The sequence below is a fragment of the Leopardus geoffroyi genome, chromosome C1 (assembly GCF_018350155.1).
Source record: "Leopardus geoffroyi isolate Oge1 chromosome C1, O.geoffroyi_Oge1_pat1.0, whole genome shotgun sequence".
Taxonomy (NCBI): Eukaryota; Metazoa; Chordata; class Mammalia; order Carnivora; family Felidae; genus Leopardus; species Leopardus geoffroyi.
The window spans coordinates 8,797,824-8,866,751 of record NC_059328.1 but is presented as its reverse complement, the minus strand read 5'-3'; the positions used below and the strand labels follow the sequence as shown (position 1 = coordinate 8,866,751).

The 68,928-nt window shown below is 54.1% G+C and overlaps 2 protein-coding genes, 1 non-coding gene and 1 pseudogene across 10 annotated transcripts; 2 read left to right on the top strand and 2 right to left on the bottom strand.

Annotated features, from left to right (window-relative positions):
* The first annotated feature begins 646 nt into the window (after positions 1 to 646).
* Positions 647 to 10,683, top strand: LOC123599814 (annotated as a pseudogene).
* Positions 10,684 to 22,533: 11,850 nt separating this feature from the next.
* On the bottom strand, positions 22,534 to 32,270 carry LOC123597194 (migration and invasion inhibitory protein). Of its 3 annotated transcripts, none has more exons than XM_045475666.1 (10): positions 32,189 to 32,270; positions 30,521 to 30,710; positions 29,940 to 30,275; positions 29,443 to 29,527; positions 25,821 to 25,929; positions 25,687 to 25,739; positions 24,862 to 24,991; positions 24,581 to 24,677; positions 23,687 to 23,812; positions 22,534 to 23,431 (listed from the first exon to the last, which is right to left on the bottom strand). In XM_045475666.1, exons 2-10 carry the CDS (start codon positions 30,647 to 30,649, stop codon positions 23,354 to 23,356), a joined length of 1,143 nt encoding a protein of 380 aa, XP_045331622.1. In that variant the 5' UTR covers positions 30,650 to 30,710; positions 32,189 to 32,270; the 3' UTR covers positions 22,534 to 23,353. The 3 variants fall into 3 exon arrangements, with proteins under 3 accessions (XP_045331622.1, XP_045331620.1, XP_045331621.1); XM_045475664.1 differs by having other exon boundaries at positions 30,521 to 30,712; positions 32,207 to 32,224; XM_045475665.1 differs by lacking the exon at positions 32,189 to 32,270 and adding an exon at positions 31,856 to 32,148.
* A 1,862-nt stretch (positions 32,271 to 34,132) lies between these two features.
* On the top strand, positions 34,133 to 34,205 carry TRNAK-UUU. The gene has a single exon. It is a non-coding gene; the product is annotated as a tRNA-Lys (tRNA).
* A 6,703-nt stretch (positions 34,206 to 40,908) lies between these two features.
* On the bottom strand, positions 40,909 to 68,669 carry MFN2 (mitofusin 2). Of its 6 annotated transcripts, none has more exons than XM_045475657.1 (20): positions 68,422 to 68,627; positions 67,061 to 67,200; positions 66,582 to 66,666; positions 62,745 to 62,923; positions 59,402 to 59,537; positions 55,816 to 55,978; positions 55,002 to 55,126; positions 53,743 to 53,851; positions 53,516 to 53,623; positions 52,318 to 52,471; positions 52,040 to 52,107; positions 51,772 to 51,893; positions 49,672 to 49,798; positions 49,180 to 49,284; positions 48,808 to 48,910; positions 48,098 to 48,354; positions 47,137 to 47,292; positions 45,277 to 45,473; positions 44,343 to 44,477; positions 40,909 to 42,932 (listed from the first exon to the last, which is right to left on the bottom strand). In XM_045475657.1, the coding sequence occupies exons 4-20, from the start codon at positions 62,917 to 62,919 to the stop codon at positions 42,863 to 42,865; spliced, it is 2,310 nt and encodes a 769-aa protein (XP_045331613.1). In that variant the 5' UTR covers positions 62,920 to 62,923; positions 66,582 to 66,666; positions 67,061 to 67,200; positions 68,422 to 68,627; the 3' UTR covers positions 40,909 to 42,862. The 6 variants fall into 6 exon arrangements, with proteins under 6 accessions (XP_045331613.1, XP_045331615.1, XP_045331618.1 ...); XM_045475659.1 differs by having other exon boundaries at positions 66,582 to 66,649; XM_045475662.1 differs by having other exon boundaries at positions 48,134 to 48,354; positions 68,422 to 68,623.
* Positions 68,670 to 68,928: the final 259 nt, after the last annotated feature.

Genomic DNA, 68,928 nt, shown 5'->3' with positions numbered 1-68,928 from the left:
GCAGGTTACCCAGGCCCTTGGCTACATATTTAATCCTGGCAACGAGATTTCAAGTCAGTATTGCTGTCCCCACTTCACAGATGAACAAACCAAGGCTCAGAGTAGTTAAGTAACTTGCCTGAGGTCACACAGTTTGAGAGTGGTAGAGCTGGGATTTGGCTCCAACCGTGTCTGACTTTCAGGCCTCAGCCGCCTTCTTTTTTCCTTCTAGGCCCCTGTCACCCTTGCTTTTCCCAGGAGGAAGATCACGGCTATAGGAGTCCTGAGGCTAGCCGTGTCACAAGACATTTTCTTTTCTCTGAGTGTATTAGTTATCTGTTGCTGTGTATCTCAAAATTTGGCAGCTTAAATTGACAAGAAACATTATATCACACTGTTTCTGTGGGTCAGCAATCCAGGGGTTACTGCACAGGGTAATCCTGGCTCGGGGGGTCTCTCAGGAGGTTGCAGTCAAGATGTCCCCTGGGGGGCTGCAGGCATCTGAAGGCTTGGCCGAGACTAGAGGACCTGCTTCCAAAATCAGCCACTCACATGGCTGTGGGCAGGAGGCATCAGTCTCGAGGCAGCTTGAGTACCCTTACAACACGGCAGCCGGCTTCCTCCAGAGCAAGTGATCCCCAAAGAACAAGCGTGTGAATACCAGGAGATGGACGGGGCCCATCGGCAGCATGTGGCCTTCTCTGCCAGATGTGGGTTTTAAAACCGCCAAGCAGGGACGCAGGGGTGGCTCTGTCGGTTAATCAGCTCAGGTCATGATCGCACTCTTCATGAGTTCGAGCCCCACATCGGCACGTCGGGGTTCTGTGCTGACAACTCAGAGCCTGGAGCCCGCTTCAAGTTCTGTGTCTCCCTCTCTCTCTCTGCCCCTCCCTTGCTTGTGCTCTGCCTCTCTCTCTCAAAAATAAATAAATACACTGTTTTTTTTTTAATAAAAAATAAAGCTGCCAGGCAGCCTTCTGAGGGCTGCAATGAACCCCGAATAAAAGAGTGGACGCAGAAAGCTCTGACATGTAAAGAGCTCCGCTGCCTTCTGCCCCACCCCCACTGGGCATCCAGGCCTCTGCTGCGGCCTCAGACCTCTCCGTTTGGGACCAGAGACGAAATGCTCACAGTCCTGGGTTCCCCTTCCCCAGGGATGAGTTTCCCACGGCATTCACCGTCCCAGCTAGGAGTGACTCAGACGGGGTTCTGGGTGCCCGCAGGCGAGAGCCTTGGGGTCAGAGGTCCTCCCTGGCCTCTCAGGTGATGCTACATGGGCGACCACCCCCTGTGCCTCAGCACAGGCCAGCCTGCTAGTCACACAGCTGCTGTGGGGCACTTCCTCGGGCCTCCGTGCCCAGCTACGGGCTCAGTCTAGGCTCCCGCCTAATAGGTGGCAGCTGTAGGGGTGGGAAGACTGAAAGGAGGGTAAGGAGCCCAGGTTCGAGCCCAGGTCTGCATCTAGCTGTACAACTACCCATCTCCAGGCCTCAGTGCCTTCATCTGTAAAATGGGGGGACTGGGGGCGCAGTGTCTCAGTCGGTTAAGCATCGACATTGGCTCAGGTCATGATCTCACAGCTCGTGGGTTCGAGCCCCACGTGAGGCTCTGTGTGGACAGCTCAGAGCCCGGAGCCTGCTTCCGATTCTGTATGTGTGTGTCTCTCTCTCTGCTCCTCCCCTGCTCATGCTCTGTCTCTCTCTCTCTCTCTCTCAAAACTAAATAAACATTAAAAAAAAAATTTTTTTAGGGGCACCTGGGTGGCTCAGTTGGTTAAGCATCCAACTCTTCATTTCAGCTCAGGTCATGATCTCATGTTTCATGGGTTCAAGCCCCACATCAGGCTCTGTGCTGACGGCACGGAGCCTGCTTGGGATTCTGTCTACCTCTCACTCTGTCCCTCCCTTGCTCGCTCTCTATCTCTCTCTCTCTCTCTCTCTCTCTCTCAAAAACAAACATTAAAAAAAAAAAGAAAAAGAAAAAAAAAATTTTAACGGGGGGCTGGTATCTGACAGTCTGCTTTAAGTCCTCTTGGTCTGAGGCTCCAGGGAGAATGAAGGAGAGGAGGCCTGGGTCTCATCCGGGCCTGCGGGGCTCCTGCAGGATACTTCCAGCCCTGCTCTTCTAGGCTGGCGGAGACACTAGGACCAGGCACTGGTCCAGCCCTGTCTCTGCCACTTACTGGCTGTGTGGATTTCAGCAAGTTACTCACCCTCTCTGAGTCTCGATTTCTTCATGCATAATGTGAACCGCATATCCACTGCAAAGGGTTGCAGCGAGGATTAAAAAGGTTCCTGTGACTAGAACCGTGAGGAGGCCCTGACCAGGCCCCAGGAGACGATTGTAACCCTCTTGAGCTCCTGGGACCAGGAGCCTGGCAGGGGCTTCCACTGTTCTTCCCGGTTTCCAATATTTCCTTCCACCTTCCAGAGCGACAGAGGAGGAAGGTAAGACCAGAGAGGGAAAGAGACTTGGCCAAGGCCGAGAAGGTGGCAGGGATGACCCCAGGGGCCTCAGCTCCCCATCACGGAGTCCCCGTCTCCCCCAGACCTTCATGCTCAGCAGGGCCGTTGTGAATGGGGGTGAGTCATTTCAACTCTCAGGAAACCAAGCCTAGTCCAATATTAATCATGGAATTAGAGGCTTCGGGTGCAAGAAAGAAACAAGCAGCAGCTCAGTCAGAGGCACAGGTGAGGAGGGGGTGTACCCTTGAGCATGTCCCCGATCCTGTGTGCCTGGACAAGAGTTCCCCAGGTGGCTCCTCGGGAAAGAGGGCACCACTCCTTACAGGGACCTTCCTACCTGGATGAGCCACACTTCTCTCCAGGGAGCACTGCCCCCACCCTACAGATGGAAAAATCAAGGCCAGGGTCTGCTGGCCTCCGAGGAGGAAAAGTAACCCCCGGGGGCAGGGATTTTGCCCACCATGTTCAATGCATGGCACAAAATGGGTGTATGGTAAAAAAAAAAAAAAAAAAAAAAAAAAAAAAATGCAGAATAAATGAATCAAAGGTACTTACAAGGTACCTGGACAGTAGCCCTGCAAAGTGATGATTTTTGTTTTAAGGGACGATTTTTTAAAATCCATGAGAAATCGGATGTTCAGAGAAATCATCTGCTCAAGCCACCCCAAATCTGTGACTCTAGAGTAAGCCTCGCTCCTCTCTAGGGTGGTGGCTGTCCTTGCTGGAACTGGCCCCCCAAAATCATGTTGTCCTGAAGCCCCAGGGGTACTCCTCACTCCCTGGTGGTCGGTCCTACGGTCCGCTCTCAAGCTCCCAGAGCTGTCTGTTGTCAAGGAACTTGCTCTATGAGGATCGGCTTCTCTCAACCCCCCTCCTTCCCCTTCTGCCTCTGGCAGTCCAGCTGGGGGAGGCTACCAAGGACCAAGTCTGGAGGATTTGAGGGAGTCAAACGCACCCTGTCCTCAAATCGTGACTTACAACCAGAACATTCAAGAAGCCAGCTTCACTTTCTGAAGCCTGAGAACTTAGAGACAGAAGAGTGATTGATCAAGGCTCCTCCCACGGGCCTGCCCATCAGCCTGAAACTCCATCATTACTCACTCCTTTGGGTGGAGGTATTGAAGACCCCAGTAAAACATAAATCATTTCTGGGGGAAACCATTTACTAAGTCATTCGCAGGTGTCATAGACCCACCTGGTGGGTCTCACCTTGGTGAGAACAGGGCCAGAGGAGCTGATGGCCAGTATAAAGTGGCTGCTTACTCACCAGTCAAGAGGGTGTCGAGGAAGCACTTAGATTCAGAACTCAGCTTCTTACCTAGACCAAAAAGACCCGCATGTGGGGCTCCTGCCCCTCACCACCATCACCTCATCCCCTATCATGTTCCCTACTGGCCTCCTTTCTGCTCCTGGGGCCACCAAGCTTGTCCCTGCCACAGGGCCTTTGCACTTGCCAGTTCTGCTGCCTGAAACCCTATTCCCCAACTTTTCAAAATGCTGGCCCTCCAAAGAAACTTGTGGGGCGATGAATATGTTCATTACCTTGGTTGTGATTGTATGGATGCATACATATGCCAAAACACCAAATTGTGTACCTTAAATAAAGTTTATATGTCAATTATACCTCAATAAAGCTATAAAAATAAATTTTTTTGAATTTTTATTTTTTATTTTAGAGATAGAGAGTGGGGGGGGGGGGGGAGAAGATGGGAGAGAAAACGGGGGGCGGGAATCCCAAGCAGGTTCCATGCTTAGCACAGAGCCCAATGCGGGGCTCGATCCCATGACCCTGGGATCATGACCTGAACCAAAATCAAGAGTGAGATGTTCAACCGACTGAGTCACCCCGGTGCCCCCCAAACTAAATTTTGTAAAGTAAACTCTATGGCCAACGAGGAGCTCAAACTCAAGACCTCAAGATCAAGAGTTCCATGCTCCACGGACTGAGACAGCCGGGCATCCCTAAAAAGATAAATTGGTTAAATGCTGCCCTTCTCATCCTTCAGGTTTTTGGCTTAGATGAAACCACCTCAAAGAGGCCTTCCCCCAAGTTGCTGGTGCCAGTCTCTGTCACCTCACCCTGTTTGTTCCTTTCAAGGAACGCCTTACACCACCAAAACCGTCTCTTCGCCAGGAGCCTGACTGCCCCCCCCAGGACGGGAGCTCATGGGAGCAGGGACCGTCTGCCTTGTCCACTGATGTGACCAGGGCTTGGCTTAATGCATGTCTTTTGGATGACTGAACGACAAGGCCAGGGGCCCCGGGAGGCCTGGCAGACATCAGCCCTGCCTCCCGGGGACCCCTCCGGGGGTACAGCGTGCAGGCTGAGAAAAGCAGGCACTGCTCTGAAAGTAAAACCCAGGACAGAGTCGTGGCACCGTTGTCCTGCTGTCTTCACAGCAGGGGGATGGGGGGCGGGGGTAGGGGAGAGGGTACGGGAACAGGCCACAGTCCTAGCCAGGAGGGACCCTGCTCCTGGCAAGAGCTGCCCATCAGCACGTGAGGTTCATTCGGAAAAGCCTCCTGGCGTTTTCCAGCTCCAGTCCCCCCACACCGCTGAGGAAGGGGCGGCCATCACACCCAGGGCCTTCTCTCCCTCCAAATAGGAGCCGAAGCCTCACGATCTGGGGAAACTGAGGCACAGCCCCGACTCAGGCCTCGGCTAGGTCTGGAGACTCACGGGGTCCCTGCTGGAGACTGGGACTCTCTTCTGGGCTGACAAAAACACAACAGTCATCACCCACAGCCCCCAGCTACTGATTTGCATAAGAAGGCAGCCCCGAGTGTGAGTGCTGAGAGGGATCTGGAAGGCGATGAGTCGCTACCGCGGGATAACCCCTCCCCCACCCATTTACACCGTCCCTAAGGAAAAGTCGGGCAGCGAGTTAGTGCAGGGACAGTCCCCAGACCTCAGTCTTCTGCCCTCTTCTCCCACGCCACCCCACCCCCTGCTTTATCATGCTTATTTGCTGCTTGGTACCATCCGCCTTCCCCAGGGGAGCAAAGGTTTGACACCAGAGTTTCAGACCCTGGCAAGGAAAGTACCAAGGAGTGACTGCAGAGGTTGATGAAACATCAGGGGACGGGAAGCAGGCGGCCTGTTGAAATGCTGCACACATAGGGGCGTCTGGGTGGCTCAGTGGGTTAAGGGTCCGACTTCAGCTCAGGTCATGATCTCACATTTTTCGGGTTCGAGCCCCATGTCGGTTCTCAGGTTTGAGCCCCATGTCGGGCTCTGTGCTGACGGCTCAGAGCCCGGAGCTTGCTTGGGATTCTGCGTCTCCCTCTCTCTCTCTGCCCCTCCCTTGCTCACACTCTGTCTGTCTCTCTCTCTCTCAAAAATAAATAAACATTAAAAAAAAAATTGGGGGGTGGGGGCGCCAGGGTGGCTCAATCTGTTGAGCGTTCGACTTCAGCTCGGGTCATGATCTCGCGGTTTGTGAGTTCGAGCCCCACCTTGGGCTCTGTGCTGACAGCTCAGAGCCTGGAGCCGGCTTCAGATTCTGTGTCCCCCTCTCTCTCTGCCCCACCCCTGCTTGTGCTCTGTCTCTCTGTGTCCTTCAACAATGAATGAACATTAAAAAAAAATTTTTTTTAATTTTTTTTAAATTTTTTTTTTTAATTCCCGTTGGTAGGCATGGTAATCATGCACAGTCGAGACAAGGGAATATCGTTCTCAGAATGCTGAGATCTTGGAATCTAAACTTCCTACTGCATTAAGTAGGGGATTCACACGTTTTTAAAAAGCAAACAATTCCTGCTTCGTAATATGAATTTTTGCTTCCTGAATTCCAGAGATAATTAAATTAGAGATGATGCCTAATCCTACCAGAACTGTAGGCTTTCTAAACTCAATCCTGTTGATGGGTGGTCAGTTGGGCCCTTCATGGGTGGTTGTTCCTAACTCTGTGCTATAAATTTTACGTTCAGATTGTATATAGTACAACTTGCATTGTTTCTTTTGGAAGAGTATTTCAACTCTCGGTGGCATGGGTTTGTATACAATTCTCAGAAGGTTAAGTAAAAAATACGTGGGTTGGTAATACCATGTATCTACTGTGGCTTCCGATGGAACATTCTCATACAGTGTGTAGCATTCCAACATCCTCTCTCAATAATACACGGGTCTTGGGGCGCCTGGGTGGCTCAGTCGGTTAAGCGTCCGACTTCAGCCAGGTCACGATCTCGCGGTCCGGGAGTTCGAGCCCCGCGTCGGGCTCTGGGCTGATGGCTCAGAGCCTGGAGCCTGTTTCCGATTCTGTGTCTCCCTCTCTCTCTGCCCCTCCCCGTTCATGCTCTGTCTCTCTCTGTCCCAAAAATAAATAAACGTTGAAAAAAAAATATTTTAAAATAATACACGGGTCTTGGGCCGCTTGAGTGGCTCAGTGGGTTAAGAGTCCGACTTCAGCTCAGGTCATGGTCTTGCAGTTCGTGGGTTCGAGCCCCACATCGGGCTCTTGTACAGATAGCTCGGAGCCTGCTTCGGATTTTGTGTCTCCCTCTCGGTCTGCCCCTCCCTCACTCGTGCTCTGTCCCTGTCTCTCAAAAATAAACATTAAAAAAAAGTCTTCATTGAAAGAACATAATTCTGGTCTTTCACATGTTATCGTATTTTGTCCACAATCATCTAGTGCGTAGTTAATTCTGCACATGGCTCGACAAAGGTGTGCAGCATTTTTTTAATGTTTATTTTTGAGCAAGAGAGGGACAGCGCACACATAGGGGAGGGGCAGAGAGAGAGGGAGACACAGAATCTGAAGCACGCTTGAGGCTGTCGGCACAGAGCCCGACGTGGGGCTCGAACCCACAAACCGCGAGATCATGACCTGAGTTGAAGTCAGACACTTAACCGGCTGAACCACCCAGGTGCCCCAAGGTGTGCAGTTTGTAAGCTAGAATAAAAATTTGGTTCTAAGGGCGCCTGGGTGGCGCAGTCGGTTAAGCGTCCGACTTCAGCCAGGTCGCGATCTCGCGGTCCGTGAGTTCGAGCCCCGCGTCGGGCTCTGGGCTGATGGCTCAGAGCCTGGAGCCTGTTTCCGATTCTGTGTCTCCCTCTCTCTCTGCCCCTCCCCCGTTCATGCTCTGTCTCTCTCTGTCTCAAAAATAAATAAAAACTTAAAAAAAAAAAAAATTTGGTTCTAAAATTGTGCTAACGTGTCTTCAAGCTGCTTTCTTTCTTTTTTTTTTTTTTTTTCAACGTTTATTTATTTTTGGGACAGAGAGAGACAGAGCATGAACGGGGGAGGGGCAGAGAGAGAGGGAGACACAGAATCGGAAACAGGCTCCAGGCTCTGAGCCATCAGCCCAGAGCCCGACGCGGGGCTCGAACTCACGGACCGCGAGATCGCGACCTGGCTGAAGTCGGACGCTTAACCGACTGCGCCACCCAGGCGCCCCTCAAGCTGCTTTCTGAGCTCTGGTAGAATGAAGTGCGTATGTAATTAGCTCTGAAAAGATGTTACTGTATAAAATACAGCCTGATATGTGCTCAGGCAACCCTGGTGTGGTTGGGACATGATTTGAAAGACTGAGTTCAGGTGTGAGCTGTTTTGGGGATGTAGGGAATGTTATATTGTATTCAGGAGCTAACATATCATTTTTGCCTTCTGAGTTCATCAGGATGTTGATCATAGTTATGGTTATGGTACATAAGAGGGGCCACCAAATTTTGCCAATAATGTGGTACAGGGTGGGGTATGTTCGTTGCCTAGAATCGTGTCCTCCATTATCTCTCTGATGAATCAGCCCTTGGAGACATTGACAATACGATATTAAAAGCCACCAATCCATCTCTTTGAGACTTTCAGTAGTCGTTGTAAGGCTCCTAGCACTGCTTGTAGTTCAGTCAAGAAGCAATCATTAAAATAAGGATGCCTCGGGGCGCCTGGGTGGCGCAGTCGGTTAAGCGTCCGACTTCAGCCAGGTCACGATCTCGCGGTCCGGGAGTTCGAGCCCGCGTCAGGCTCTGGGCTGACGGCTCAGAGCCTGGAGACTGTTTCCGATTCTGTGTCTCCCTCTCTCTCTGCCCCTCCCCCGTTCATGCTCTGTCTCTCTCTGTCCCAAAAATAAATAAACGTTGAAAAAAAAATTAAAAAAAAAAATAATAATAAAATAAAATAAGGATGCCTCGCGGGGGTGAGCACATCTTGGCACTCACACCAGTTGGCGTTTACCTGTTGTGGCCAGGCATCGACATCGGACGCGTCTTCTGAAAAATCTGAGCGATCTTCCCAGGCCGCTTCAACGAGCAGGGCAATGTCTGGATCATCCCCTCCACGTTGTACGTGCCAAATCTAGATCGTTGTCAGAAGATTCTGGGAGGTCTGGTATGGCCGGGTCTGCTGTTTGGTGCGTCTTTCTCCGCTAATGTGAAAAACCTTGCTGTTTTAATGCTGCATTAGTTAGGCAGATGGTGGGGCGCCTGGGTGGCGCAGTCAGTTAAGCGTCCGACGCTCAATTTCGGCTCAGGTCATGATCTCCCGGTTTGGGAGATTAAGCCCCATGTCGGGATCCGAGCTGAGTGTGGAGACTCCTTGAGGTCCTCTCAAGCTTGGGCACCTGGGTGGCTCAGTCGGTTGAGCATCTGACTTCCGTTCAGGGTCATGATCTCGCAGTTCGTGGGTTTGAGCCCCGCATCGGGCTCGCCGCTGTCAGCCCGTCAGCGCAGAGCCTTCTTCAGATCCTCTGTCCCCCTCTCTCTGCCCCTCCCCAGCTGGTGCTCTCTCAAAATAAATAAATCATACACGTTAAAAAAAGAATATGATTCTCTGTCTCCTTCTGCTCCCTCTCCCGCTCGCTCTCTCTAAAAAACAAACAAATAACAGTTGAAAACAAAATAAGTAACCTTTCCAAAGTTAAGCACATGGTAGGATTGGCTAATTTTCTGTGCGATGCTTGGGGTCTTGTCACCACCAATTTCCGTTGTGGCAATAGGTGAAGTATCTGGTTAACGCAAGAGAAAACGTCAGGAGAGCTCGCGGGAGCCGCCCCCTTCCACACGGTCACAGTCACGCTGAGCTGGTACCTGTGCTTGGAATCCGGCGGCAACCTCTGCAGGGTCCACTGCCCCACAGGGAGCCTGTGGACCACGGACCGCCCCCCCCCCACACACACACAGTGAGTGAGCTTTAGATCTTTGTGAAAATGCGTAAGCAGGATCCGAGCATTCTGCACACTGAGGAAATGAGCTTCCTGAGGGAGTTGGCGGAGAGCATTGGGGAGGGGGAAGGAGAGGGGGGACTCCCCCCTGCCACTTATCAAACTCAATCAGAAGACAATCCCAAGGAAGAAAAATCGCAAAGTAAGAAGGCAGAGGAAACAGAAAGACACACGAACCATCAGGCGAAGAAAGTGTTCTAGAAATTGACAACGAAGGTGTCATTGAGCCAGATACTGATGCCCCTCAAGAAACGGGAGATGACGATGTAGAGATGACTGAGGAAACGATGGATGGGGTAAATGATTAAACACAAAAATGACTGCCATTGATGCTCTAAGCGATGGTGAACTACAGAAAGCCATTGACTTGTTCAGATGCCATCGAATTGAATCCTCCCTTGGCCCTTCTGTATGCCAAGAGAGCCGGTGTCTTCGTCAAATTACAGAAGCCAAAAGCTGCCATCCGAGACTGTGATGGGGCTATTGAAACCAATCCTGATTCGGCTCAGCCTTACGAGTGGCGAGGGGGGAAGCGCCCAGACTTCCGGGCCATTGGGAAGCAGCAGCAGACGACCTTGCCCTTGCTTGCAAACTGGATTATGACGAAAATGCTAGCTCAATACTGAAAGAAGTTCGATCAAGGGCCTAGAAAATTGCCGAACGTTGGAGAAAATACGAGCAAAGACATGAGGAACTAGGAGTCAAAGAGAGAATAGAAAGGGTTAAGAAGGCTCAGGAAGAACATGAGAGAGCCCACGGGAAGGAAGAAGCCATAGGACAATCAGGAGCTCAGGATGGCCCTTACCCCTGTGGCTTTCCCGGGGGGGATCCCTGGTAATTTTCCCAGAGGAGTGGCAGCGGACAAGCTTGGAAGGGCAGGAATGCCTGGGCTCGGTGAAATTCTCAGTGACCCAGTCGTTCTTGCAGCCACGCAGGATCCAGAAGTTATGGTGGCCTTCCAGAACATGGCCCAGAACCCAGCAAACGTGTCAAATATCACAGTAACCCAAAGATTATGAATCTCATCAGTAAGCTGTCAGCCAACTTTGGAGATCAAGCACAACGCCTTCTTGGCAAATAAAGCCCTCCCTGAAGGAAAAGCAACTTCAAGCATCTAATGGATGTCGCATTACTACAAACCAGTGTAGCTCTGACCTTCCCAGGAGGAAAGCTGGGGTGCCGTCAAGATAATCCCTACGCCTCTACCCCCACACGCAACTGAAACATTAATGGTACAGTGGTTTGTCATTAGGGTGTTCAATCAAAGAATGTTCTGTTAGGAATTACACCCTTTAAACTCTTTTGAAACCAGGGCACCTAGCTGGCTTAGCTGGTGGAGCATACGACTCTTGACCTGGGGGTTGTAAACTTGAGCCTCATGTAGGGTGTAGAGATTACTTAAAAATAAAATCTTCAGGGGCGCCTGGGTGGCTCAGTCAGTTAAGCGTCTGACTCTTGATTTTGGCGCAGGTCGTGATCCCAGGATCGTGAGATTGAGCCCCGGGGGCTCAGTCCAGAAAATATTGGCAATTATAAAGGAAACTGGGGAAATCAAGAGAATATTGGCAATTATAAGGAATATTTCACTGAGCAGTGTCGATAGCAGGAAACGAGATCGGCGATGCATTTTCGTATCCTAATTGATAATGTGAGTGAGCGTGCATGTATTTGACTTGTCCTATAACGTTTAAGTGCAAAGTAAGTAAGGGCACAAGAATGTATAGCAAGTCTCTAATCTGTAACATGAGACCCCACCAGTATATAATTTTCCTCCAGTTATTCCTTTTTTTAAAGATTTCATTTTTTTACGTTATTTATTTATTTTGAGAAAGACAGAGACAGCGAGAGTGGGGGAGGGGCAGAGGGAGAGGAAGAGAGAGAGAAACCCAAGCAGGCTCCGTGCTGCCAGCACAGAGTCCGACGCGGGGCTCGAACTCACAGAACTGTGAGGTCATGATCCGAGCCAAAACCGAGTCAGGTGGAAGCTTAACTGACTGAGCCACCCAGGTGCCCCTCAAAATTTGTTTTAAGTAGGCAGAGCTTCACGCAGGGCTTGAACCCACGACCCTGATATCAAGACCTGAGCTGAGAGCAAGAGCCAACGCTTCATCGACTGAACCACCCAGGGACTCCGATGTTTCTAAATTTTCTAACACACGATGAATCGGCGACATGGAATCCTGCCGACCACGCCAGACCGTCACGAGCATGCTCGGAAGGCGCCCACACGGGTCGCGTCTCTCCAGGATGTCAGCTTTATTCAGTCATAAAGTTAACATGGTTCTAAAGCAGGTTCAGGATTCCAAACTCAATGACATCTCACCACGTGATTAACTTGTCCTCTTACATGGCACACGGAGCAGAACACGAGACAAGTCACACCACGGTCAAGGTAACAGAGGCCCTAGGAAGTCAACGAGCCAAACGTGAAGTCAGTCCGAGGCGCACAGCTGAGATAAAGGCCCCGGTCCGTCCCGTCCGGGTCGGCTCTCGACACCTGCTGCCTATCACGTCAGAGCAGGGAAGGACCTCAGTTCTGTTCGGAGAGCCATCCGGCAGAGCCTTGGGCGGGAGCTGCCTTTTTGAAGTGGTCAGACACAGAGGGGTCACATCTGAAGAGTCTGACAGTTTGCCGGTAAAAAAATCCTCCCCTTTTGAAAGGGACGCAATCGCTCTTGGGCTCTTGCAGACGCCCTCGGCTTCTGGCTGTTACCAGTTCTGGGGTGGCAGCTGATGCCGGTCCCGGCGCTATCTTATAGCTGCGATGCCCTTCCCTGTTTGTGTCATTGCTCGACAGAGGCCCCTGCTTGACATGAATGACTCCATCTTGCCCACGTAAGCAGACTGCGGTGGGGTGGGTGCGGTGGTCAGAGAGGGCTTCCCTGAGGTGGTGACATAGAGGCTGAGAACAGAGGGAAGAGCCGTCTGGGGAAAAAGGACAGGAACCGGCCCGGGGGGCGCTGCTGGGAAGACCTCGGTGAGGGCAGTTGGGGGGAACTTCCCGTGGCCCCACGGGGCCCGAGTGTTGCCGACGGCGAGAAAAGCGAGCTCCAGATGAGGCCAGAGTGGGCAGGACGCTGGGTTGCTTACTCAGCACCCAGAAAAAAGGAGGCTTGGCCCTCGAGCAGCCCAATCAGACCGAGAAATGTAGATGGATAATAAATAGCCACAGATGAGTCATCTCAAGCCCTGATTTTTGAGCCTGCCTTGCAGCTCTCCCCAGCCTGCATCCTTCCCAGGAGGGGCCCCTGATTTCAAAATGACCAGGTCAGGCAGAGCTCAGCCCCCAGGGCCCCTGTGTGGGAGCTCAGCGTTGCAAGAGCCCAGGCGCCAAGGCGAGCTTTTCCTTGCGTTGGCATCCCCATCGCCTTCCCCGGGGCTCAGCGAAATGAACAGCTCGCGGAGCACCTGGGCCGCAAACTTTCTCAAAAAGAAGAAAAAGAAATGCCTTGTATGAATCGAATGGAATTGGAGGCACACCCAGTGTTGTGCAAAAAAAAAAAAAAAAAAAAAAAAAGAAGCAAGCAAGAATTTGGGGAAAGTAAGTCAGACAAAGCTGGGTTCAAATCGTGCCTCTGTCTCTGCCACAGCTGAGCCACCCGGAGCAAGCTGGTTAACCTCCCAGGCCCGCTTCACCCACTTCACAGGGTTGTGCAGAGATTAAAGGAGCTGATAAGTCTTCACGGAGTGCTGGATACACAGGAAGCTCGCGAATATTCATTGCCTAACTACTACAAAGACAGGGATCTATTCTAAACATGCAAATACACCGCCATCTAGTACAAATGAGGCCACCATGCTCCCTGCAGGCCCCCGAGGTCCCCAAGGGTTCAGCGCACGCACACAGGAGCACTTGCGCATAGAGTCTCAGAACCCCCCCCCCCCCCTTGGAAGGCAAGTTCAATGAGCCAGGGAATTTTGCCTAATTTCTTCAATGCTTTTACCCCCGGGGCTTGGCACTATAAATATTTGATTTAATGAATACAGCCATCCTGAGTCAGTGATAATAAATGTCAAACAATTAGTTTGGCTTGCCACCCTTCCGTGGCATTCCAGGAGCCTAAAGGGATTTAAATGGTTTACTGCTCTCCGCACAGCATGCAGCCTGAGCCCCATATTTGAACGGGTCCCCTTGCCCTCCAGTCCCGCAGAGTGATGCGTGGCGCTGGCCCAGCTGAATGCTGAGCATACAGTTGTCTGGGTCACAATTTAGGAGACCCCCAATCTCATAAGACTCATCCTTTGCCCCAAGATGACATTATTTTTATTACCCGGCAATGGAAGCAGATCTCCACTGGGGACTGGAGGTGGGGGGGAGTGTGGCAGACCCTAACCACCCTAGAGGGTAAATGAACTTGTTCTCTGACCCACAGGGAGACAGTCACTAGGTCCCTCGGCTGTGGGGGACAAAAGCCCCATGAGATCTGTAGAAACAGCAGGGAGAATTACCTCCCACCGACGACACTGCCTCCCATTTACTGACCAGTTTCTTTGTGCATGCCAGTGATCCCCACAATAGCCCCTATGTTAAGGGCACCTGGGTGGCTCAGTCGGTTAAGTGTCGGCTCTTGATTTCAGCTCAGGTCATGATCTCACTGTTTACGGGATCGAGCCCTGCATCGATCTCTGTGCTGATAGCTCAGGGCCTGCTTGGGATTCTCCCTCTCCCTCTCTCTCTGCCCCTCCCCTGCATTGTCTCTCTCTCTCTCTCTCAAAATAAATAAACAACAACAACAACAACAACAAAACACTTAAAAAAATAGCCTCTACGTTAGCTTGCTATCACTGCTGTAACAGAATACCACAGACTGGGGGGCTCACACGGCAGAAGCCTAGTTCCAGCCTTAGGGGCTAGAAGCCCAAGGTCGCTGTGTCAGCATGTTTGGTTTTCCTGAGGTCTCTCTCCTTGGCCTACAGACAGTCACCTTCCCAGTGTCCTCACTTGACCTTGCTCCTGGTTGTGTACCCCCGTTGTCCTTCCTTTTAAGGCCCACTAGAGGACCGGGGCTCTTATGACCTCACTTAACCGTACGTCCCCAGAGGCCCTATCTTCAAATATGGTCACATTGGGGCGTAGGGCCTCACGGGCTCGTTTATTCTTCCCTGTGTCCCACAAGGTAGGCATTACAATAGCCAGTTTATGGATATGAAACTGAGTTGAGGGGTGAATTATCCAATATCCCATCACAAAGAAGAAAAAGTACAATTTTCTGCTATTCCGGTGATGCACCACATCTCTCCGTGGCCCCTCTCCCCAAATCCAAATAATCTGAAAAGGAAGAGGGGAGTCATAGGATTTGGGGTCTGAAGCGTCTGGAAGCAGGAAGAGGCTGCTTTCTCCCACGGACTGTTCTAGAACTTTTCATACTTCACAACTCTGAGTTAATGAGGGCATGGAGGGCCTTGCCCAGGGTTCCTCCGTTAGCAGAGGCAGAATTGAACTTGAAGACGGTCTGAAGGAAGCGGGTGGAGGCCCGGCTTGGAGAACCCCAAGCGTGGTGGCTGGGGGAGGGGCAAGAATCTGGGGCAAGCAGGTGTCAGCATCCCCAGGAAAGCTCTGTGATCAGCTGGTGACCCCAAGTCCCTGAAGGGGCTCTAGCTATTGCGTCACGATTCTCTGTGCCCAAACACTTCTCGAACTGCTCACAGAAACTCCCAGTAGAGGAGGCTGAATGACACATTCATCTTTGGGGTCCGGCCTCCACCCCAGCCCCCGCGGCGACCTCGCATCTCACCCTCACACGTCCTTCCCCTCCACCTTCCATTTTGCAAAGGGCTGGGCAGCTGGCGGGGGAGGGGACTGACAAGCAGGGCACGTCCCCCCCCCCCCCACCCCAGTGGACAGACACTTGGGAGAGGCAAGAGCTAGCCCGGAGGTGAAGGGACAGAGCTGCAGCCACTGGCGCAGCCAAAACCACAAGAGAGAGAGATTGAAAAAAAAAACAACCAAAAAAAAAAAAAAACCCTTCCCAGTCAGAATGAAAAGTGAGACCGAGAGAAATTGAGAAGCTCTCGGCAAAAGAAAAACCAAACGTTGGCTTCCATGAAAGCAGCGGAGGCCAGTGGGGTGTTAAATGACTAGGTGCTGGGGCCACAGTGACAACGACAAGGCCTCTTGTAGCACGTGTGCGTGTGTGTGTGCGTGTGTGTGTGCTGATCGTGTGAGGGGATGTGTGAGCGTGCAGGAGGGCGTGTGCCCTTGAGGCCGCGTGTGTGTGTGCAGTGGGGGTGGGGGGGGTGGGGGGATCAGTCTCCCGGGGCTGTCCTGACAAAGGACCACGCGCCCCGTGGCTGACAAAGCCCAAATGTGTTTCCTCCGTGTGTGTGTGTGTGTGTGCGCGTGCGTGTGCCTCTGAGTCCAAATTTCCCCTTGTTATAAGGACACCAGTCGTGCTGGGTTGTAAAGAACTGAATCACCTTTTTAAAGACTTGGTCTCCTCATTTGGTTACCTTCGGAGGTGCGCGGGGTTAGGGTTTCAACGTACGAATTGGCGGTGGCGGGGCACGCTCGGCCCGTGACGCGGCGGCTTTGCTCGCCCACAAAGTCAGTTCCTGCAGCTGAGAGCCCAGCTGTGGACCCGGGGCGCCCGCGTGAGCAACCATCAAGGGGGCCAGCCCCGCACAGGGCCGCGCCTCGATCCCCGGCAAGCCCCGAAGCAAGGTGTCTGCGGGGTCGGTTCCTTCTGGAGGCTCTGAGGGAGAATCTGGCCCAGGCACCTGGCCCAGCTCCTGGCGGCGGCCAGCAATCCCGGAGCCCTCGGCTTCCGGACGCGTCACGTCCCCTCTCCAGTGTCTGCGTGCTCCTTTCCTCTTACGAGGACACCCGCGGCTGGAGTTAAGACCCTCCCTCATCCTGGATGATCTCGTCCTGAGAGCCTTACCTTGATGGCGTCTGCAAAGACCCCAACCCCAAATAAGGTCACGTTCTGAGGTTCTGGGAAGATCCATCCTGGGGGCCACCACTGAACCCACTTTTTGTGGGCCCAGGGGCGATACTGGCTCTTCCCGATGCTGGTGGCCGCCACGTCCTCCATGGGCATCGACGAGCTGGGGCCGACGGGGCTGAGCAGCCCCTGGGAACCCCGGCCCCCGCCCAGCAAGGCAAGAAGATCCAATGAGCCCACCCGGCCCTGGTCAAGAGACGTGGGAATATGAAGGCCAGGGATGGCTTCCAGAGGTGGGGGGTTGGGGGCAGGGAGTGCGGGGCCGGGCAGGGAGGTTGAGGAAAGGTCTGGACAACAGTTCTTGAAGGGAAGACAGGAGAGAGACTTGTTCCTAAAGGAGATGGATGGAGGCTTGTGTAACCTCCCGCCCACGTCCCGCTCTCTTCCCAGGCTGTGTCAGCCAGCCCCACGCCCCTAGTTCTAACCCGACGATTCCTGGAAAGGCCTGAGTGGTTTCCAGGCCTCTGGTCAGCCCGGCCATGCTGTTCTCACCCACCCACCCGGCTCTCCTGGGCATGCAGGCCCATGGGGGCCCACCCTGGGAGGGACATGGGGCCAGGCAGGGTCCTTTACCAATCATTTACCAGAGAAACTACCTAGAACTTTCCCCTTCCCTCCCTCATTCCTTACTATGTTTCAAGTCTGGTGGGGTAGACCTCCCCAAAGACAGGACCTCCACCTTCAAATACTTACACAGACGCCTGCTTTCAATCAGTCCCTTGTATTTATCAAGCACAAAGTATTAGCTGTTGCACTAAGCATTTATTATCTCATTTAGTCCTCGAAACACCCTCATAAGGTAGCCGGCATTAAAATCCCCATTCTGCAGATGAGGAAACTGAGGTTCAGAGGCCCACGGCTCCAGGCTCAGTGCTCTGCCCACTTGGCTGGGACTGACCCCGCCAACCCGGGAGGGTGTTTCTCATGCTGTTCCTCCCACTCCCAGCAGACTTTGGCAAGGGGGGCTGGGGAGGTTGTCCGAATTTGTTGGGATTAGAAAGGAGAGGTCTCGGGGGCGCCTGGGTGGCGCAGTCGGTTAAGCGTCCGACTTCAGCCAGGTCACGATCTCGCGGTCCGTGAGTTCGAGCCCCGCGTCGGGCTCTGGGCTGATGGCTCGGAGCCTGGAGCCTGTTTCCGATTCTGTGTCTCCCTCTCTCTCTGCCCCTCCCCCGTTCATGCTCTGTCTCTCTCTGTCCCAAAAATAAATAAACGTTGAAAAAAAAAATTTTTTTTTTTAAAAATTAAAAAAAAAAAGAAAGGAGAGGTCTCCCTCTGGGCTGGGGTTTTGATTCCCCAGCCCTGAGGGCAGGAAAGATTCCCCCCCCCCCCACCACCATATCTGAGATCTGGAAAATTCTCCAAGCCTCCCTCACCTTCTTTCCCAGCTGAGATCCCATGGGTTCCCGGTCCAGGGTAGCCAAGAATGGTCCCTTCTGCACCCGGGCCCCTTGCTGCCCTGCCATAAGGCAGAGAGGACTCTGGGGACTTTCAGAGGCTGTTTTGGCGGCTTCTGGAAACGGAGAGAGAAACCCTGCCACCTCCAGTCACACAAAGAGGACCTGAAAAGGAGTATCCTGTGGTCAGGGCTCAGCCTGGTGCCACGACAGGGGGATGTCCCTGAAGGCCACCCAGTCAGCGAGGTCCAACCTCAGGCCACCCCCTCTGGCCACAGCCTGGTCCCATGGAGCCCCGGCTTCCCCTCATGACTTCCTGCACAGCCTGGCCAACCACCCTCACATGGCTGGGGAAGGCCCTGGTCACCTGCGGCCTGTGACTGACTTCGCCTGTCCTACTCCCTGCGGGCAGAGCCCCGATGACGGGACCGCTCTGTCACCCATTTGCTCTGGGCAACAGCCCCCAGAGCAGCAAGGCTTTAACCCTGTAGACTCCACACTTAATGGCTCCCCCCCGCCCCTGGAGAAGGTGCACACAAGGAAGCTGAACACAGAGGGCAGATGGCACTGGTCTTGACGAGACGGGGTGGGGGACGTGAAGAGCTGGGGACACCTGACCTGTCTTACCAGGTAGGGCCCTGTTCTCAGGTCGGCCCACGTGCAGCCTTCTGTACCTGCCCACTGGTGCTGTCACCCTTTCCACAGGATGAGTAGGTGACGCACCCAAGGACATGGGTCGGGAAGCCGCCAGACCGCGGCAAGGGTCTGAACCCCGATCTCTGCCTCGGGGTGCCCAGTAGAAACTTTTCATTGCACCAAAATGCTGTAAATCCTCAGGACATCAGAACGCTACATTCAAACAGCACGTGGGGAAATAATTCTGGAAAATCCAACGTTTTGTTGTTTTCCGGGCCATGTGCGGGCCACTTCCGTGAGGACAGAGCAGCAGCAGAGCGGCCACTCCACCCCTCCAGGGAGAGCCACCCTCCCAGATGGCAGCTGGGGGAGCTTCTGTTCTTTGGGACGTTGGAAGGGTCCCTTGAGAGGCCAGCTAGAGTTCACTTCTCCACACACTCCCCATCTGCATTCCGGGGACGGAGGCGGACAGGTGTAGGAAGTTTCCAGGATGGAGATGCCAGTGTCCCCAGCCGCTCCCCACGTCCCCTCCCAGGAGGCCAAACCCCACCCCCCACCCCCCCCCACCCCCCCCCCCCCGTGATCTGCCCGAGACACAGGACAACATAACGTACTAAAAACTAGTCAGTTACAGTTCACCTGCCAGGGCCAACCCCCGGGTCAGCCTTCGGATCCCAGGGCTGTGTGGGTCTGTCTCCCAAGTCCCAGGGGCTCGTTGATTCACTCACCCACCATTTACCTACTGAACACCAACCACATGCCATATGCTGTTTTAGGACAGAGCTGAAGACGAGTCTGGGCCCAGTTCCTGCCCCCCAACATCTCACTGTTTGGTGGAAGAGGCTACGGCAGGAGAGCCGAGGCAGGTCTCAGACTCGGTGGGGGGGCCTTGGCCAGTTCTGTGGGATCGGGGGAGGCCTCCGATGAGCAGACACGGGAGCTGAGGCTTACATAGTTCGGCGGTAGGAAGAGAATTCTGGGCAGAAGGAGCTGCGTGGATCCAGACCCGGCGGCCGGGGGCAGCGGCAGGTTTAAGACCCAGAAGAAAAGTTGCAGCGGGGCTGGAGCGGAAGGGAGGAGAGGTGCTGGGCACCACGGCCGCTTCGCACTTTACAGCGTTGGCTGCTTTCAGTCCCTGCTCCTGCACGGGGGCCCCGTGGGGGCAGGACGCTGCTGTCACTGCTGTCAGGTTCACTGCAGGGCCCCGGACACGGTGATGGCACACGGCAGGAGCTCGGTGCACACACGGTGAACGAGTGAGTGAATGACCTGTGCGGGGTCCACGAGTCTATGCTGTGATACAGGCAACAGAGGTCAGTCCCTCTGTTCTTTTTTTTTTTTTACGTTTATTTAAGTAACCTCTACACTCAAGGTGGGGCTCGAACTCACAACCCCAAGATCAAGCGTCGCGTGCTCCATCGACTGAGCCAGCCAGGAGCCCATTCTTACTTTTTTTTAAATGTTTCTTTTTGAGAGAGAGAGACAGCATGAGCGGGGGAGGGGTGGAGAGAGAGAGAGAGAGGGAGACACAGAATCTGAAGCGGGCTCCAGGCTCCGAGCTGTCAGCACAGAGCCCGACGTGGGGCTTGAACCCACGGACTGGACTGCGAGATCACGACTTGAGCTGAAGTAGGACACTTAACTGACTGAGCCACCCAGGTGCTCCTTCTTTTTTTTAAATAATTTTTTTTAGGGGCACCTGGGTGGCTCAGCCAGTTGAGTGACCGACTTCAGCTCAGGTCATGATCTCACAGTTTGGGAGTTCGAGCCCCGCGTCGGGCTCTGTGCTGACAGCTCAGAGCCAGGAGCCTACTTCCGATTCTGTGTCTCCCTCTCTCTCTGCCCCTCCCCTGCTCGTGCTCTGTCTCCATCTTTCAAAAAAAATGAAATAAAACGTAAAAACGGAAAATAAAAACACTGTTAATTTGCAGGAGTGGGGAGACACATGTAAGACATACCAGTGTCTGTGGCAACCACGGGGCTCCTTCAGTTCCGCGAAATTAAAGCATCCTTCTCATCACCTTCATGATGTGGGTAGAAAACCAGGCAAGAGGAAAACGCCAAATGCGGAACACAGGTTAGCCACCACTCTTGAGAAAGTAGGGGGAAAAATTCCAATGAAGACAAAAAGAACTACCTCAGCTCTCATGAAGCTGTTACATTCTAGCAGGGGAGAGGGGCACGCAGCAAGGAATCTCACGATCAGGAATTCAGTAACACACGAGGCCCGAGATGGACGGGTGCAGGGAGGTGAGGCGTGTGACCGGTGGGGTCCATCTGATGGGCTCGCCAGCTGAGATGTGGAAGACTGGGTAGGAGCTAGAGGGGTGAAGGTACGGGACGAGGAGAGATCCGGGCAACCCCAGGGAGGGGGAGGGAAGGACCCTGAAGGACTGGCAGCGGCTCGTGGGTAGCTGGGAGGGCAGGACAGCGGCGGGTGGGGGCTGCAGGCTGAGTGAAGCAGGCCATGGAGACACGGAGCTCTGTCCAGGGGTCTCTGCCTGTCACCTTCACTCTTGGGGCCCCTTAGGGTTGAAGACAGGCCTCATCCCCAAACTGGAGGGAGCAGTCACACCGACAGTTTGGGAGAGGCAGCGAGGGCAGGATAGGATCCTGGGGCCAAGCCCTCCTCGACCTCCCTGACATGTTGACAGGCTGACCAGCAGCAAAGATCAGGTTAAGGCTGCTGTCTTCCCAGCCCAGGCGACTGTTCCCAACGGCCCCAAGGAAGCCACTGAGACAGCTGGGGGTGCGCAGAACCCAGGAGTCAGCACATAGACAGCCCGGGGGCCTTAGGCTTAAGACTTTGAAGATGCTAACTCTTTCACATTTTAACGTCTCCGAAATTAGCATTATCTCACAGCCCGTGTGAGTGTCAGAGGTTAGCACCATTTTTCCTGGTACACAGAATAAGGGTGAGTCTGACCGTCAACGGTGTCACGCTGCCAGGAGACCATGGGTGTCGTGTCTCGCACACAGAAGCAACGAAAGCCAACAGGTGAAAACCACGTCTCCAAAAGAACTGTCCTTCCAGAGAAACCACTTACCCTGAGGACTTCATTGGACCCAGCGCTGCAGTCTGGACTTTTATGGGAAACATTTCTGTCTTGTTTAAACTTGCTATTCGGGGTCAGCTGAACTTAGGAGTTGATCTCAGCTGTAAATTTTTCGTTTTCGTTGGGCAGAAGGTACCCAGATTCTCTCCTCCCTCTGACCAAAGAATTTCTAACAAAACCACGGACTCCCACAGGCTCTTTGACTTAAAATTACATGTTAAACATCAGAAAAAGCAAACAACCGGATCTAAAAATGAGCAGAGGACCTGAACGCACACTTCTCCCAAGAAGATGCACGGGGGGCTGATAAGCACAAACAGAAACGCTCCAGGTTTGCAACTATCAGGGAAAAACACAAAACAGAACCACAGTGAGGTACCGCTTCACGCCCGTTAGGATGGCTGTTACAAAACACGCAGGAAGTAGGGCGGGCGCCTGGGTGGCTCAGTCGGCGAGCGTCCAACTCTTGATTTCCACTCAGTTCACGATCTCACAGTTGGTGAGTTCGGGCCCCGCATCGGACTCCGCGTTGACAGCACGGAGCCTGCTTGAGATTCGCACTCTCTCTTCCTCTCTCTCTGCCCCTCTCCTGCTCACCCTGCTCTCTCAAAAATAAACTTTTTTTTTTTTTTTTTTTTTTAAGAAAGGGCAGAAAAGAAGGGTTGGCGAGGATGTGGAGAAACTGGAACCCACAGAGGCCAGCCACTGAGAGCTGGGGATTCATCAGTTACTGCGGCAGAACCTCCCTCACCCTGATTAACACGTGTGTTGTGAGCCACACCGGGCGAGGGGGGACCAGGCTTTCCCGGCGTCACAGCCATGACGGCTTCCTGTGGAAGCCACAGGAGACCACAACCCTAGTTCCAGCCCTCAAAGTGGAGAAACCTCAGAAAACCACGTGCCTCCTTGGGGCTTCAGTTCCCCTTTTATTTCATGTTCATCTTACAAAACCAGGAATTTTATATCGTTCAACCTATGGGGGGGAAGACAGACACTGGCTGTTAATCCACGAGGCGGGGATATCTGTACTCACTGCCAGCCCTGCCTGGCTCTCGGCTTCCCCATCTGTGCCTGCGGCAGCTCTGGGTCCCCTGTGGCTTCTCAGGCTGGGCTGGGGAGAGCAGTCGAGGAGCCACTGGCCCAGGGACTTTAAGAGAAGCCCTCTGTCAACGGACCCCAGCTTCAGAGACCAGGAAGGGGAGAACTCACTCACGGTCCACAGCTTCAGCCTCATGCACAGGAGCCAGTCTGGGGCCCAGAGCGCCTCCCTCCCACCCGGGAGGCCATCTACCCAGAGTTGGAAGCTGCACCGAGAACCAAACTCAGGGCACTGGATCCCCTCGGCCCAGTACAGGTTGTCAGACGTGTCTTTCCCCAGGCAAGGGAACAGGCTGCCGCCAGAGCACCTCCTGGGCACTGAGGGCATCAGCAGGGCGGACCCAGCACATGTGGGAAATCTGGTGCTGCAGACGGCACTGAGCTTTATTTACAAACATGTCACCCCATCCTCTTTCACCCGTGCCCCCCAACCCTGGAGTCCCCACCTCTGTCTCCAGGAAGGAGAAGGGCCTGAGCCCATCCACCTGCCCAACCCAAGAGGGTGGGGACTACGTTCACCTCCAGCTGAAGCCAGGCAGGGCTCCCCTCTGGTGGGTGCCCTGCCAGAGGAGAGGGGTTAGGGGGGATGGCAGGGCCTCTGTCCTCCTCCGGGTGGCCAGTCCTCAGGGCTTCGGCCAGGGCACGCGAGGCTGGAGTTGTGACCGGAATGGGGTGGAGGGTGGGACTCGTGTTGGCTGGGCCTGGATGGTGAACAGGGAGGGGTCACAGGGGACCACTGTGGAAGTCGCCCCCAATTCCCACGTCATCCTTCCTGGGGAGGGTGGGGTAGTTGGCAAGGAGAAGAGCCTGGAAGGGTGCTGTGGGCTGGGCTCCTGCAGAGAGAAGCTTCCAGGCTCTGCACTCCCTGCCCCAATCCACCCCACCCCTCTAGGGACTCTGCAGACCCCAAGCCTACTCCTAGGCATCTGTCCCTCCTGGGGTACCCTGGACCATACCAGGCGGGCAGCTGACAGCTTCCGGTGCTGGGCCTCGGAGGAGACACAGGACCAAAGGTCCAGGCTCTTGGGGGCTGAGCTTTTCTCGGGCTTCGGAGGGAGAATGTCCCAGCCCAGCAGGCAGTGCTGTGGAGAGCAAGGGATTAAGGCACCTGGTCTGTGGCAGGGCTCTCCTCTGATGGGGCGCACCCCAGGGAGGGGGCTGTGCCTCTCCCCTAGGACTGCCTGTATCCTGGGTTACCCCAGGCGTCCCTTTCCTTACCCTGCTGACCCAGACCCTGGGCTCCTGGCCTGAGACGGGAGGAGGGAATGCCATGGATACTGACAGAGCACTTCCTGTATGCTGAGCTCTGCCCCACGCCTGATGGGGACTGATTCCCTGAACTACCCACCCCCCCGCCCCCGGTCGGAGGACTCATGCATTCATTTTACAGGCAGGCAGGCTAACTTTCTTCAGCATCCTTTCTCCTCTCCCCAGTCTCAGCTCCCCCAGCCTCAACCGGCAGAGGAGGGATTTCCACTGACCCCCACCCTTACCCAGGGGACATAAAGAATGTTTCTGGAGAGGCTTGATGGAAACATTAAGGACCTGGGTTCAAATCCCAGCTCTTCCACCTGCGGACCGGAGGCCAGTGCCCTCCCTCTGCCTTGTCTCATCTGGACAGTGGGACGCTTATCCTGGAAGCCACATCGTGGGTGGGGAACAGTCAACAAGCATAATACAGGTGATGGAAATGGCCCAGCCTGAACTCCAGGGATCTGGGCACCCACCCTCCTTGTGCCCAGCCTCTCTGAGGGCGCTGGGACAGTCTGTGGCCCTCTCTGGGCCTCAAGATCCACCAGGGAACCTGGGCCCCGCGCTCAGCTCCACCCAGGCCCCACTCGGCTGCTCACCCGGGGCAGGGCCAGCGTGTCAGAAGCATCGAAGCTCTTCCGTCGGTGGACGCGGTGCCGGTGCGGAGGGTCCAGGACAGACAGCGGGATGCTCACCCTGGGGGCAGGGGCAGTGGACAGAGAAGGCGTTGCTTTGGGCGCCTCCGGGCCGCTCTGGGACCCCAGCCCCGGACCCGGCCTTCCCTCCCTCAAGACCGGCGGGCCTCAGGCTGGGCTCCTCTCCTCGGTCGCTGCCGCCTCCATGGCTGCCCCCGGGTGTCCTACCTGCTCTGGCCACTCACCTGACCTGTGCGGGCTCCGCCAGGGTCTCGGGGCCCCGCTGGTCCCGAGGTGTCCTGCACAGGCGGCAGGGGGAGCCAGGATCCGAAGGCACCAGAAACAGGCGCCGGTTGACGCGGTAACAGTACACGCCTGCGGGGCCGTGAGAAGCGGCAGCTCCCTTCAGCCGGGGGCCCGGATCCCTGGACCCCCTTCCTACCCCAACCACACGGGCCCGCCGACGCCACCCGCCCCCGCCGGCAGCCGCACGCACAGGCGCACGCAGGTGTACACGTACGGAACACTAACACGCACCTGAGCTCACGTGACAAAACACGGAGGACACACACTCGCACGCGTGCGCACACACCCATCAATGTGACACGTGCAAACCCAAAGCACGGCTCTGTACGGTCACGTTCACGGACACACGTGCGCGTGCCTAAACTGGCAAGCACACACGGTATGCACGCACACACGTGTTCACACGAACGGCCCTTCCTTACGCGTCAGGCACGCACGTGAATGCACCGTGTGCTGCAGACACAAACCCAAAGCAAAGACCCAGGACTCTGTGACTGAGCCAGCACCTCTCCCCCACCCCACCCCCGGAGCGCCGACTGGAGGAAGTGGGGGGCACACAGGAAAGGAGGCAGCTGGCGAGAGGTACGGTGACAAACGGCCGGCCCTGATCTCCGCAAGTCCAGGCCTCATTGCACCCTCACCACGCCCCCAGGGCCTGCCCCACCCTGTCCAGACCCAAGGCCTCCCTCCCCGGGTCCCCGCCACCCCAGCTGCCTCCCTAGGCCCCCGAGACCTCGGCCAGGCTGCCGAGAATTTACACTCACATTCGTGGTCTTGGTCCACCCTGCTGCTCGCCCGGAGGCTGAGGGACCGGGGTCTGTGAAGTGACAGGGGTGAGCAGGCCAGGCGACGGGGTCCCTGAGCCGCCCTGCCCACCCCCTCGGCCAGCCCTGCTCACTCGGGGTCACTGTGAATACACTCCTCCTTGTTGGCTTCCCGGAAATCCTGTAGCTTCGAGAAGAAGGCCTCGGGCTTGCTGGTGATGGGCGAGGTGTTGTCCAGAGACCCTGGAGTGGGCAAAGCACCGGGGAGCTGCTGTGTGGCCACTGGCCGAGCCTTAAGGGGTGCTCGGCACAGCACTCCAGTCTACCTGCTTTGCCCCCCACTCTGCCTCATGCAGACCTGGAGGGGGCCCTCTGCTCACCATGACTGCTGGCTTTGTCTGTGCAAGCATCCAGGCAAAAAATATTTACAGAGCCCCTCCTAGGGGCCAGACACTGGTTGTTGTTTTTTTTTAAGTTCTATTTATTTGTTTTCAAAGAGAGAGAGAGAGAGCGTGCAGGAGGAGCAGAGAGACAGAGGGAGAGGGAGAGAATCCCAAGCAAGCCCCACACGGTCAGTGCAGAGCCCGACACGGGGCTTGAACTCACGAACCCTGAGATCATGACCTGAGCCGAAACCAAGAGTTGGATACTTAAAAGACTAAGCCACCCAGGCGCCCCATGCCCTCATGAGCCTCACAGATATGGTGGCAAAAGGGGCACCTGGGTGGCTCAGTCGGTTAAGCATCCGACTTCAGCTCAGGTCATGATGCCACGGTTAGTGAGTTTGAGCCCCGCGTCAGGCTTTCTGCTGACAGCTCAGAGCCTGAAGCCTGCTTCGGTTTCTGTGTTTCCTTGTCTCTCTCTGCCTGTCCCCTGCTTGTGCTCTGTCTCTCTCTCTCTCTCTCTCTCTCTCTCTCTCAAAAATAAACATTAAAAAAAATTTAAAAAAAATATGGTGGCAAGAAACTAGTCACCAAAGAAACCTGTGACACGAAACCGAATAGTGACGCCCGCCAGGAAGTAGAGCAGAGTCAGGCACGCATGCAACACAGAGCTCACGGATGACAGGACGGTGTCGGCAGGTGTCGGGGACCGAAGCCCAACCAAGAAAAAGCGAGGGAGGGAAACTGGAGACGGCGAGTCTAGAGAGCCCTTTCGAGGAGTTCTGTTATAAAGAAAGCAGAGATGGGAATGCAAGCTGGTGCAGCCACTCTGGAAAACAGCATGGAGGTTCCTCAAAAAACTAAAAAGAGAACTACCCTACGACCCAGCCATTGCACTACTAGGCATTTATCCAAGGGATACAGGTGTGCTGTTTCGAAGGGACACATGCATCCCAATGTTTACAGCAGCACTATCAACAATAGCCAAAGTATGGAAAGAGCCCAAATGTCCATCGACGGATGAATGGATAAAGAAGATGTGGTGTATATATGTGTGTGTGTGTGTGTGTGTGTGTGTACACATACACAATGGAGTATTACTCGGCAATCAAAAAGAATGAAATCTTGCATTTGCAACTAACTATATGGATGGAACTGGAGGCTATTATGCTAAGTGAAATTAGTCAGAGAAAGACAAAAATCATATGACTTCACTCAGGTGAGGACTTTGCGAGACAAAACAGATGAACATAAGGGAAGGGCAACAAAAATAATATTAAAACAGGGAGGGGGACAGACTCTTAAATAGGGAGAACAAATAGAAGGTTAAGGGGAAGGGTTGTGGGAGGGGGGGATGGGCTAAAAGGGTTAAGGGGCACTAAGGAATCTACTCCTGAAATCATTGTTGCACCATATCCTAACTAATTTGGGTATAAATTTTAAAAAATAAAAAATAAAATTAAGAAAAAAACCAAAAACCAAAAAACGAAAGAAAGAAAGAAAGAAAGAAGAAAGAAAGAAAGAAAGAAAAGAAAGAAAGAAAAAGAAATTAAGAAAAGCACAGAAAACGGGCAGTAACCAGAAGCAAACATAAGATAAAGAGAGAAACGTTTCGGGGCACCTGGGTGGCTCAGAAGTTGGGCGTCCAACTTCAGCTCAGGTCATGATCTCATGGTCCATGAGTTCGAGCCCTGCGTCGGGCTCTGTGCTGACAGCTCAGAGCCTGGGGCCTGTTTCAGATTCTGTGTCTCCTTCTCTCTGCCCCTTCCCCGCTTATGCTCTCTGTCTCTCAAAAATGAATAAACATTAAAAAAAAAATTAAAAAAAAAAAAGAGAAACGTTTCAGCGGGATAGAAAATAGCACATTGCAGCTTTACCCCTGAGCAGAGGGAAGACTTTGCTAAGTGGCTCAGCCCTCGTGGCTCGGCCTTGTCATCCGTCAACGAGGACAACAGCAGCACCCAGCTGATAGGGTCACCGTGAAAAGCAAAGGAGAGAATAGGAGTAAAGCCGAGAGAAGAACAACGCACATAATGAGCTCCAGGTAAAACCACCACTCATCACTCCTCTGGGCTGTTCATATGCTGCTGGGACCGAGTGAGGAGGAGAATCACAGGAAGCAAATCCTCTGGGAGGCTGGAGGGGATGGGGCAGAGCATACAAACGTGGGGACAGTCCTTAGATGGGAGCGCTCGCTCACCCTCGGAAAAGAGAGCGAGCACAGGAACAGGGCAGGCGGGAGGCGGATGCCTCCATTTTCCACAAATGGCAAGCAAGGCAGTGAGCTGACAGGCTGGGAAATCCTTGGGATGGGGCCTGAGTCTCCACCACCCCTGGTCCCAGCAACCCCATGGAGCACCTGCCTTCAGGAAGTAACTCAACCTCTCTGTGCCTCAGTTTCCTCCTTTGCAAAACGAGGATCCAAACAGCGCCCACCTCTTAAGGCCATTCACTCTCTCATTCAACAAGTGCTGTCTAAGGGCCTGCCATGTGTCCCACACCTAAGCTCAGGCTTGGGAAATACAGCAAGAAGACAGCTATGGCCCTGCTCAAATTCGTTCTAGCGTTCTAGTGGAGAACTCAGACAAGACACAAGGAAACAAGGGGTGCCTGGCTGGCTCCTTTGGAAGAAAGTGATCTCGGGGTTGGGAGTTCAAGCCCCACAATGGATGTAGAGATTACTTAAATAAATAAAAACTTCAAGAAAAAAAAAGAACAAGGAAACAAGACGATTCCTGGGAACAAATGATACGAAGAACATACAAATGATTAATGCCACAGGCAATGACGCAGGGGGCAGTGGCCCTACGACAGTATGCTCGCAAGAAAGGCCTAGACTTTAAGCTGGGCCCTCAGTGATGAAAAGGAACCACAGGGTGTGAACCTGGGGAAGCGCACGCCAGGCAGTAGGAATAGCAAACGCAAAGGCCCTGAGGTGACCATGAGTAAGGCAGGTTCAAGGACCACCAAGGAGACCAGAGAAGCTGGAGCAAAGAGCCAGAAAGTGGATAGTCAGAGGTCATGTCAACAGAGCTAAGTGAGGCTAGGTCATACCCCCTAAGTCTAAATGATGACTTTGGATTTTCTTCTAACTGCTAAGTATTCTGATCCCCATGTTTAAAAATTCATTCTGGCTGTCATGTCAAAAATGGATGGGAACAGGGTGGACGAAGCCAAAGGGAGAGCAGCTGGGCCACTGAGGTTGCTGGGGGTGGGGGTGGAGGGGGATGGGCAGTAAAAGGTAAAGAGTGACACGCATACAGAGTTTTGCAAGGGCCTAGCACCAACAAGTACTAAAGAATATGGCAGCTCTGACTCATTCATTCATTCAGTCCCGACAGGGGCTCAGGCAGGTATCTGGAAGCGGCCATACCTGCAATCCAGTCGTAGCCCAAGTATGGTCTGAGGCGCCAGCTCCTGTCAGGCACTGAAGACTCATCACTGAAGGTCACTCCTGGCTGAGGAGGGAGACAAAGAGGGGCAAAGACTAGGCCTGCAGGCCCAGCCCGAAGGAGGTCCCGCCTTGGGGGAAGGAAAGGAGCTGTGTCTTAACTTATACCCTGACATGGGCTCCGGGGCTCGGCCACGGACTCGGGAGCTGGAGGATAAGAACTGGCCCCCCAAGTTCCCCTTATGTGTGACTCTGACCAAGCCTCGGAGCCTTGGTCTTCCCATCTGTATAACAGGCTCATCACCTTCTTCCCAAAGTGCTGAGAAACTAACACCACCTCTTTTCGAGCACTTAGGGTGAGCTGGACATGACTCGAGGCATCTTCTGGAAGCCTCTCACCCCGTAAGGGAGGCTGCCCGTGACTGCATTTGTCAGACAGGCGAACTGACGTTCAAGGAAGTTCTATTCTCCCACGTTACCTTGGACGGCCTGCTTTGTTGATCCAGGATGGACCTCTGGGCCTGGGCCTCCTGAGGCCCCGGCCTGTCCGGCTCTCTTGAAGGCTCTGTGCCATCCGGGTCTGAGATGGCCAGTAAGGGTGCTGAGCAGGGCCTCAGTGAACCCAGGGACGGCCGGCGTCGGTATGCGGCAGGTGGGAGAGACGTCACTCCAGAGCTGGCCCCGCCAGCCCAGGACACGTCACAGGGGCCACCCTGGTGGGCACCGTGAAGGCTGGAGGCTCTCGGGGCCACCGAGGACGTCTCCTGGGACGATGGAGTCTGGGAGTCACAGCTGCTGCTGGAGTCCCGGGTTGACTGGAACAGAGAGGCCAGGTCACCAGGCAGCGGCCCGGTCACACACCCAGCTGGCCTGCACTAGGCACGAAAGCCTGGGTCCTCATTCCTGCTCCGGCCTCTGCATGTCCCACCCAGTCCCTTCCTCGCTGGGCCTCAGTTTCCCCTTCGCCACTAAACTGGGCACGCTGCACTGGAGGTCTGGGTTCTGGCCTGGTCAGGCAGCCCCCTCCACACCCCTGGGAGTTTTCAAGGCGGGTGCTCACCCCTGAGGCTGCCTTGGCCACCGACCGCCGCACAGCATCTTGCCCGACCCACAGCTGCCTCAGGAGCACCAGATTGAGCTGCCGGAGCTGCGCCGAGTCCTTGGTCTCCACCATCCCAGGCGTTATCATGAGGCTTCCTCCTGGGCTGCGGAGCCCCCTCCGGGCCAGGAATCAGGCCCAGCTCTTCTACCTGAAGCCAAAACAGCATGACACTGGGCTGCCAGTGGAGCCAGAGGCCTGGGTTCGAATCCCCGCTCTGGAACTCCCTAACTGTGTAGCCCCAACCAAGTGATTTAATCTCTCTGTGCCTCAGTTTCCTCATCTGCCAAACAGAGATGATGACAGTATCTAACGCGTAAGGTTACTGTAGAGATTTTTTTTTTTTTTAACTTTACTTATTTTTTGAGAGAGGGAAAGCAGGGGAGGGGCAGAGAGAGCAGGGGAGAGAGAATCCCAGGCAGCCTCCACACCATCAGCGCGGGGCCCGATGTGGGGCTTGAACTCCAAACTGTGAGATTATGACCTGAGCCGAAACCAAGAGTTGGCCACTTAACCGACTGAGCTACCCAGGCGCCCTATTTTTATTTTATTTTATTTTTTTAAGTTTATTTATTTTTGAGAGAGACTGTGTGTTGCTGCAGGGATTAAATGAGATAATGCATGTTAAACCTTACTATGGTACCTGGTACAGAGTGAGCATCCCACAAACGTCTCATTACTAAACTGGCCAGAGTGTGTTCGCTTACATGCCAAAAGAGAACAATCCCCTTTAACAATAAAATTTGGATAACATGTAGAAATATGCAGATATTAGGATAACATGTAGAAAACAATTAGGGCCAAGTCTACAAATGTAAAGTATTATAACTTGTGACTCCAGCACAAATCAGGCTCCTGAACGGGCTCTTCCCTCTATCCTGCCCACCGTTCCATTTTACAAATGAAGAAACCAAAGTTCAGAAAAGTTAACCAACTTGCCCCACGTCACACAGCTAGTGACAAGGCCAGGATTTGAACCCAAATCTGGCTACAGGGTCCATGGTCACTCCAGCCTCTCCCTTGTGCAGAGAGGTGCTTGGGAAGCCTTCTCCTCTCCTCATTCTTTACCCACCCCCCACCCCTCAGGGATCCAGGCTCAGGAACACAGAGATGCTTCTGGAAGGGATTTCTGCAGACTAGGGGAAGGCGCTGCCTAATCCTCTCAGGGCTCCAGGCCCAGGCTCCACCCAGAAACTCAATGTCCCGGAATGTGCACCATCCCGGTTTTAACACTGGGTCGGGCCAGACCCTACTCGCAGAAACCCGGCCCGACCCCCAACCCTCCCTCCCACCCACACTTCTGGATCGCCGTCACCAGGAGCCCCCTTCTCAGGGCAAGGCTGCAGGGGCTGAGGTCGAAAAAACAGACTACACCGGACACGCCCCCACACACGCGTCCCGAGTATAGACGATTCTTGCTCCGGCCGCGCTCTGGGAAGCTAACACCGGCGCAAATGCAACGGGAAGGCGACGTTCACAAGACAAACAGGGGCAGCAAAACTGCCGGGAAAAGAGGCTCAGCCTCCCCCTTCCTTCCCATCGCGGTCCCCGGATCCTCCGCGTAGGCGCACGTGGGGCCTCCCGCCGAGTCCTTCCGCCTCACGGCGGCCCCGCAGCTTTCGCTCTCACCTCCTGGAAGCCTGGAAACCAGGAAACCTGGAAACCCGCAAGCCTGACGCCGCTTTCGCAGTCCTTAGTCCCGCCCTTCTCGCCCCACGCGTCGCTGCCGCTGGGGGCGGGGCCAGATCCGGCCGTCCTGATTGGTCAGATTGCGGGAGGAGTCGGACGCTCCTGCGAACGTTACTCGGCATTCCGAAGCGGCAGTTTCAACATTGGGGCGGGACTAACAGAGGGACTCAATAGCTGATTGGTCAATTTCCAAGGTCGTGTACTGGACGTCAACTATCGGTCTGGAGCGGGCTCCCGGAGGGCGAGCTCCGATTGGTCAGGATGGGGCGGCCGAACTCGCGGGGTTTGGCTGGGGCAGTTTCGAAGTCTGGACCCGGCGCTGCTCCGGCTAAGCAGAATTCTGCTGAGGGATGCCAGGCGGGGCTGGGGTAGGCGGTGGCTGGAGACCCATTCTTCCATACTTTCTTTCCGGTATTTATCGTGCCTACCTTGTGCTAAGAGGCACTGTACTAGGCATTGGGGGAGGGGGGGGGGCAGAGAAGGATGAAGAGGGGTCCTTGCCTGGAGGAAAGGGAGTAAATTAGCACGAATACAGATACCTATAATGTATGCGGAGTGCTATGTTCCAGGTATTTTCCATAGGCCAGTGCATGCCAGCCCCATTTTACAGCGAAAACAAAAATGAAGCCATAAAAGATGAAGTGACTTGCTCAGAGCATTTTTAAACTAATCAGCTTGATTCAGCAAATTAACAGAGAGAAAGGAAGAAAGGATAGGAGGGAGGAAGGAAGGGGAAAAAAAGGGGAAAAAAGGAAAGGAGAAAGAGAAAGGGAGAGAGGGATCATTTTGGGGTGATGGACATGTTCTAAAATTGGATTGTGGTGAAGGCTGCACGACTTTGTAAACTTGCTTAAATGATTGAATGTTGTGGTATGTAAATTACACCTCAATAAAGCTGGGTTTTCTTTTAATTGAATTCGTATCCTCTATACAATCCAGTCATTCTACCCCTAAGCATTTATCCAAGAAGAAAAAAAATTGTCCATACAAAGATTTGCATAGGAATGTTCACAGCAGCTCTATCCAAACATCTGTCAACAGGTAAATGGATAGACAAATAGCGGTATATCCATACAATGGATACTACTCAGCAATAAAAATGAATAAACTATTGATGTGCACAATACACAATATGGATGCATCTCAAGACAGTTACACTGCATGGAAAACAAAGAGTACATACTGTACTTTCCATCAGTATAAAACTTTAGAAAATGTAAACTGATCTATAGCTCTATAGCGATAGAAAGATAAGTGGTTGCTAGGAGATCGAGTGGAAGGAGGCATGGTAAAGGGGCACGAGGAAACCTTGGTGGTGATGGATACGTTCACTGTCTGGGTTGTGGTGATGGTCTCATGGTGCATGTGGTGCATATATATGTCTAAAGTTATTAAATTGTACACTCTAAATGTGCAGTTCTATATAAATTATCTTATTTTTTAAGATTTTTAAAAATGTTTTATTTATTTTTGAGAGAGAGAGAGAGAGACAGAGTGCGAGCGGGGAAAGGTCAGAGAGAGAGGGGGAGACACAGAATCTGAAGCAGCTCCAGGCTCCGAGCTGGCAGCACGGAGCCCGACGCGGGGCTCGAGCTCACGAACCATGAGATCATGACCTGACCTGAAGTCGATGCTTAATGCACTGAGCCACCCAGGCGCCCCTAAATTATATCTTTTTAAATGTTTATTTATTTCTTTTGAGAGAGAGAGGAGGAGGGAAGGGGCAGAGAAAGAAGAGAGAAAATCAAGCTGCACTTTGCAGAGCCCAACCCAGGGCTTGATCCCACGAACCATGAGATCATGACTGGAGCCGAAATCAAGAGTCAGACGCTTAGTGAACTGAGCCACCCAGGCGCCCCTATAAAATTGCATCTTGGTAGGAGTGCCTGGCTGGCTCAGTTGGTAGAGCATGGAACTTTTGATCTCAGGGTCATGAGTTCAAGCCTCGTGTTGGGCGTAGAGCTTACTTTTAAATAAATAAATAAATACCCAATAAAGCTGTTAAAAGATGTGAAGCAAGTAAAGGAAACAAGAACTTGGCCTCATGGGGCACATTGTGTTTGTAGTAGCTGGAATGGACGGCTGCCACTTTCGTGCCACCACGCCCTCTCAGGAGTGGCCCTGAGGACAAAGACACAGGCTAATCCTTGCCCCAGTGGACACAGCTGTGTGCTTCACACTTGGTCACCTACACATAAAGAGGGATGTGCAGCCTGAGGAACAGACACGCACAATGCCCTGGGTGGTGGCAAATGGCTGGCGGCCTGGAACCTGGAAGGAAAAGTTTGGAAGATGGGGGGGGGGGGGGGGCAGGAGAACTGGGGAAGGGGTAGGAAGATGAACCTGTGAAAACCAATGGGAGGGGCACAACGGATTAAGTCTCTGGGTCTCACGTTTCCAGTCCATCAGAGAATGTCCGATGCAGGGGAGAAGGTTGGTCAACAAACAGCTGGAATGGGGCATCTGGGTGGCTCAGTTCATGATCAGCTCATGATTTCAGCTCAGGTCATGATCTCACGGTTCCTGAGTTCGAGCCCTGCATCAGGCTCTGCGCTGACAGTGCGGAGCCTGCTTCGGGTTCTCTGTCTCCCTCTCTGTGCCTCTCCCGCTCGCTCGCACTCTTATCTCTCTCGAAATAAATAAATAAACACTTAAAAAAAAAAAAAAAGTAGCTGGAAAGGCTGATGTGCTGCTAGATGTCAGCAGGCCTCCCTCCTCAGCCACCTTAGAGTGGGTACGGGGGGCCCAGGGACAGACAGAGCAGCCAGGAGGAGAAGGGTCAAAGTGGCCTGGGCTCCTCTCCCAAAGGCTCGCGGAGGTCCCTCTGCCACCGAACGCCCGGTCTGCTGAAGCAGGAACAAAGCTGAGCCCTCGATATACCATCTCCGAGGGACCAGCCAGCCACTGGTAGCAGGTCGATGGCTTCAGTCCCCTGATGGAAGGGGGCCATTTGTACCTATTGAAATTGATACTATTCTACATACCAGCTCCCCCGACCTGCTTGCGGGGCCCTCCCCCGGACGGCCATGTGAGGGCTTTAGATCACCTGAATGCAGTGACCCGGGACACACACATGGCCTCACGCCAACGTGCCAGAGTCCAGCTCCCGCGGGTCCAGGGGTTCCCGAAGGATGAACGGCGTTGGCGAAAAAGTGAAAATAAAACTAAAATAAACCACTAAAATAAAAACAGACACAGACAACAGCAGCGTGTTGAACTGGCCGATTTATCGTAGCAAACGCGGCATTATATTTGCTAGTGATTTCCTTGTAACGTACGTCATCTATGTTTTCTGGCTTTACCCAATTCTAAAATTGTTCCTTGGTGTCATCACCCAAAAAGGAATAACATGATTGGTTTTTTTTTTTTGGTAACGTTCCCTCCTGCCCTTTGCATATTGATTAATTTCTTTCATTGTTTTTATTATGTATCTACGTTTATCTGTAATCTATAAAGTACTTGCTTTGCTGTTTTCATGAAAGGTCATTTATCTCTCAACACCTCAAGTGGAACAGTTACAGGGACATGACCTCTTAGTTGTTTCCCTGAACCATTCGTGGTTTTGAAAAACAAAAGTGTTCGCCTGGGTCCGAGGTGCCAGGAGGGGGGCCGGGAGGGCCTTAGAAACCCACGCCTTACACGTTCTCAGAGAGACCCTGCACCTAGGAACCAATGAACCATTCTGTACTTTAACCGACTAGGTTCAGTCATCATCTGGAATGCTTCCTGGGGGCCAAGTGGGCCCAGGGGTTAGAGTGACCTGCGTGCATAGATACGCTCCTTAGTTACCGGAGTGGGGCTTTCGGATCCATATGTCTCTCCTTCGTTGGCCGCCTTTGCTGGCAAATGCATGAGGCTATCCTTCCTGTGAGTAGGAGTCTCCATAGGGGATGGCAAGGGCTAAACGTAAGGCCGCACATGTTCTTGCGGAACCTTATTTTCTTCCCTAATGGTTCTTTTCCCAGGGGGCCTGTCGAGGGCAGCTCCCCAACAGACAATACCCCAGGTAGTCTTAAGGCCGAATTACCTAGAAGCGGGAGGACAAGAAGCTTCACTGTCGGTGGGCCGCCCTGCCGTCGCCAATCCGTCCACAGCCCGGGCTCTGCCACTCAGGCTGGGAATAGCTCGTCTTCCAGCACCAAAGGGCCCATTTTTTGGCAAAATGTGGAACAATGGGCATCCGACTAAAGGGTCCACCGATCTCACCAGGAACCCCAACACCCAGGTGGCACAGCCTGAAAGGACCAAGCTCAGGAACCATACCTCGTAGCTCTATTCTCTAAGGAGCTGAGATACACCACTGTGTCCCCTGCGGCTACAACACACGGGTACAGGAAGCAGAGGGTGGAAGTCAAAAAGGCCTCTCCCCTCATCACTCCAATGACCCACTTCTGGAGTTTGTGTTTCCTGTGCCTGGGGGTAGGAAGCTTCTGCCCAGGGACACAATAGGGTCCCATCAACTGGAAGATGTGACCTGGTCATTGGCCCCCTCCTGCTGGCAGACCAGCGGGCCTGTGCGCTCACCCGGAAGAGCCAGGGCTGTGCAGTGGGGCAGGGGGGTGTCGGGAACCCCCTTGGGTATCTGGCTCTTGGTGTTTCCACACCCACTGCTAATAGTAGGTGGCAACCGCGGCGATCACAGCCCAGCCAGGGCGTGACGACCAAGGGCTGGGATCCCCAGGGATGAAGTCTGGATCACCCCACCAGGAAATAACCAGAGCAGCTGCAGCACGAGGCATAAGGGAGATCTAGGATGGGGGCGGACGAGGGACCAGCTGTAGCAGCAGGGCCTGTAGCCAGGGCCGCTGGTCCTCTGAGGCAGAGCCGGTGCTGGCTACCGCCTTGTAGGGCTCTGTTGGGTCAGACCCAGACCCCGCCTCTCAGGAAAGAAGGGAGAGAAGACAGCGCAGCTCTGAGTGAGTTGAGGGGTGGGCTGTCTGGCACAAGCCTTCTGCACCCCTTCAGACCCTCCCGGCCTCCCTTGCCTGTTGTGCTAGCTCTGCCTGAGCCGAGTGATGTGCAGCTTACACAGCCTGCCCACACCCCACCCCCGGCCCACACCTGCCCCGCGCCCCTCACCTCCACCACCCGCCGTGGGCCTCAACGCGGGGCCCCGACGTTCGTATGCACGATCCAGAAACGCGGAGTCGGTGCCCCAAGGGGCAAATCTTCCACCGAGGGGAGGAGAGAAATAGTGGATAAATTCTTCCCCCTTCCTCCCCACCAGGAATGGTACCGGGCATCTCAAGGTCACAGTCTTATTCTGCAGGCACGTGTAATGGTAGCCAGCTGGATAAAGCATCCTTCTGCTAGCTCTCCCTCCTTCTCATTTTCTCTCCCTCCCTCCCTCCCTGCTCCTCTCTGGGGTTGTTCTGCAGAATAAAATGAGGGTGCATGAGCCTTCCGCTTGAAGCTCTGCTTCCTGGGGAAGTCTGGACAAAGCACCATCCGTGTGCTGACCCCCCAGTGTGTGTCTCGGGGCCAGACTCCTCCTGAGCTCCAAGTTCTCGTACCCAGCTACAGCAGAGGGACCTTAGGCTGAACAGGTCCAACACGGAACTCCTGATTTCCCCCAAACCTGCTCCACTAAAGCTCTCCCATCCTACCACGTGCCCAGAACCCTGAGTCATCCGTGAGTCACGACGTGGCATCTGTCAGCGCATCACATCATTTCTGTCCTCAAAAGGCCTCCAGAACCTGACCACTTTTCACCACCTCCATCGCAGGACCCCATTAAGATGGAGGTCAGCTCACGTGACTCCTCTGCCCAAAGCTCTCCAATCGCATCTACCTCACTGAGAGTAAAGCCAAAGTCCTTACCCCTAAGATCCCGGTCTGCCTCCAGTTCTGTTTCACACCTAATCTCCTACTCCTCTCTCCTTCCGTCACTCTGCTCCAGCCTCACCAGTCTCATTCTGTTGAAGACGTTGGGCATGCTCCTACCTCAGGGCCTTTGCACACGCCGGTCCCTCTGTCTAGAACGCACCGCCCCAGATATCCACAGGACCGGTTTCATTCCCCCACCGTCTTCCTCCAAACGTCGTCTTGATCAGTTGGACTGCGTTAAGAACTTCTCGTCAAAAGACACCAGTAGAAGAATGGAAGAGGGCCCACCGGATGGGAGAAGATCTGAACAAGACGGGGAAAGGGACAGAACACGGGAGAGGCACATCACCCCTGACAGAGAGGACAACTGGGGTGTGAGAGGTGCCTGGCCTCATGGGTCACCAAGGAAATGCAAATTAACCCCACTACAGACCCCTGGAGAGACCAAACTCGAAAGGGCTGACACTATCTAGTCGTCAAGGACGAAGTGCATCCAGATGCAAAGCCGTGCGCCGGCTCAGCCCGCCCAGCAGGTCTCCTGCACACGTGCCCCACAGAACGGGTCCTGTGTGCACCAGGGGAAGTGCTAGAACGGCCCAAGAAGCACTGTTCATAGGCCTACCCCAACCTCACTCCCATGCCCTTCCCTGCCTCACTCATCTTCCCCCATGGACCTTATCTTCTGATACATTATGTCTTTGACTCCATTGGTTTGGCCTACAGTCTGCCTTCCCCCGGTAGCATACCAGCTCTAAAAACACCAGGAAGTTTTACCCACTTCATCCATTGCTGCCACTTCTAAAGTTTTGCACCGTGCCCATTAGCACCAGCAGGCACTCGGTATTTCGCTGAATTAATCAAATTCCTCGTTTGCACAAGGAGGCAAAGAAGTCACTGATTTTTTTGAGGAGATTTGGGTGCATGCGTCTACACGCCTGACACACCCAAGTTCTCATTAAAAGTTGGCTGTTCTCATCTCAAGCCTGAGAGTCTGACTCAGAGACCGAGATCTCTGTCCTGGAGGACAGAGTGGATTTACCTGACCTCTGTGAAGAGGGCCCAACCTTAGAAGAGCGGTACATTCTGGCTACATACTTTGTGATTAAATAGGGACGTTGTTACTGGAGGACCGAAAATCCCACCTCTTGGGATTCCTCAGAACTCTCAGTGGGCAGATGAGGTAGGTTGAGAAACCACAGGCATCTGGTCTTGACTGGGGAGAGAGAACCAGGCGGTGTTGAGTGAGGAACACCCCTCTTGGAAGATGGGTCATCACCTCGGAGTAGCTGGTGAACAATTCGGTGCATTGCAAACAGCAGCTGAAGAGAAAATACACAGAGAAAGGGTACCGAGTGACCAGAAATTTTTGGTTTCACCTATACGTATATGCGCGTGTGTGCTCGTTCATCGTGTTTCTAATTGTGGGTAAGGGTAAAAAGAAAAAAAGAAAAAAAGTTTGAAAGCCGCTGGACTTTGGGAAATTAGGACTTGGGCTCCGATCCAGGCTGCATCAGCCCTCCAGCTGCTGAGATTTGAACATTTCAAAGCCCCTAGTGCCATGCCTACTTTTAGGAAGTTTCCAGGAACATTTGTTAACCCTGGCTCCCAACCCCAGAGGGCTGATAATGTGTGTTACCGGGACAGGATTCGTTAATTCAGTGGGTAGTTACTGAGTTCTGATTCTGTGTCAGGCACAGACCAGTGAACAAAACAGACAAAGCCTCAGGCCTCGCAGGGCTTACGTTCTAGCACGTGGACACACAAAACAAACAGTATTAGGTGTTGGAGGATGGCTGTTAGGAAACACATCTATTCCAAATGCTGCAGGGTGAGGGGCCTGAGAAGCGCCAGGCAATAGGGGCAGAGACAGGGATTTTAAATAGGGTGGTCTGGGTAGACCCAGACCACGAGAGAACATTCCGGCAGGCTTGGAGGTTAAAGAATTAGCGGTGGCAACGTCCAGAGGAACAGGCAGAGGGTCAGCCTGTGCAAAGGCTTAAGGTGAGTGCCTCGCAGTCCCAAACAGCAAGAAACCGGTGTGGCCAAAGCAGAGGGTGTCAGGGAGCAAGGGGCAGACAGAGGCAGTGCAGACCCTGAAAGGCCACCGGGACGATTCGGGCCTGTTCTGGATGGGCCAGGAGCCAGGGTAGAGGAGTAATGTGAGCTGAGTTCTGGTTCAAATCTGTGGCGAAGTCACTGGCTGCCTGCTGCCTCGAAACAAGCACAACGGGGCAGGGGTGGGAAGAGGGGACGGGTTAGGTGGCAGTGACCGGGGCCGGAGCAAGGGCTGTGAGGGACCGGGGAAGCGGTCAGGGTCTAGAGGCATTTTGGAGACCAGAACTGACAGGTTGGATGAAGCGAGCGACACCGGGGTCCAGGATGATGCCCCAAGTTTGTGGCCCGGGAATGTGGAAGGATGAGGCTCCCACCCACTGCAGTGCAGGGAGTGGGGGCGCCAGAGCCCGGGGGGACAGGTGTGGGCCAGGGAGGCTGACTCGTCCCTGCTGAGGGCCCTTCAAAAAACAGAAAGAAAAGCTCCCAACCAAGTTCTCAGAAGGCAAACTAGGGTGGGCCAGTCTGAGTCATTACTTTTTAAGTGAAAAATGAATGGCTTGGAGTTACAGCGAAATCTGTCAAGAAATCACTCTAGATTTCTGGTTCTCAAAGATCAGTTATGTCCGTTGTTCTTCTGAGAGTATCAGCGTCCTTCCAAGAGTAAGAGGAACCCACAGGCAGATTACAGTTGGAACTTCCCCTAAATAAACTTAAGGTCATTTCAGAACGCGGCCTGCAGACCCAGGTTTGCGTTAAGAACAGTAAACTGAGATGCCACAGAGGGTTCCAACTAGGTTTTATTTTAGTTTCAATGTTATCGGCAACGATACAGGAGCAGTTCAGGCAAATATACCACCTTAAATACATCGGAGGAAAAACTCACTGTGTCAAGCACGTCTCACACTCCAGCAAATGAACGTAAAGACAGGGAACAAAGTTAGCAGCATGAAATTAAAGTGCTTTTTGCCACACTTCGGTCAGAGTCTTTCCCTCAGTGGGATAAATTTAATTTTACTCATTGTATAAGAAACTCAAAATTCCATTCACCGCCCAGGGGCTACATTCAAAAAAATTCATGTTTAGTTATTCGAAATAAAAAAAATGATTCCCCCCAAAAAGCACAAAGTTCATTGGAATCGTGTGACACTGATTTCTCCTGACACGCCGTGAAGTGACCGCCACCTAGGCCTGGCAAAAAGCTCAGAACATCCTCCTGCCATGTGACCGTCGAGGCAACACCCACCACTTTGCCCCACACGCCGTCCGCTGAAGGTCTGAAAGACAAGCAGGCACCTGGAGAAGAGGCCACCTGTGTGGCCACCCACCAGTGAGCAGAGGCCACCAGCTCATTTCCCGGAAGCTGGAGGGAGGGGGGCGGGGGGATTCAGGAGGACAGGCCCCACCTCTCTGCCAGAGCCCCACCTCTTTCTGGGAGAGAGAGCTTTCTGGTTTCTAGGAAGTTCTCCGACCTGAGCTGCAGAGGCTGCTTGCCCCAGTTAACACCCTGGGGACAGGAACCTGCCCCCTCTTCAACCAGTAACGATCCCAAACTCAACAGGAAACATTTCTCAAAGTCCACACGAGGTTGATGAGGGGAAGAGGCTCTGGGGGTCAGGGAGGGTGGCTGCTGGGTTTCCCACGCTGTCTCTCGGCCAACTGCAGCCTCAGCGGCACAGGAGACTTAGTCAGGAGGACTGACTGGTGGCCAAGGGCAGCCTGGGCCAAGGCGGGGGTGGGAACACCTCTTAAGGGGCATAACGGGGATGCAATCAAGCTAACCGTGCGAGCTCTCGGAGCCTGTGAGCCCCTCACAGGGCAAGGTCAAACAGCCCTGTTCTCCGTGGACTCCACATTCTCCAACCATCCCGGACGGGGCACCCCCCTCCCTCCGCCATCTTGCCTTCTGCTACATCCTCTAACGCTCTGGACCAACCCATCTATGACCAATAATAAAACCAGGCTACACAGGCTAAAGACTGAAAACAGAACAAGGGACACAGTGAAAAGAAGGGAGGCCAAGCCCCTCCTCAACGAAGTACCGGCTACCTGCTCTCTCCACACGCCCCTCCCCTCGGCCACCGACCCCGCCCCAGCTTCTGCAACATCTTTCCCGCCCCCTCATGGCACAAGGCCCCCCGCTCAGCCTCCAACCCAATCTCTGCCTCCAAGACGTGTGGGAACCGCTCTGCCGATGCAGCGAAGCTCAGAAGCTGAAAAACCAAACTGACGCTCAGGCAGCAGCCCTTCCGGAAATGCGTTCCAGTGCGATCGGGGAAGAAATCCCACCCTCCCTCGGGCGGCCCTTCTTTGCGAGCGTGGAGCGGAGCGGACGTGTGGTCGGGGGTTAGTGTCACTGGAGGACGGGGTCTGCCTGACGCCCTCGGAGGCGCCGACCGGGCGTCCCACAGGGCCGGCGGATCCCGAGACCTTGTCAAGCACTCAGAAGAATCTCAGTCAAGTGCACCCGACAAAGCAAAGACTCGACTCCTTGGTACCATGCGGTCCACGGTCATCATCAAAAAAAAAAGTCTCCTTTAGGGGTACGAGCCTGAAGATCTTCCTGCGACAGCAGGCAAAGGTTGGGGGAACTAGCGTTTCAGGGGCTCAAAATGGTATGAGACGGGGGTGCTTTCGTTCTCAGGGTGGCAGCACCGGATGGGAGCTGCCCGGGGCCCCGGTGGGGGCCACACAGCACAGCCCCTCCCCAGGCGGGCTGCGGCGCCAGGCTGCCCACTATCTGCTGGGCTGCAGGTACTGGTGCGTGAACATGTTGAGCTCGCTGTCCAACCAGCCGGCTTTGTTCCTGCGGAGAAAGGGTTATTTTGTAGCGCTCACAGCCGCCAACAGGTGACACCGAGTGCTGTTCTAAGGACACTGGACTCATAGCCTCATTTACTCCTCTGATAACCCCCGCTTTGCAGATGAGAGAAAGAGACCCAGAGAACTTATGACATAACTTCCCACAATCACGATTAATCAGCTGTGGAGCCAAAAGTAAGGCCTGTCTGACATTCAAGCCCTATGTCTGCTTCACCTGACCACAGGCAGGCCCCTGAACTGTCCGGAAGTCAGTTTTCCTGCCTGTCGGTGGGGGGTCAGGTTGCTGGATATGCGGCCCGTATGGGCTCACCCCGTCCTTGTTGGCTATGAGCAGCAGAGGCATCGGCGACCACCCCCCGCCCCCACTGCCAAGGGGTCCTTGAAACTGACTCGCCCAGGGCAGTGGGCGGGGAGGGCACATCAGCCCGGGAAAGTCCACCGTTTGCCCAGGGGTTGGCACTGACGTCAGGGGCGGGGGCAGGAAGCGCAGGGTCCCCGGGTGCTGATGTTATCTCAGGCTGAACGGGCTGAGGACCTTTGCGGAGCGCTTTCTGGTTCAGCTCTGTGGCTCTGTCATGAGAGCTCGCTCCATTTTACAGATGAAAACAATGAGACTTAAGAAAGCTCAGTGATCCGCCCAAACACGAGTGCCTGGGCCAGAACCCAGGCCTCTGGCTCCTTAGATTGACCCCCCCAGCAAAGCTTGGACAGAAGCTCCGACTTTCCACAGGGACCCCACACGGACCTGGGTGCCACTGGGGGCTCTGCCCGTCACCAGCTGCCTGACCACCTTTCCGACGGGTAAAAGTGCCGACACGGCCCCTTCCCTGCGCCCAGAGAAATGGAGTAAAGCATGTGGTGGGTCCAGCCCAGAGACCCCGGTGCACAGTAGACAGAGAAAGACCATGAACGTGTGGAGTGTCCCGGGGTGCTGGAGCCACGCACACCTGGATCCTCTCCTCCTGGCCTCGCCACTGCCTGTGCGACCCCAGACAAGTTACTTAACTCCTAGAGGCTGCAATTTCCCCTTTTAGAAAACGGAGATAGGTGACACGACCCTGCAGGGACACGGACGGGTGGGCGGCACGGCGCCCGTCAAGTGCCTGTGATGCTGCTGAAGGAGAAGGTGCCCGTGAGCGGTCCCTTCACGGCTCCCTTCCGCCTGGCTCCTCCTCCGCCAAGGCCCCGACGGAGAACGTCCGCAGGGCAGTAACTCTACATCCTGTCGAACGTCCAGCGCTGGCACCGTACCTGGCACCCAGCAGATGCTAGCGAACGGCTCACGCGGAGTGAAGTTCACGTCCACGCAAGACACAGACAAGCAGCCAAAACACCGCTGCGCCCGGGCCGCACACTGGAGCCCACCGCCTCCGGCCTCCCAGGGCGCCCTCACCTGAGCAGCTTTGCTTTGCTCTGAAGTGAATCGAGAACCTCGATTTTCTTGTTCATGGCGGCGATGTCCTGCTCCAGGTTCTCCCGGGTGACGTCAACTTGCTGGCACAGGTGGGCAAAGGTCCCAGACAGTTCCCTGAGTGGGAGAGAGTCGGGATCAACGGGGCCACGTGGCTGGTTTGCAGAACACGGGCACTGGCCAGATCCACCTGGTGCCCATCGGTCAGCCGCTGGCAGCTCTGCCCTGCACCACGCCAGTGTGGCAGAATCTTCTCCGCCCGCTGCCCAGACCAAGGACGCCACACACGCTCAGCGTCACCACAGTGAGGGACCCAGGAGCACCCTGCCTGGGGCACAGCAGGCGGGGATTCAGATCCCAGCTCTGCCGCTAATCACCAAGTGGCAGGGGAAAAGGGACTGCCCCTCGAGCCTCGGTTTCCCCATCTGGAAAAAGGAGACGCCCGCACAAACAATGTCTACTTCAAAGGGTTCACAGAGAAAATGAAAATTAGGTGCGAACAAGGGGCCCACCACGCAGCAGTGTGAGGAAGGCAGGCCAGCACTCCTCCCTCCCCGACTAGCCAGGCAAGCAGCCTGGCCCCCTCCTGCCCAAAGCTGTGCCAGGAAGACAGGGCCAGGTCTTAGAATTTCAAAGCTCTGCCTACAGACCTTGAAAAAACACTACAAGTAATGTCCCTCGTCTGCCCGCATCTCCCTTCCTTGGGGGAACAGAGGCCTAACTGGTCCCGGCCCCGGGCATAGGGTGTCCCCGGAAACAGCTTTCTCCCCATCCCTGGTCTCAGAGCCGACACTGCACAGCTGAAGGCCAGTGTCAGATGATGCCTGGGATCCAGCGGTTTCCAGGGCAGGTCCACGGGAAGCTAGTGGGAAGTTCTGAACCAAAGAGGCCTGTCCCGGCCCCGCGGTGGACTCACTGCTGGACTTGGTGGCTGCAGTTGGAGCCGGTGTAGCTGATGATGAGTTGTAACTTCTCGCTGGCATACTCCACGAACTGACGCTTGAAGGCCCTCTCCTTGGCCCTGGTGGTCCAGGTCAGACGCTCGTAGACATACAGGAGGCCATAGAGCCCAAAGGACAGGGCAATGAGCCGCCAGCCTACCGCCTTCCACACCTGCAGAGGCACAGCGATCAGCCGATGTGGACCCTCTGCCGCCCCCCTGCCTCTCCCAAGGGCCCCAAAGAGCCTTTGTGTCTCTCCTCAGAACGCCTCCTTCCACACCTCTTTGATCCCACGGAGGCCAGAAGGGCAGGAACCTAATTCAGAAACAGGGTAACTTAGCGTTGGTCACACGAGGAGACTTGTGCTAGGAGGTGGGGGTAGGGGAGTGGCGGTTAGGGGAGTGTGGGGGGTAGGGGAGGAGGCACCAGCACCAGAAGCATGGAACCAGACACGCAGAATCCCTAAAGACAAAAGCAGGTGTGCTCTAAGGTGACATTCCATCCTGAGGACACTGACGAGTAGAATCCCTCACGTCTTTCCTCAGAGGGTGGCTTCTGTCGCTCTGGTCCGTGACACTTTAGTTCAAGGCAGCGCGGTCACAAAAAGCGCTGGACACGGAGCCAGAAATCAAGGTGTCAGTGCCACCTGCCGTCCTGGTTGAAACCCACGCCAAGTTTCTTTTTTTTAAAAATTTTTTTTTCTTTTCAACGTTTATTCATTTTTGGGACAGAGAGAGAGACAGAGCATGAACGGGGGAGGGGCAGAGAGAGAGGGAGACACAGAATCGGAAACAGGCTCCAGGCTCCGAGCCATCAGCCCAGAGCCTGACGCGGGGCTCGAACTCACGGACCGCAAGATCGTGACCTGGCTGAAGTCGGACGCCTAACCGACTGCGCCACCCAGGCGCCCCACGCCAAGTTTCTTTATACACGTTCCTCCCAAGAGGCCTGATGGTCTCTCCAGGTCTCAGGGTTGTTTGGGTAAAATGGGCTATTTGACAGGGTCCCATGACCACCGAGTACCGGCGCCTCAGCTAACGACCCTCTGCCAGGTCACCGTCTGAAACAAGCCACACGGCACGCCACGTCTGTGGAGACGGAGAGCAAGGGGCCTCAGCTGTGTCCACCCCAGTCTTCCGAGCTGAGAGCACAATCCCCAGCAGTTTTGTCCCTGTCACATCTGCCACCACTCTACGGCTCGAACGACCACAGCAGAGAGAGCGAGCCCACATCCCCAGCAAACTCAGGGTGAAAGTGTCCTGGCGGCAGTGTGTCGTGCGTCAGGACGTGGGGAGTACCCCAGTCACCAAGAAGGCAGCCTGCGATCTCAGGCTCTGGAGTGGAAAGGAAAGGGCAAGAAAACCAGGAGACAGACAAACAAGGGTTCAAGGCCCAGCCTGGTCTCTCTGTCTTCAACCCTTGCCAGTTTCGCTCTGGGCTTCCTCACCTCCTGGCCACGCCCACCTGTCTGGACTCCAGCTTTGTCACTTTCTCGGGTCCCTTCCCTGAAGCCCGTCACGTAGTAGAGGCCTTCAGGTCAGAGTTCCAATCCTAACTGTCTTTGGCGAGCCACCCAGACTTTCCTCCTCTGTCACACGGGAGCGGTGCTGTCTGAACGTCGTGTCGGCTGAGACTTCAAGAAGTCAATGACTAACACGCCGAAGCTCAGGCTGAGGCCGCACAGCTCCCGAGACCAGAGACCACCGTGAGAAGCCGCCGGTGGGCGTGAAAACGCCGCTGTGTGGACGCGGGGACCCTGACCAGCACCGTGCCCCTCGGGCCCCACCCCCGTGTCCTCCAGCCCCCGCCCTTCCCGGGCAGGGCTGCCCACTGACCACGCCTCCGACAACGAGAATGCCCATGGAGGTCCTGGACGTCAGGGAGGCCAGGCCGGTGACCATGGAAACCATGAGCTCTTCCTGGGTGAGGGAGCCCTGCGGCAGTGGGGGCATGCTGGGGTTGGCTGGCGTCAGGGGGATGGGGCGCTGCACCTGAAAAGACACGACAGGAGGGGTAAGAAGAATGTGGCAGGTCTCTGGCTCAACAGAACCCTCAGTGGCCCTCAGGACCAGGGGTCCTGGGACAGGGACACAGAGCGGCTCTTCGGTTTCCAAAAAGGCAAAAAGAAAATTAAGCTTTGCGTGCAGCAAGGAAGGACCGAAGCTTCGTAACAGACCTGCCAGCCCCAAGGTGAGCACTGTGGGGACCCCACAAAACGCGAGCAGTGGCAGCCCCAAATGCCTCGGTACAATTCCTCCGAAGTGGGGGTGTGCACCAGGCGCAGTACACACATGAGTTCGACAGGTAGAGACATGAGTGGTCTTAAAAATCTAAATTTTAAGGGCGCCTGGGTGGCTCAGTCAGTTAAGCGTCTGACTTCGGCTCAGGTCATGACCTCACAGTACGTGGGTTCAAGCCTCACGTCGGGCCCTGTGCGGACAGCTCAGAGCCTGGAGCCTGCTTCGGATCCTGTGTCTCCCTCTCTCTCTGCCCCCTCCCCTGCTTCTGCGCATGCGTGCTCTCTCTCTCAAAAATAAAAAATTTTTTAAAAATCTAAATTCTAAAACGGTGGTATGTGGATAGACTTAAATCATCTATATTCACAAGTCACATGCTTCATTTGATATACGTTAGAAAAAACACTCAGCTAACTTTTTTAATTCCGCAGATATCGGTGCTTAAGTCGAGGCTACGTGGATTTGTGGCAAAAACCTGGACCGTGGTGTGGTAGCACACGTGCCGCACAGGGAACCCCCCGAGAATGGCTCCTAGGTCTGGAGACAGGTGCAGACTGACCTCTGGCGACACCCAAGGGTTCGGGACACTGCTTGCCTGGTCACCGTAGCCCATCAAGGCCCGGCGGCTGTTCTTGGGGCCCAGGAACCTATTCACCAGCATGGTCCACCCGAGTGAAAAATGGAACTCGATGTCCTCCTGGAAGTCAGCACACAGCTTGTCACAGTTCAGGTCGTAGCTGAGGGAGAAGCACTGCCGAGGGACCAGCATGTCTATCTGACTCCGCACAGACGCAGGAAGGAGGGGTTTCAAACCATCTGTCGGGAACACAATCGAGGGGAAAGCGCATCGGCTCGGCCCTGTGCCACAGCGGGGTCCAGCCTCAAGATGGAGGCCGTGCCAGCCTCTGCCGAGGACGCGGGCCGCTCTGCAGGAATGGCCTGTGGCGCCACAAGGGCCCCTCCCAGAGAGGCAGGCCAGCTGGCCCCAGGGGTGTGTGGACCGAGGCTCCAACACCTGCTGACATTTATGCTTCAGGTGAATTTAAGGACAGGCCAAACTCTCAGCCTGTGACAGTCCCGTGTGGTAACTCAAGCCGGCTCCCCGAGTCTGTGTGTGGAACACAGGCTCTGCACACCCCAAGAACCTGAGGGTACCGGACAGACTCATCGTGAAGAGTGACAGACAAGGAGAGGCCACTATTTCTGTGGACTGGCCTCCAAAGCTGACCGCTGGGCAACCCAAAGCCCCAGTCTCAAGTCCCCACTGACCTATCATGTCCTGCTGCATGGTTTGCAGAGAGCTGGTGATGGCTGTGGAGCAGCGGTCGGACATATTCCGGCCCAGTCCTTCCTCTATATGGCGGTGCAATTCCTGCAACAGGGAGGCAGAGGTTCAGAGAGGCAACGCCCCCGTCAGGAGTTCGTTCTGGGGAGCCAGGGGACAAGGAAGCCCGAGGCTGGTCAGCCCGCACCCAGCAGGTGACCGCGGAACGCGGAGTGGAGCCTGGGTCCTATCTCCCTGGCTGAGGGACCCTGACGCAGACCAGCAGGGGCCGAATCACTGTCGCCTGGCAATTCCACCCAGCGGCCCAAGGGATTAAAGCGAGTCCCGTGCAGAACACCTGCTGCTTAATGACTCACATTCTTGTAGACCTTGAGGACCACTGGGGAAGGGTGGAAATCCATCTGGTATTCGTCCACCAGCACGGAGAGGCGCCTGATCTCCTCCGCCATCGCAGTGGACACCTGCGGGAGAGGGACGCGTACCGTGAAGCATGGAGGGCAGGTGAGCCTGGTTCCCTCCTGCAGCACCAGGAGAGCCTAACGAGTCCTCACAGACCGCATGAGCTTCCCCACAAGCCAGCGGTCTTCTCAGCTCCCCTACGGCAGGAAAGCTTTTGAGGGAGAAGGGATGTCCGAATGGTGGGCAAATGCTCCTCGGAGATGTGGAGGGGAGGCCCAGAGCACAGGGACTTGCCCAGAGTCACACGAGGGACCAGGGAGCCCAGGGGAGGCTATGCGCCCGCTTCAGTCAGGGCCACAACTTCCTTCTGGAAGGCTGAGAAACCGCCAGCACCCTGGACACTCCTAGGCAGTCCAGATTGCCCGGAGTGCTTCCTCCACGATCCGCACCTGCCTCTCCACCTCCTCCGTGATCTGTTTAATCCGCAGCTTATAGTCCTGCGCCAGGAGCTCCAGCTGCTTGTCAATAAACCTCAGCCGCTCTTGCCGTTCTTCCCGCATCTCCAGGCAGTAGACCCTGAGAGAAAGCGCGCTGGGCTCAGGAGCGGGTCCCCACCCAACCAAGCGGAGGAGCGAGGGGACGCCAGGAAGGCTGCACATGCCCCAGCTGGGGCCCCAGCAATGTCAGACGGTGCCCAGAAGCATGCTCTCCCCGTTCCTGAGCACCAGCCCTGTGCCCTTAGGTCTGCCAGCTGGGAAGAGGTGGTGGGGGACCAAGGAGGATGCTTGGGGGGGTGGGGAGGGGGGCGTTTAGAACAGATTCTGCTCATTAATCCGGGGAAAAAAAAGCTCAGCCTCACTAGTCATCGGGGAAATGAAATTAAAAAGAGGTACTACTCTACGCAGGCAGGAACCTGGCAAAAATCACCAAGTCTGAAGTGCCGGTAAGGCTCGGGGAATGCACAGTCCCAGCACGCACCGCGGGGGAACTGGGGACGCGTTCAGACATTTCAGAGGGCATCAGAGGAAAACGCTAAAACTGAAAATGCACACACCCTAGGACGCAACAGTTCTGCCTCCGGGAGTTAAGCTCCTAGACATACTCTTACAAATGTGCACAAGGGGCCACTTGAACCGGTGTCCTCTGCAACAGGGTTTGCAACAGAAAAGAATTAAATATAAAAACTAATTCATTGGCTGGGGCACCTGGGTAGCTCGATCAGTTAAGCGTTCGACTCTTGGTTTCAGCTCAGGTCACGTTCCCAGAGTCGTGAGATTGAGCCCCATGTCCAGCTCTGTGATGACAGCGCAGAGCCTGCTTGGGATTCTCTCTCTCCCTCTCTCTGCCCCTCCCCTGCTTGCACAGGTGTGCATGCATATGTTCTCTCTCTCTCGCTCTCTCTCAAATAAATATCAAAAAATAAACAAAAATAAAAATCAACCCATGGGAAAATGAGGTATATTGCCAACGGGATGCTCTCAGTTAATAGAAACACCAACTCTGTGTTACCTGAAAGGGATAGGGAACAAAACCAAAGCCAAGTGGAAAGAAACACAAGGTGCCCTGACACGTTCAGTACAACACCCCGTCCACATGCCTGAGGCACATCCACAGCAGTATTATGTATTCTTCAGGATTTATGCAAAAGTACTTTCTAGATGGATGATGGGGCTACACACCAAATTCATGGCTGTCATTGCCTCTGAGGAGTGGGTAGGGTGACAGCGGGGGAGGGGCTGAAGACTCAAAGGGTGTTTGATGTTTTTTTTTTTATTTCAACTTTAGGATAATATAAAGCAAACACTAAAGAAAGCAAGATGTTTTTACGTTATTCTCTGTATTTTCCCATATTTTAATTTCTATTAAGAACAAAACAAAACAACAACAACAAAAAACAGGGCACCTGGGTGGCTCAGTCGGTTAAGCATCTGACTTCAGCTCAGGTCATGATCTCACGGTTCATGAGTTCGAGCCCTGCATCGGGTTCTGTGCTGAAAACTCAGAGCCTGGATCCTGCTTTGGATCTGTGTCTCCCTCTCTCTCTGTCCCCTCCCTGCTCAAGCGCGCGCTCTCTCTCTCTCTCAAAAACAAACAAACATTAAAAAAAAAAAAAAAGGTTATTTTTAAAAAACTGTGCCCTGGGAGCACCTGGCTGGCTTAGTGCAGTGGAGCATGCACCCTTGCTCCTGGGGATTGAGCTCAAGCTCCACGATGGGTGTAGAGATTACTTATAATAAAATAAAATCTTTGAAAAAACCAAATCCACATCTCCTGCCTCTAGCTCTGAGAAACGCTGCCATGTTCAGTGTGGTGTCGGCTGAGGCCTCCAACATCGGGCTTGTGGGGCAACACTTCTAAGAACCACCACACAGACCACGTGGGATGACCAGATACCCACCCAATGGCCATCCTCGCCAGGCTGCTCCCTGGGGATCTCACTAGTCCCGGTGGCACCCCAGAGACTCAGCTCTGCCGGCAAGTCCCCAGGCTGGGGTGAGTGATCCCTTCCCAGCTCTGCCCTCTGCGGGCACGCGGTGTCGGGTTCTTACCGCTGCTCCTGTGCCGCAACGTGCAGGGAGTCCATGATGAGACGCACCGCTTCCGCAATCTGCTTGGCCCGGACCGTGTGCTGCTCGAACTTGGTCTTCACCGCAGACTGGGAGATGCACTCCTGGAACAGACAAGAGGTGCTGAGGAAGGCGGAGGCCGCTGGGGTCCACCAGCCCCAGGCGAGGCTCTGGCGTTCACTGCCAGGGTCATGGCTGGCGGGTGCCGGGGAGGCACAGAATAATCAAACGCTGGAATCAAAGGGCTCACCTCAAATCTCCTTTCAAAGTTCTGAAACTCAAACATCCTCACTTGAAAGCCTTCTGCAAGAGCGCCCCCTAGGAGAATTACACCATATTAGTCCGGAAACAACAGCAGAAGGAAATGGTAACATCGTCCAAAGCCAAGCCGACGGGGCACTTGGCTTAAACACTGGCCGAGAAGCAAAGAGCTTCTCCCTCAAGGCTCTTCATCAGAACCATCTTTACGGGCTGAGCACAAGCCAGATGTCTCAACCATCAGGGAAAAGGAAGTCTGTTCCATCGTACCTCCTTCAGGCATGCCCTGGGCCTTCTGGATCCTGGCGTTGAGCACCTCCTTGGCAGACACAAAGAAGATGCGGTCTCCAGCCTGGCCTCGGTCCACCACGCCCAGCTCATCCACCAGGAAGCTGGTACAACGTTCCATGTGCTGCCGCCGCACCTGAAGCCCAAGCAGATGGGTGGGTGTGACCAGGTGGGGTGCCAGTGGCCCCTTCCCAATGGAGCCCACAGCCCCGAACTGCCTCACTTCTAAAGAAGAGGTAAGGTAGTCACACGGTTCAGTATTCCACAGGTACAAACACACACCTCCCACACACATGAGGAATCATCTCCCACTGTCGCTGTTCTCTAGCCACCGAGTTCCCCAGAACCCACGTCATGGGGGTTTCTTGGGGCACAGGCTACCACAAATATTTTATGCACATACAAGCAGAAATGCCTAAACCTGCCCCAAACTACCTCTTGTTAGAACCCACACAGCATCTCACTTTGGTGCCCAGAAGGAAAGGAACGCGAAGCCAAGAAACCTAAACTTGGGCTTCACCCTGCCAAGCCGAGTCCTCCCAGGGCCTCGTTTATAAGATCAGTGGACGCCACCGGGAAATCCCTTCTAGCTCTGAAATCCTCAGGTTCTACTGGCAGGTGCTTTCCTCAAGTCAGCAGATTTCCTCCTTCCAAGAACTCTGTTACACGCATCTCATAGACAAGGAGCTTCCCCATCACTGTCCAGCGTCAGCCTGCGGGCCGCGCGCCTCATCGTCCCATGTTACCAGTCTGTTACTCCTTTTCCCTTCCTCTCATGCAAAAAGGTAAAGAACTAGAGGATTTGCCAGTAAGAATCAATTATTCTTTGCTCTTCCTTTAAGCTTCTTTCCTGGACGTCTTCTGAAAGCTGAGCCTGTTCTAGAATGAGTAACTCTTTATGAACAGAAGTGAGCACTGGCCTCAAACAAGAGTGTGGTTGATGCGGTGGGGACGCTTTTCAGGCCTGGATGACAGCCTTTGGAAGAGTAGAGGGAGCAGGGGAAGTGAGCAGAAGTGAAGGGAGTGTTCCTAAAGCCCTCAGAAGACACCACAGTGACCCCAGGGAACACCTGGGAAATCTCTAGCGAAGAAGTCAGTCACAGGCCCAATGTGGCCGGAGAGCCCACGGAGAGGCTCTGGGTGGACACGGTCCCAAAGTGACGACTAAAGAGCTACTCACCTCTTCCATGTACTCAGGCTCCGAGGCGGACGCGTCCCAGCGGTTGTTCAGGATGAAGATGTTCGGGCGGGACAGGCGCTCACTCACCTTGTGGAAGAACTGCTTCTCCTGAAGGGGGACAAAGACCTCAGTACAGGAGGGGCTGTGCTGGCCAAGGTCGTCAGCCACACGCACCCCCTGCCCGCTCAGCTGGGGTCCAGGGGTGTGGGAAAAGGTGGAGGGGTTACCGTCTGCATCAGGGTGGACTCTGAGTTGGCCACCAACACAAACACGTCGGCGTCCAAGCAAAACTTGTCAATCCAGCTGTCCAGCTCTGTGGTGACGTCGATGCCAGGGCTAGAGGTGACAGGGGTAAAGCATCATCAGGCACACAGACCTTGGGCCCTAGTCTTCCTGCTCTGCACAGACTTGAGGCAGCCAGGCAAAGGAGGAGAAAGTTACAGATGTGAGAGAAATCGGGCCTGGCCTTTACTGGAGGGATAATTACTTTTCATTTCATATCCTTCCTGATAGTCTGAAAATATGTTCTGTGTTTTGTTCCACCCGTGTATCACTTTTATTAAAACAACGGTTTGGGGCGCCTGGGTGGCTCAGTCGGTTAGGCATCTGACTCTTGATCTCAGCTCAGGTCATGATCTCATGGTTCAGGAGTTTGAGCCCCTCGCTGGCAGCATGGAGCTTGCTTGGGATTCTCTCTCTTCCCCTCTTTCTCCCCCTCCCCTGCTCCCTCTCTTTCTCTCTCCCCCTCAAAATAAACATTGAAAGAAAATAAAATTAAAACATTAAAAATAATGACTTGTGGGGCAACTGGGTGGCTCAGTCTGTTAAGCGCCCGACTTTGGCTCAAGTCATGATCTCACAGCTCGTGAGTTCGAGCCCCACATTGGGCTCTGTGCTGCCAGCTCAGAGCCTGGAGCCTGCTTTGGATTCGGTGTCTCCCTCTCTCTCTGCCCCTCCCCCACTTGTACTCTGTCTCTCCCTCTCAAAAACAAACATTAAAAAAAATTTTTTTTAATAATGGCTTGTAATTTTGCTTTGCAGATACACAATTAAGGTGAAATTTTGTATTTCTGTGAGTCCAATAAGCACTACGGTACCGTACTTCTCAAGACAGTTATGACCTGCCCCAAAGTGTTCCTTCGAGAGAAATAAAATACCACATGGACCCCCAACACCACAAGCTCCCAACCCTAATACACGCACCAACCTCGGGTTACAGCTGAGAACCTCCTCAACTTTTGGACCTCCCTCCCATCTGTCTTTATGGATCGTCACTGGGACATTTCCAGGGCACTGATGCCAACGGCTACAGCAGCCAGACCCGGGGAAATCCAGGAGGCGGGAGGATTTGGCTGAGCCAGTAGGAAAGGCAGCACGAGAAGCAGAGCACCAAACAGGCCCCAGGGGACCCTGGCTGGAGGATGCAGAAAAAGAAACCCGGAGAGGGCCCAGTGTGGACCTCCTACGGGGGCACTTTCCCTCTTACCTGTCCATCAGCACGAGGTCATCCTTCAAAAGTGGGCACTTGGAGTTGGGCCACATCACACTCACTAGGCTGCCAGCATGGAGCTGTTCATCTTGGTGAAGGGCATGGGCCAGCTGGTTCACAGTCTGACGGGGGAGGAGGAAAAGAATGAAAGAAAGAAAGACCGGAGCTGAGGAAGACTCGCTGGCCGCCAGCCTGCCTGTGCCGGCTGGCACGCAGGGCTCAGCGGCCCAGTGCTCCGGCCTGGTCTGCTTCCCCTACTCCTTTCATTTCACACGGAAAAGCCAAGGGCCGGGCCGAGCCAATAAGAAACAACTACTCCTCACTCCTTTCAAAGGCTGCTTTCTTGGCTGTTGTCCAAAGGCTGCAGTTATTTTGCACTGATGAGTTCTCCACGCACCGAAAGGAGCTTCTGGCCCCAAACAAGAATGCCAGCGGCTCTCAGGAAAATAAAAACGGACCAGCCACGGGCTATTGACTCACAACCACAGGACAAGTGCAGGAGTCGCCCTGTAGCAACAGCCCAGCAAACGAGGCACACGCCCTCTTCTGAGCAAGGAGAAGAGCCACCGGCCTGCTTGGCAACACAGGAACTGGAGCCTCCTGACTCCTGGCGCTCTTCAGACCCGCCCGGAAGCCCTCAAACCTGCCGAAGCTCAGCTCTGACAGGCCTTCCCATTTCCCACCGCACGGGCACCACCCTCTCCTTAGAGGTGCTGACTGCCCGGTCACAGTGGACGTCCCGGTTGGCCTACGCCCAGACTCGACCCGCCAGCACACCCCCCCGGCACGGTCCCCCCCACGGCACCCTCACCTTGACGCTCCTCTTCTCCTCCGAGCCCTCTGTGAGGAGGAAGGCCTCGTGACCGTCTGTGCCCTCTACCCGCAGGAAGCAGTTGGTGGTGTGGCCGATCCCTGAGGGCAGAACTTTGTCCCAGAGCATGGCATTGATCACGGTGCTCTTCCCGTTGCTCGTCCTGCGAGGACAACCGGCCGTCAGGGAGGCCACCCGTACCTGCCTTGCAGGCTTCCACACGCAAGCTGCCGGCCTGGGAGCCCGAGTCTCTGCAGTGGCACCAGTACCCAGACAGGGGGAGCAAGCACTCTGTGTTTATGCAAACGGATGGACAAACACCTCTGGCCTGTGCCCATGATGTGCTCCCAGGTCATCACTGTAAACCTACCCGCGGGGCCACCCTCATCTCGGTAACTAGCGTGGTAATCTTTAACAGGGGTGCTAAGTGCATGCGATTGATTTACTAACCCTCCCTCTGTTACCTATTAATCCCACATTCCTCTCTAGAAGGAGAAGAGAGACTCCTCACGTGTCACAGGAGTCAGATCTCTTGCACAACCCTTGAGCACTAAAAGCTGCAAACAGGGGGCGCCTGGGTGGCGCAGTCGGTTAAGCGTCCGACTTCAGCCAGGTCACGATCTCGCGGTCCGTGAGTTCGAGCCCCGCGTCAGGCTCTGGGCTGATGGCTCAGAGCCTGGAGCCTGGAGCCTGTTTCTGATTCTGTGTCTCCCTCTCTCTCTGCCCCTCCCCCGTTCATGCTCTGTCTCTCTCTGTCCCAAAAATAAAAATAAAACGTTGAAAAAAAAAAAAAAAAAAAAAGAAAGCTGCAAACAGGAGCCACTAAATCTGTACAGAATCGAAATGTTAAAGGCCCCTGCACCCCCTCACTGATGAACGACCCTCGTCCCTTTAAAACCCTCATTGGGGCGCCTGGGTGGCTCAGTCAGTTGAGCGTCTGACTTTGGCTCAGGTATCTCACAGTCCGTGAGTTCGAGCCCTGCATAGGGCTCTGTGCTGACAGCTCGGAGCCCGGAGCCTGCTTCGGACTCTGTGTCTCCCCCTCTCTCTGCCTCTCCCCTGCTCATGCTCTGTCTCCATCTCAACAATAAATAAAAACATTAAAAAAAAAAAAATTAAAACCCTCATGGCGGCACAGAAACTGAGGAGTTGGCTATTGGGTAACCGTCCACCTTCCTCCCACGTGGCCAGCCTCCTAAATCAAGCGCATATTCCTTTCCTATCAATACTCATCTTTTCTAAGCTTACTTATATATTTTGAGAGAGAGAGAGAGAGAGAGAGAGAGAGAGAGAGGCAGAGAGAAAGGGAGAGAATCCCAGGCAGGCTCCACTCTGACAGCGCAGAATCCAACACGGGGCTCAAACCCCTGAACACCTAAGCCGAAATCAAGAGTCAGACGCTTCACCAACTGAGTCACCCAGGTACCCCTCAATACTCATCTCTCGAGTACTGGTCATTCGAGGGATGGGGAGCCGAACTTGGGATTCGGTAACAAAGTCACAGGTCATTAGGGGCAAGACTCAAGGCAGAGTGCCTAGTCCTCAGGCCACTGCTGTGTGTATAGCATCCAACCTGTCCAGGTGTCTTTGATCCCTTTATTAGATTCTAATCTTTTTAAAGATTAGACATAAGAAATACATTTGGTTTTTGTCCCTTTACTGGCACAGTGCTTCTAAAATCCTTGGAATTTTAGCAACGGGAGTGTCTTTTGTCATTCACAGGAGCCCCTTTTGAGCACACCTGTCTATGCTAATGAGGGGACGGAGGCTGGGGCCCCTACTCTCAAAATGGACTGGTCACCAGAAAGACCAAGCGATTAGAGGGTTAGGACTTCCAGCCCCACCCACCTACTTCAGGAAAGAGGAAGGGCCTGTGGATTAAACTCCATAAAAATCTTGAACAATGAGGTCTGATGAGCTTCCGGGTTGACGAAGACATCCATAAGCCTGGAGGGTAGCGCTTCTGGCCCTCACCCTGTGCCCCTCTTCACCTGCTGGTTCTTCTGTATCCTTTACACCAAAACAGTAAGTGTGAGTCACTGTTTCCCCAGCTCTGTGAGCAGCTCCAGTAAATTAGCCAAACTTGAGGAGGAGTCATGGGAACCTCCATGTCACTGCCAGTGACTGCCAGTCACTCCAAAGCACAGATTTCCAAATGGCATCTGAAACGAGGCCCGTCTTGGGGGACTGGGTCTTTAACCTGCAGGATCTAATGCTCCCTCCGGGTAGACAGTGTCAGAGCTGGGTTCAATTTGCAGGACGTGCAGGGTCTGCCGAGAACTGGAGAACCTCTAGTGTCCACTAGACCTCAAAGTGTAACAAGGAGATCTGATGGCTAAAACTATAAAACTCTTGGAAGAAAACAGAAGAAAAGCCTCACGACATTGGATTTAGCAATTCCTTGGACAGGACACCCAAAGTCTAGACAACAGAAGTAGGAATAAACTTAATTGGGCTATACCCAAATGAAAACACTTCTGGGCATCAAAGCACACAGCCAACCGAGTGAAAAGGCAACGCACAGAATGGGAGGACACATCTACAATCATGTATCCAGTAAGGGGTTAATATGCAGGCTATATACAGAACTCTCACACCTCACAAAAACCCCACAAAAACAACCCCATCTAAAAATGGACAGTGGGCCGGCACAGACATTTCTCCAAAGAAGATACACAAATGGCCGAGAAGCACATTAAAAGATGCTAGACATCACTAATTAATAGAGAAATGCAAATCAAAACCACGATGAGATTCCACCTCACACCCATGAGGATGTCTTATTAGAGAAGAAACAGAAGGCACGTGTTGGAGGGAGTTGGAGAAACTGGAGCCCCGTGCACTCCCGGGGGGGTTGGAAACCGGTGCGGTCGCTAAGGACAACAACATGGTGGTTCCTCAAAAAATTAAAAATGAAACTACCATACGATCTAGGAATTCTATTTCTGGGCATGTACCCAGAGCACTGGAAGGTCTCGAACAGATATCTGTACACCCACGTTCATACAGCATTATTCACAACAGCCAAGAAGTAAAAACAACCTAAGTGTTCGTTCTGGATGAACGGATAAACAAGATACGGTCTATACACACGGTGGCATGTTATTCAGCCTGAAAAAGGAAGGCCGTCCCGGAGCGCACAACACAGGGGACCTGGGGACATTATGCTAAGTGGAAGAGGTCAGTCACAGAGGGACAAACACTGTACGATTCCACTTATTGGCAGTTCCTCGAAGAGTCAAATCCATAGAGACAGAAAGCAAAGCAGTGGCTGCCAGAGGTTGGGGCAGGGGTGGGGGTTCCGGGAGGACAAAAGCGAGTGTTTCATGGGGATAGAGTTTCAGTTTCTCAAGATGAAGAAGTTCTCGAGATGGACGGTGGTGATGACGGCACAACAGCGTGAACACAGTAAATACTACCGGACTGTAGACTTAAGAGCAATCGTGACAATGGGTTTTACGTCATGTGTATTTTGCCACCGTTAAAAACTTAAACAGGAGGAAGAGGTACTCAGACTGCGAGGCTGCACAAGCGCCCCCCTCCCCCCCCCAGGCAGGAAGAAGGTGTGACAGCTTCACAGACTCACCGGCCGAAAAAAGCCACTTTCATGTGCCGCCGGGCCAACACCTCACTGATGCCCCTCACTTTGGACAGGTAGCCTTTGACGTCCACGACCTGTTCTTCTGTCGTAACGGGGTCCAGTTCCGCATTCCTGTAGGTGTCTGGAGGTGGAACATGGGTCACCACTCTGTCCGCGGGGGACAGAGGCCCCGGCCGCAGCTCCCCGCCACTGCCCGCTGAAGGGCAACCTCCCTGCTGGGGGCCGCAGCACAGAGACCTGGGCTCCAGAGCAAGGAAGTACTGCTTTGCCGCCTCTTCCCAGCTGTGTGACCTCAGGCGACGGAGCCCAGTCTTAGACTCCCGACTCTCACAACAAAGAGCAGTGCCCACCTCTTGCGACTGCCGCAAGGATGAATGAACGATGTCCATTTGAGCACTAGAATGTTCCCTGCCGTCACTTCCAGGCGTTTTACTTACCAAACTGTTCCTTACACACCAGGCACTGCTCTGATCACCTTTCAAACACAGTCTCACCCCATCCTCGTCATTTACCTGCCCCACGCTCGGAGCCAGGACGGGACCCTGTGCACCTTCATGAGGCCCTTCCTGACCGGCCCTGCCTACTGCTCCAGTAGGGCCTCCTGCCAGCCCCATCCTGCACGGCACGTCCCCACCCTCGCCATGCTGCCTCCGGTTACTCTGGGCTTTGCTCAGTGCACCCCTCCCCCTCCCCCCGCCGATGCACAGAGGCGCTGCCTTGGGGGGCTCTGGCTCACTCCCACTTAGCCTCGTCTAGCATGGACTGCACAGCCCCCGGAAGCCTTCCCTGACTCCCCCAACCTGAGTGAGAGCCCCTTGTTTGTGCTCCCAAAGCACCCTGTACTTCAGCGCTCACCTCACCATGGTGTGACCGTCTAGTTCAAGTGCATCATCTCCCACGTGAAAGCCAAACTGTATGGTCCCCGCACTCAGCAGGCGCACCACAATTGCTAAGCCAGCGGGTACTGGGATCACTGCACTGCTTTTGCCCAGTGGCTCTGACAGGCAGATAGGCAACGGATGACAGAAGCAAATGAGCAAGGTCCGGCCCCATCCCATCTAGTCTTGTACCAGGAAGGCGTGTCAGCCGGCGGAGTACACGGGCGCCTGGTCCCTCGGCACACGCTCGCGGCAATGGACTAAATGTTTATGCCCCCACCACGTGATGGGTCATGAGGGTGCAGCCCTCATGACTAAGATTAGTGCCGTTATCAGAGACCTGGAGAGCTAGCTAACTCCTGCCGTGTGCTTACCTGGGATGTTACACAGGAAACGACAGCAATCCAGGAAGCTGGCCCTCACTAGACACCCAATCTGCTAGAGTCCGGACTCTGAACTTGCCAGCCTCCAGAACGGTGACAAGTGAGCTCCTGTTGTTTATAAGCTACCCAGCGTGTGATATTTCTGCTACGGCAACCCAAGACGACGAGGGTACTGGTGACCACAGGTGGCATTCAGAGACCACAAGGTGAGCCTCCCCTGCATGATGCCATGAGGGGAAGTGACCAAACCGCCAAGGCCTCCCAGGTCCCCTGGTCACCGCAGTCTCAGACCCATCACCCCTCCTCCTTCATAGGGGCACATGGGCGTGGCTTCTGCAACGCTCCTGAAAGGAGCTGGGCTCTCAAGCAAGTGGCCACATTTAAAAGAAACAGCCAGAAGACTGACCAGGCGGCCACCATCCCCGCCCCTAGCCAGGGCAGGCCCAAACACATACCCAGAGCACTCCAGCTCTTTCCCCTGCAGCCCACCTACAGGACAGGCCTCCTAGTCTCACAAGAACAAGAACCAAAACAGCCATTCCTAATGCCAGCGCACAGACCCCTTCATTAAGCACGTGTTCGTCCACGGCACCAACAAAGTGAGTGAGTCAGAGCATCACAGACGGTCAGCCGGAGCTCTGCAAGGAGTGACCCGGTCTGCCCCATCTCTGCGTGCACAGAGCCAGGTGCACCCGAGTTACTGCCAAACAAATGGGTCATGAACTGGAATAACTTCAGCTACCAGCCTTCTAACTGTAAAACTCGGATTTTCACGTTAACAAGTATGTGGGGACCACCTTCTCTTGCATCAAGCACCCCACGCCAGGGGCAGGGCAGAGAGTCTGTTCTCAGTCTTGGTTTGCTCAGGCTGTTCCAATGAAACCGCACAGACTAGGCGGGTCATACACAACAGACATGTACTGTTCCCAGTTCTGAACTGGAAGGCTCAGATCAGGACGCTGGCCCGGTTAGGGGAGGGCCCTCTCCCAGGTCACAGGTTTCTCACTGTATCCTCACGTGGCAGAAGGGGGCCAGGGAGCTTTGTGGGGTCTCTCATAAGGGCACTAATCTCCTTCATGAATGCTCCCCCATCGTGACCTAATCACCTCCCAAAGGTCCCACCTGTGAACCCCATCACATTGGGTCTTAGGATTCCAACACGAGAATGTGGGGGAATGCAAACATTCAGACCACAGTACTGGAAACATTCCCTCTCTCTAAAGGGAGCCTTAAGAAGGAGCCTGTCACATAAACCAACCCGAAGCCAAGCCACGCTAGTGGAAAGCAGACGGTGAAGCGTGTCCCTGGGGCGTTTCCACTGAACATGGAGAGCTCTGCAGACTAGAATTTAAAAAGCCCTGGTCTCGCTTGAGCGCCTCTTTCACAAACAAGGAAACCAAGGGCAGATGAGACTCAGCTACTGGGTCTGGACGGACAATCCCAGACACAGGAGCTAACGTCTACCTTCTAGAGAGGGAGCCTCAGAAAACCAGAGGCTGGGGTTGGCAATCGACTGAGCGGGGACCCTGGGAACCTGTCCTCCTCTGCTGATAGAGCAGGCACCAGGGGCTGGGCTCAAATTAGTAACTAGTGGAAAAGGTGCCAGTGACGCAAGTTTCCTTTCCACAGCCCCGCTGACTAAAAATATCAGCGAAAGAACACCCTGGTCAGGGACAACCAACACCCGCACAGTCAGGCTGAGGAACACCTGGCCTTAGGAGTCAGAGATACCTGGTAGAGCCCTGCTGTGTCACTTACAAGACATCGAGCAAATCTCAAAACCTCCATCTGCTTGTCTTCTACATGGGACTGAGATTCACCTACCCCTCACGACTAAATGATACGGAATACACAGAATTCTTACATGACAGGTCTCTAGTTTTCCTGGTCTGATCTCCCTGGAGCCCAATTCCACATGATTCCCAAAGCACAGCACTGCTGAAGGTGACAACCTACCTGGGGATGAGCTCCCCAGGAGCAAGGCTCTACCTCCCCTCCCCTCTATCCTCCCACCTACATATGGAAACTGACAGGTGTGGGCCCGGCTGAGCAGGCCGCCTGTCTCACCTTCAAGGAAGGTGGCGCTCTCTTGGATGTAGGCCCCCAGTTGCTCAAAAATGCCATTGATCTTCTTCTTGGCAGTGACAAAGTGCTTGAGTGGGGAAGCATTCACCTCAGCCATGTGTCTCTTGTCCTTCTTGACTGTAACAATGGAGTTGCACCGAGAGAAAAGCAGGGACATCGCGCTGCAAGAAAAGACAACGTGAGTGAACCCAGGAATGCCCAGTTTAGACGTTCTGCTAGGGATGTGGCGGGGTGCCGTGGGGGGCCTGGGGCTAGCCCTGGGGGCCATCAAGAACACGGGCCCTCCAGGACCAGATCCAGGATGGTAAGGTACGACTGGCGTCCTCAAGAGTAGGAAGGGACCGCCGAGGACGTGTGGGCACCCAGACAGCTGGAGCCAGGGCTCTGGGTTTAGGCCTTGCGCTGGCTGATCCCCGCCTGTGGAAGAGCAGCAGACCCAGCCTTCCCCACCTCAGGGAATCAGGCCGGGATCACGAGGGGAAACGTGAGAAGCCCTCCTCTCAGTCTCAGGCAGAAAAGTGTGACAGAAACCTCACTTCTTTCCTACACATCACCCACCTAAGAAAAAGCACGGATGACTGAAAGCAGTGAAAACAAAGTGATGCTCAAAGTCAGTGACCCCCGCCACCCTCCCCTGGCCACTCTGCTGTCCAGGTCACAAAGGCCCTAATTCTGAACGGGTTTTTTGTTTGTACTGGTGGTGGTCGGGGGTGGGCAAGGAAGGGTGGTACTCAAGCGAGAGAGGTCTGCATCTACTCTTTACTTAAAAACACTTATTGGTCTCTTTCACTGCAAGCGTGTGCACTGTAGAAAATGCGGGAACTGAAGGGAAAATCCGTAACCCCCCTCCTGTGATAACACTATTAATACCTGTCTATCAGCAGTCTGTTTTGGGGTAGATAGCTCTCTTGCCCTCGATCGTTACAGCCTATATTTTCCAAATAGCAGTAACATACTAGGGGCCGTGAAGCTGAGTTCCAAAGCCTTAGAAATTTTTGCTCAAAGTCAAAAGCGGCAGATAGAGCAGAGAAGGTGGCATCCAGATGTGGCCGGAGATCTCTGGTCCCATAAGTGCACTGCCCCTGAGTTCCCACCATGCACAGAGCTATTTCCCCAGCAGGGCCCTCAGATCCTGGATGTCAAAGGACAAAGGCCCCTCCAACCCCACACAGCTGCATGCGCCTGGTTCTGCGTCTCCAACACCCAGCAAATTCTCCCTCCCAGGCCACCCTAATCATAGCAACATGGGCTCTCCATGGGAGCCAGCACTCAGCACTCGCTGCATCTGGGAAATGAGAAAGCTCATGAGGGAACATACACCAGAAACTTCCCAAGCGTGCCAAAAGGTACTGAACAAGTTACTGAGAAGCAGAAAGAACATCCAGAGAAAGCGCACAGTGACTGAAAACTGGTTCTTAGGATCTAATCATCCCAAAGAGTGGGCAGACAGACAGACTCACAGGGAAATATCAACCCACATGTTTTGCATAACTTACAAATTACTTTGTTAATGATTTCTAGGGAGATAAGAAAGACAAGTAACTGTCCGTTTCTACCTTCCTCCTCCTTAAATCGCTACAACTGTGCACTTTTCTTAGCCTGGGGGTCAAGGCGTCAAGGAATTTTGAGGCAACAGAACTCTGAGAAGGGGAATCGGGAAGAAAGCACCCCTGCCTCCTCCAGAGCACAAGAGGCACTGGGATCAGGCTTCGCGTGGCCCAGCAGGTGAAGACTCTAGAACGGGGGATGAGTGCAAAAAGAGAAAAGCATCGAAAGGAAACGGAAAGGGATCTGGATGGAGCATGACACGGCTGTAGGGGACAGATTCTGGAACCAGAGCTGGGTTCAAGCCGTACTCTTTCCGGGCCACGTCAACTTGAGCAAGTTATTTAACCTCAGAGCCTTGAATCTTTCATGTGCAGGACAAGCGTGATGCCACACAGATGGAGAAGGCTCAGGCGGACACAGGACAAACTTATAGGCGATTTTATGGGTTATGAAGTGACAACAATGATAAACTCCACCAGCAAGATCAGGCAACTCTCCCCTCCAACACCCAGCCTTCAGGGAAGGGCAGAGACGACTCCACCAACACATCCTCGGCTCCCCCACCGTCACGGGGAACCCAGTGAACAGGTCTGCTCAGGGCTGAGGAACAACAGGGCCCATCCCCAGAAGTGACTTGCTTGCAGGCAGAAAGCTCCCTGAGATCCCTGGGGCTCTTAGAAGCATGTGCTTTCAAGTTCTGGTCATTGTTTGCCAGCCCAAAGGATCCGAAACCAAAAGTGCTAGTGTTCGCTAAGTGCAAGATTCAAAGGCGCGCACGCTAGGAAAAGCTTAGTGGTTCAAGGTTACGAGACGTGCTCGGAGTTGCCAGGCCAGGACCTGACCTGCTCTCACCATCCCCCAGCCTGCAGCCGCATGCCCCAGCCCTCTCAGGGATCCTCCCTCCAACCCATCCAAACTGCCTGATTTCTCTGGCTCAGTTAACCCCCAAGCTGAGGTTCCCTGTTTGTGTTGTACATGCTGCTTCCGGCCTGGGATCCTCTTTTCTTTTTCACCCATTTGGCACACTCCTACTGTCCTTCTAGACCCAACTGTAGCGTCACCCCTCCGTGAAGCCTTCCCTGACATCTCCAAGGAGGACACGCAACCTTATGGTTTTTAAATCCCCGTCTCCTCGTCTAGTCTGTGACCTTCCAGAAAGATCGCCGGACACAGAGTCGTGACCTGTTTCCAGGTCTACTTTCCTCCTCCACAACTGTGAGAGACACGGATGAGTTAGCGAATGCCCCTTCACGAGAGTGCCTTCTTCTCCTTCCATCCTTAGAATACACACATCTACTTTTTTTTCTTAAAAAGCAGCTTCGGGGTAAGCATCTGTTTCTTAGTGTTTGGAGCTCACGGAATCAAGAGAGTTGATCAAACCTTTCAGATCCCAGGATCTGATCCTTCAAAGAGCAAGCTGGAAATACATATGTCCACAAATGGACCCAAGTTACGGAACACACACAAACAAGCCAAGGGGGGGGGGGGAAGGGAAGGCCCACTATCTCAGGGCTTTGCCTGCTAGCTGCCTACCCTTACAGAGTGGTAGGAAGCAGCTGGGATCCTGTTCCTCCTCTGGAAAGCCCTGATAGTCCCTACTTCACCACAGAGCTCACTGCAGGCATGCAGGTCCAGTCCCCTGGGCACAGCTAGGTTAGAGTGGCTCTGATACCAGCTACACATTAAGTGGCATGCTTCAAGCTGGGGTGACAGGCGCAAAGTGCTCTTCAAGTCAGGGTTTCAGATAGTTCAGGACAGCATTTCCCAAAGTGCGGGCCACAGAAATGTAGTGCACCCAATGCTCCACGTAAAGAGGGATCCACAGTAGAAAAAAATCTTTAAAACACTATATGCCACGGTCATCCTCCATCAGAGCACATGACCAAAGCAAAGACTCTGGAAAAAGGCCTGTTCTAAAAACACTAGCTGAATTGTATTTAACGCAGCATTTCACAAACGTATCTAAACAAGATGTTCTGCTACATAACGGTTTTTAAAATCCTGAGGAACATCCTTCAGGGAAAGCCTCATTCATCCTGGTCATCTCCCTCTCCCACCCCAAAAAAGTGCTAGGGGCACAGTATTAACAGATAGTAACCTAAGACCAGAACCAAACCCAATTCCAAACTGAAAAAAAGCTTTGCCTCAACCCAGACTATTTATTAGTTGAGGAGTATTAGATGCCTTGCACGTGAAAACAGCAGTAGAGAATTCACCGCATGGTGTGTTTGGATCCCAAGCACAGTCCCTAAATCCACACCACCTCCTTACCCAGTTTTATGCACAGCAACTCCTAGCAGGGAAAATAAAATAGGTCCACGGATCGTCTGCTGGCACAACTGGAACAGAGGAGAAGCTGAGAAATTGAAACAAAAGAGTATACAGGGTAAAAGGGGCAGAGTAGACTCTCAGAAGAGCTGTGATAAGGAGCCAGTCTCTGCTGGGCAGAGACAGGGAGGGAGGAGCCAGCAGAGCAGAGAACAAGGGAGACAGAGACTAATTCTTCGGGGAGCCCAAAGATTCCAGCCACCTTCTGAACTGTCAACCTTTAAATAGGCTCTCTCCGCCAACAGTGAAAACCACGGAAGCAGAAAGGACATACATACAGTTTTTTTCAGCACAGACTGGAAAACTCCAGCTCTGAGCAAAGATGACCCCATCCATGACACTTGCCACTGGACAGCCAGCAGAACATACCCCTTTCCACTCAACCCAGATCCAGGGTGCCAGACGTCCCAGCTACCACTTACTTTTTGGATGGTAAGAGACCTTCACAGGCTGGGCATCATGGGCATGGCTGGAGTCAAAAAGACGAAAAGAATCTGAATTCTCCTCTGTCCTGTCTCAGGTTGAGGTCGGCTACTGATTGTGTTGATTCCACCAATTCCAACTTATTGGGGAAAAAAAAGGGACATGTCAACAAGCAGCAAAAAAAAAAAAAAGGGCGCAAAACACGTTTAACCAGGTTTAAAGCCAAACAAACTCATCCCTGAGGGAAGCTTAGTCATTGCCCTGTACTCTGTACTCCGATGGTATGTGAGGAAGTGCCCTGGGGGAAAACACAACACACAGGTGTGGGGACAATCGCGGGGACACACAAACATGTGCTGGTGAGAAGCAGGAGCCCTGGTAAAGACAGGTCCATGTCCAGAGACGTGAGAGGAGAGGAGGTAGCAGACCAGGACAAGGACTGGTCTTGAGGACTGTGGAACTGAGGACTAGAGATGAGTGGGTGGGGGTGTGGAAGAGAAGTAGAAGTGGAACTTATTGAAAGACTGTGTGTGCTACATGCTGTAAAATATATCTTACTTAATTTTTAATTCCATGGGGCAAACAGAGGCTTGGGATACTTAAAAGATTTATAGACTGCTAATAAGTGGCCAAGCTAGGAACTGAGATACCATCTCCCTTTAACTCCAAACCATACTTGTTTTTAACTTCGTGGATCTGCCTCACTCCACCCTTCCGGGTGGGAATCAGAGGCCTTTCTGAGAGGAAGAAAAGAGAGACGATGGAGAAATTGAAGAAACAGGGCAACGAAAGATTACAATAGAGAATGGGCAGTTTAGGCTTCACGCATCCAAACAGTAAATTATTCCGCATCGTCTGTGTGCCTGTGTGCATGCTAGGCGCTGAAGTTAGGGATGGGTAAATCAGTACCTGCCCTCAAGGGGCTTACCTTCAGGTGAGAAGTCAAACAAGAAAATAGGTGACTGCACCTGAGCGCAGAAAGTGCCCAAAGTGGGAGAGGGTAAGGCGCCACGGTGGTCAACGTGGGCACTTATCTTGTGCTGAGTAAATGCTGGCAAATATAGAAGACTGGATACGAAAGGAAGAAAGGGCTGGGATGGAATGGGGCCGCGAAGGTGGGAAGGCTGGGGGAGACGAGGAACCTCAAGGAACCCCACCCCCAGTCCAGACACCCACGTCCCGCCCCCTCCTCTCAGGGCCGCGGAGGGCCCCGCAGCGAGGCCGGGGCGTGGAGACGCCCGCCTGCCCGGATCCCGAGTTCCCGGGGTTCCAGCGTCCCACCGGTCCCCGCCGGGCTGCTCAGGACTCGCCGGGCTGGGCTGGGCGGGTCCCCACCCCTCCGGCGCGCTCGCCCTCTCACCTTCACCTTCCCGGCCTCGCGGCGGCCATCATGCCCCTAACGTCACCAGACGGCGCCACCCCGGAGAGAGGCGGGAGGAGGAGGGAGGTCGCGCACGTCACTAGCCGCCGCACGTTTGCCGCCCTGGCCCTCATCAATCGGTGGACTCCGAGCTCAGGCGGTTAGACCCTATCACTCCTTACGGGTCAGGGGGTCTTCCGGCTGAGAGCCCCGAGAGGCGGCTCAACGGGCTCGCTTACCGCCGGGGCGTCCCAAGCCAATGACGTCATCAAGAAGGACTCCAGCTGCATCGTGGGAGCTGTAGTTCCTCCGGGCGCCCGTCAGGGCGGGGTGGGCGGGGCCTCGAGCTGTCCAAAGGCCAAGAAAACAAGGGCGTGGGTTAGAGGTTCTCGCTTTTTCGTCTGTTGCACCAGAGCCTGACCCTAAGGCCCTTGCCGGCTCTGTAATCCCAGCCTGCGTTTTGTAATTTTAGAGAAGAGCTCTTAAGAGAAAGAGAGGAAGCAAACT

Coding starts and splice junctions, on each gene's coding strand:
- LOC123597194 (XM_045475666.1), bottom strand. CDS start 30,649: ATGATAACGCCTGGGATGGTGGAGACCAAGGACTCGGCGCAGCTCCGG. Junction 30,276..30,520: donor TGGCCAAGGCAGCCTCAGGG/GTGAGCACCCGC, acceptor TCTCTGTTCCAG/TCAACCCGGGACTCCAGCAG. Junction 24,992..25,686: donor GGTGGACCAAGACCACGAAT/GTGAGTGTAAAT, acceptor ACGGCCCCGCAG/GCGTGTACTGTTACCGCGTC.
- MFN2 (XM_045475656.1), bottom strand. CDS start 62,919: ATGTCCCTGCTTTTCTCTCGGTGCAACTCCATTGTTACAGTCAAGAAG. Junction 55,127..55,815: donor AGGAGAAGAGGAGCGTCAAG/GTGAGGGTGCCG, acceptor CTCCCCCGTCAG/ACTGTGAACCAGCTGGCCCA. Junction 53,624..53,742: donor AGTCCACCCTGATGCAGACG/GTAACCCCTCCA, acceptor GTCCCCCTTCAG/GAGAAGCAGTTCTTCCACAA.